The 69660-nt window shown below is 33.8% G+C and overlaps 6 protein-coding genes, 1 long non-coding RNA gene and 2 other non-coding genes across 10 annotated transcripts; 4 read left to right on the top strand and 5 right to left on the bottom strand.

Annotated features, from left to right (window-relative positions):
• Nucleotides 1-15957: 15957 nt before the first annotated feature.
• Nucleotides 15958-20044, bottom strand: LOC122298736. Its single transcript, XM_043108600.1, has 2 exons — nucleotides 19676-20044; nucleotides 15958-18215 (listed from the first exon to the last, which is right to left on the bottom strand). The coding sequence occupies exons 1-2, from the start codon at nucleotides 19893-19895 to the stop codon at nucleotides 18001-18003; spliced, it is 435 nt and encodes a 144-aa protein (XP_042964534.1). The 5' UTR covers nucleotides 19896-20044; the 3' UTR covers nucleotides 15958-18000.
• On the top strand, nucleotides 16070-17023 carry LOC122298729 (probable glutathione S-transferase). Its single transcript, XM_043108596.1, has 2 exons — nucleotides 16070-16384; nucleotides 16515-17023. The coding sequence occupies exons 1-2, from the start codon at nucleotides 16070-16072 to the stop codon at nucleotides 16872-16874; spliced, it is 675 nt and encodes a 224-aa protein (XP_042964530.1). The 3' UTR covers nucleotides 16875-17023.
• Nucleotides 20045-21814: 1770 nt separating the features above from the next.
• LOC122298715 (UPF0187 protein At3g61320, chloroplastic) lies at nucleotides 21815-24435 on the bottom strand. 2 transcript variants are annotated; one of them, XM_043108586.1, is made up of 4 exons: nucleotides 23590-24433; nucleotides 23240-23407; nucleotides 22702-22908; nucleotides 21815-22231 (listed from the first exon to the last, which is right to left on the bottom strand). In XM_043108586.1, exons 1-4 carry the CDS (start codon nucleotides 24316-24318, stop codon nucleotides 22055-22057), a joined length of 1281 nt encoding a protein of 426 aa, XP_042964520.1. In that variant the 5' UTR covers nucleotides 24319-24433; the 3' UTR covers nucleotides 21815-22054. The 2 variants fall into 2 exon arrangements, with proteins under 2 accessions (XP_042964520.1, XP_042964525.1); XM_043108591.1 differs by lacking the exon at nucleotides 23240-23407 and having other exon boundaries at nucleotides 23590-24435.
• Nucleotides 24436-25694: 1259 nt separating this feature from the next.
• On the bottom strand, nucleotides 25695-28520 carry LOC122301636 (zinc finger BED domain-containing protein RICESLEEPER 2-like). Its single transcript, XM_043113035.1, has 7 exons — nucleotides 28354-28520; nucleotides 27596-27680; nucleotides 27270-27535; nucleotides 27105-27225; nucleotides 26850-26999; nucleotides 26442-26753; nucleotides 25695-25721 (listed from the first exon to the last, which is right to left on the bottom strand). Exons 1-7 carry the CDS (start codon nucleotides 28518-28520, stop codon nucleotides 25695-25697), a joined length of 1128 nt encoding a protein of 375 aa, XP_042968969.1.
• Nucleotides 28521-56482: 27962 nt separating this feature from the next.
• LOC122301971 lies at nucleotides 56483-58094 on the bottom strand. The gene is made up of 2 exons (XR_006240238.1): nucleotides 57909-58094; nucleotides 56483-56815 (listed from the first exon to the last, which is right to left on the bottom strand). It is a non-coding gene; the product is annotated as an uncharacterized LOC122301971 (long non-coding RNA).
• A 194-nt stretch (nucleotides 58095-58288) lies between these two features.
• Nucleotides 58289-60954, top strand: LOC122298708. The gene is made up of 3 exons (XM_043108578.1): nucleotides 58289-58598; nucleotides 59586-59640; nucleotides 60404-60954. Exons 1-3 carry the CDS (start codon nucleotides 58389-58391, stop codon nucleotides 60790-60792), a joined length of 654 nt encoding a protein of 217 aa, XP_042964512.1. The 5' UTR covers nucleotides 58289-58388; the 3' UTR covers nucleotides 60793-60954.
• Nucleotides 60955-61652: 698 nt separating this feature from the next.
• TRNAC-GCA lies at nucleotides 61653-61724 on the top strand. Its single transcript has one exon. It is a non-coding gene; the product is annotated as a tRNA-Cys (tRNA).
• Nucleotides 61725-62919: 1195 nt separating this feature from the next.
• TRNAP-UGG lies at nucleotides 62920-62991 on the bottom strand. Its single transcript has one exon. It is a non-coding gene; the product is annotated as a tRNA-Pro (tRNA).
• Nucleotides 62992-63027: 36 nt separating this feature from the next.
• On the top strand, nucleotides 63028-64165 carry LOC122298699. The gene is made up of 3 exons (XM_043108570.1): nucleotides 63028-63190; nucleotides 63282-63343; nucleotides 63831-64165. Exons 1-3 carry the CDS (start codon nucleotides 63133-63135, stop codon nucleotides 63954-63956), a joined length of 246 nt encoding a protein of 81 aa, XP_042964504.1. The 5' UTR covers nucleotides 63028-63132; the 3' UTR covers nucleotides 63957-64165.
• Nucleotides 64166-69660: the final 5495 nt, after the last annotated feature.

Genomic DNA, 69660 nt, shown 5'->3' with positions numbered 1-69660 from the left:
AAGCTTTGGTCAAACGTGCGTCTCTTCAATAATTTTTACATTAACACATCCAATTTGCTTTCCTATTTCTTTTGCATCGAGGCATTGGCTTATTTATCACATAAAAAATGAGTGTTTCGAAGGTTTAAAGTATTGTAAATCATTCAAGTTAAATAGAAATATTTTAGTTATAAATAGATTTCATAATAATAAATTTATAAATTGATGTGATTTAATGTAATACGTTAGATTGTAAAATTATTTTTATTATAAAATAAATATAATGAATCACATGAAATCATATTAATTTATAAATTTATTTTTATCAAATTCTTCTGTAAAACTTCACTTAATGGTTTACTTCTTTAATTTGAGAAGCTTGATTCAATTATTCTACGTTGACAACTTTGTTCTAAACTAATTGAAAGAGAGAAAGAAGGAAAGACCAAGAGAGAGAGAATGAGAGAGAGGTTTTTGTTATTCATAATATGAACCTAGAAATATACCCATATATATAAGGGTACAAATGTCTTACTTGACGGCTAAGACCTGATCAATTATGACGGCTAAATGTGATCATATAATACAAGTTGGTTTATAACACTTCCTCTTTAGATGACCATATTTAAAGAATATTATGTCTCGTTAGAACATTGTCAATGCAAAATCCTGTGGGAAAAAAACCAATAGCGAAAAAAAATAATACAGTATTCATGTGTACCACCAAGCGCTTTAGGATTGCCTCATTAAAACCTTGCAAAGGAAAACCAAGTAGGATAAAATCTTAGCGAAGGAAAAAGAGTACAATCAGTACAAGTCTTCAAAACATTACTCCCCCTGAAAAGTGCATGATAATAGATTTTCAAGTCTCCGCATTTCAATGTTCTGCATATCTTCTTAAATGTTGTAGTTGGTAATGCTTTAATAAATAAATTTGTCAAATTATTACTTGATTGTATCTGCTTGATATCAATTTCACATTTCTCCTCATGAATTACAATGATCTCCTTGTGTGGATCTGAAAGATAACCTGCATCCGTATATCCAACTAATTGTAGACTTGATCCATATTGATAAAATAATCACATATTCAGGGTTTCAATTGCACTGAGATAAGGTACTTCAGGACCAAGAATTTCTTCATCATCTTTACAAAGACGAAATGGATCTTTCTGCTCATCAAATGATCAAGCAACCATTAGAGTACTTAGGGGATGAGCTTTATCCATATAAAAGTGCTTCAAGACTTTATAGTGAAAAGTTTTTGCGTTGATGCATCTAAATATTGTGTACCAACTCTTTAAATGATGCAGTTGATAATGTTTTAATAAATAAATTCACCATATTGACTCAAGATCATTTTAACATTAAATTCACTATTCTTCTGGAATTCTTGTAAATAACATATTTAGTAGAGAAGTCATTAAAATTAATCCGCTAACCTCCTTTTTCAACAAAAACAGTGGCCATCTTTTTAGACCAGACAAGCATCTTAGGATTTTACAGCTTTTCTGTAGCTGTCAGGTGCCGCAAACCTATGATGCTAGATCTCTTGTCTCTTGTAGAGAGATGCTTCACAAGAGATGATGTGGAGTAATAAATATGCTTTGTCATAATTTTCTCTTTAAAAGGAATAGTCAGCTCATCTTCATTCGCATCTCATCTTCTTCACTTTTCTGTAATTAGTCTGCATTCTTACTCTGTAATGGCTCAGCAATCTTCTCATAACCAATATATGAGGTATTCTACATCTCGTTCACCAGTTGTTTCTGCTTCTACCATAGGTGCTATAATGCAATATAATAATGATCTGACTAATAAGTGAGATACTGAAATTATCTACGAGCTTGTGAGTCTCGGTACCCAATACTCATCAAGCATTGTTGCATTTTCTCAGCGACTGCAATCCAAAATTTGTGGGGTTGACAAACTCAACGAGAATATTTCTATCCTTTAGCGACTTCTTCTGGAGTCCAATTTGAATATAGGAGTAATAAAACAAGAAAATAGGACTTTAAAATCTTTACTTAAATCTTTTTTTCGATTATCTACTCCTTTAGATAGGGATGACATGCAAATTTTTGAAGAGTAAGATCGTTTAAAGAATGAGGCGAAGAACTTCAAATTTCTGTAATTTTGTTTCAAGATAATAAAATAATATTTCACAAATATTCATATTGTGTTTATATCTTCTGGTAGATGTTCTGTGTGCTCCATTTTATTTCTCCTTTAATAATGCACACTTCTTACAAAACCGTAATATGAATCTGAAATACTGTTGAACCCAAGGTTTCAAGTTTTGTGTAATTATATATCTACACATGGATTTTAATGATAACAAATGAATTCAAAGAATAAAGGAGTCTCAAGCTCAAGTTGTCTACACAATAGAGTCAAGCACATCAAGGAAATAAGTATGAGCAAAAAGGGAATAAGTTCACATTAAAGTGATAGAGTAATGTTGTAAATCTCTTAAAAATTCAAAATTAGGATTAAAGCTCAAAATTAATATTTTATCATAAAGCATTAAAATATATTTTCCACATGTGCATGAATTTTTTGAAAATTAAATTTGAAAATTTTGAAAGATGATTGATTGTCATCTTTCACATGTGCATACCTTGATTAAAGGGTTGAACTTTAAAAATATTAAAGATGATTGATTGTCATCTTTTACATGTGTATGTTTTATTTGAATATTTTCAAAAGTGATTGATGCTTTTTTTTACTTATGCAAAAGGTAGATGATTTTGTTTGAAATATTTGAAAAGTAAAGTGTGCTCCTTTTGTCATATGCAAAAAGTAAAAGATTCGGTTTGATTTTTTTGAAAAGTAAAGTGTGTTCCTTTTGTCCTATGTCAAAAGTAAAATATTAGGTTTGAAATTTTTGAAAAACGAATGATGTTGTCTTTGACAATTGAAAAAGAAGAACTTTTTATTTTAATTTTTTGAAAAAGTGAATGATATTATATTTGACATGTGAATCTTTTTTAATTTGAATGTGAAGTCTCATATGCCTATAAATAGATTATTTGAGAGTTTCACATTCACAACATCCAGAGCATACAACATTCATTCAAAGCTTTCATTCTCTCTTCTCTAAGCATTGAGCCTTAATTCTTGTTCATTTTGAGAGATATAGTTTGCGCTGTATTGTTCTTATTTCACTCATTGAGTAGTGTTTTCTGATAACCTATCCACTATCAGCTCTTGTATCAGTAAAATGATGTGTATAACCCTTGTACGTGTAAAAAGTGTTCTACACAGGGAATAGTTGAATCACCACGTGTAAGGTGATTGCAAGTGTAGAGGGTGTTATAGACAGATCCTTTGTAGCGGTGTTGTTCAAAGATGTAATAGGTTTCTATCTCCACCTGAAGGAAGTTAAATAGTGAATTTGGAAATTCTCAAGGGGTAGCTTGAGGCAAGGACGTAGACAATGGGGCCGAACCTCGTTAACATACTGAATTTGCTTCTCTCTTACCCTTACTCTTTATATTTATTGCTATTTCGTATTTTGTTTATATTTTATATTGTATATTTAATTTATAATTGTTATTTTTTTTAATACAACTCAATTCACCTTCCCTCTTGTGTTAGTCATCTGGGCAACAATTGGTATCAGAGCTAAGAGCGCTATTATAAGATTAACTGTCTTTTGAGTTAAGATCTTATGACTAACATTGCAGTTTTATTTGGTGAAGGTCAATCTAGCAGTCGGCCTCCACTCTTTTGTGGAGATAATTACTCATTCTAGAAAGTTAGAATGAGAATATTCATTCAAATTCAAGATCAATAAATCTAGAAATGCATTTTAAATGGACATTATATTCCAACAAAAGTGGTTGATGGAGTAAAGGTCAAAAAGGAAGAAAAAGAGTTTGATCATGAAGACGATAAACTTTATACTTTGAATTTAACTGTTATGAATTTATTATTTAATGCTCTAAATAGAAATGAGTTTAATAGAATAATGACTTATACTATGGCAAAAGAAAATTGAGATAATTTGGAAGTTACTTATGAAGAAATTTCGCAAGTCAAGGAATCAAAAATTTATATTCTTACTCATAAATATGAAATGTTTAAGATGAATGATGATAAATCTATTTTTAGTATGCACACTCGTTTTACTAACATCATAAATAGCTTGACAGCTCTTGGCAAAATTTATTCCAAGGTGGACATAGTAAGAAAAATTATCAACTCTCTACCAAAAAGCTGGGAATCAAAAGTGACAGCGATTCTTGAAGCTAGAGACCTCAAGAAGCTCGAAGTGAATGAACTCATCGGATCACTTATTACCCATGAGTACACATTGAAAAGAGGAGAAGAAAAACGGAAGCCAAATAAGAGCTTGACACTTAAAGCTGTTTTTCATGAAAGTGACAGTGATGAAGATGAGGAAAATAAAGATAAAGATGAAGAAGTTACGATGATAACAAGAAGAATTCAGAGGTTCTTAAAGAAAAATAAAACTCCTCCGAGGAAATCTTTCAAAAAGTTTTCCAATAAACATTCAAGTAAAAATGACACTTTAATTTGTTATAAATGCAATAAGTCTGGTTATATCAAGTCAGATTGTCCTCTGCTAAAGAAAGATCGAAACAAGGCCAAGAAAACAATGAAAGCTACATGGGATGATGATTCAAGTAGCTCAGATAGTGAAGCAAGCAATGGAGAATCAGCAAATCTTTGCCTTATGGCTAAAGATGACATTGAGGTAACAAATCTTGATAATATTGAAAATCCTTCATATGAAGAATTGCAAAATGTTTTAGAAGAGGTATATGAAGAATTTGAAAAATTGGGTATTAAGTATACTGCTTTGAAAAAGAAAAATTCTTCTTTAACAAACGAAATTGATATTTTAAGAAAAGAAAGTATCATTTTGAAAGATAAAAATCTTGAATTGAATAAAAAGAAAACTAATTTAGAAAATATTGTTGAAAACTTTACGAATTGAAAAAGAAATTTTGAAAAACTTCTTGGTAGTCAAAATGTGTTTTTGACAAGGCATGCTTGGGATATATGCCAAAACAAAAATACAAATCTTATAAAAATTTCTTTGATAATCCTTCTACATCAAAAACCAATATTCAAAATTCTTTTCATAAAAATAATTTTGTCAAACAAAGATATTATTATAATCATTCAAGTTCTTCATATATGTCACATGCTATTTGCAATTTCTGTAATAGAAATTGTCATAATTATCATACTTGTCCTATTAGAAGAAATCATACAATGACTATTAGGGTCATATGAGTACCTAAAAATCTTGTTTCTTCTAATATTAATAAATAAAAGACCCAAAGAATATGAGTACCAAGAAAAATCATTTTAATTGTTTTTATAAGTATGCATGAAGTCATCCACAAGCAAAAACAAATGGTTTTTAGATAGTAGATGTTCAAGACACATGACGGGAGACAAAACTAAGTTTTTTGATCTTAGATCTAAAGAAGAAGGACACGTGACATTTGGAGACAACTTGAAAGGGAAGATAGTGGGAATAGGTAAAATTGGTAATGAATCTTCTATCATAATTGAAGATGTTCTACTTGTTGAAGGTCTAAAACATAATCTTTTGAGCATAAGTCAATTATGTGATAAAGGATTTACAGTTAGTTTCAAAATGGATAAGTGCATTATTTTGAATGATCATAATTATAATATTTATTTTATTACTTTTAGAAGCAACAATGTTTATACAATCGATTTTGTAGAAATTACCTCACAAGATACAATTTGTTTTTCAGCTCAAAATGAAACTAGTTGGTTATGGCATAGAAGACTAGGTCATGCCAATATGGAACTTATTTCCAAACTTTCAAAAAATGATCTTGTGAGAGATTTACCAAAAATATATTTTCTTAAAGACAAAATTTGTCATACATGCTAATTTAGTAAACAAACAAAAACTTCTTTTAAAATCAAGAAACATATTTTCACTATTAGACCATTGCAACTGATACACATGGATCTTTTTGGACCAAATAGAGTTGTAAGTCTAGGAGGAAAATATTATGCATTTGTTATTGTTGATGATTTCTCTAGATATACTTGGGTCATCTTTCTTGCTCATAAAAATTAGGCACATAATGCTTTTACTAAGTTATGCAAGAGAATTCAAAATGAAAAGGGCTATACTATTTCAAGTATCTGAAGTGATAGGGTAAAAGAGTTTGTTAATAAAAATATTGAAACATTTTGTGATGAAAATGGTTTTGTGCATAATTTTTCTGCTCCTCGAACTCCTCAACAAAATGAGGTGGTAGAGAGGAAAAATAGATCTCTTCAAGAGATGGCAAGAACAATGCTCAATGAGAACAACTTGCCCAGTTATTTTTGGGCCGAAGCGGTAAGTACTGCATGTTATGTTATAAATAGAGTTATGCTAAGGTCTAAATTAGATAAAACCCCCTATGAGCTTTGGAATGAGAAAAAGCCCAACATTGATTACCTTCATGTATTTTGATGCAAATGTTTTATTTTGAATGATAGGGATAATTTAGGCAAGTTTGATGCAAAATCTTATGAATGTATTTTTCTAGGATATTCTACTAATAGTAAAGCTTATAGAGTATTTAATAAAAAGACTTTAACTGTACAAGAATTTATGCATGTAATATTTGATGAATCTAATTCATCACTCTCTAAGAAATCTATTGATGAAGAAACAGGAGGTATAAATAACACGGAAAGTCTCAATCTCAATAAAGAGAACACAATAGAAGAAGTTCAACATGGAACTATCAGAAAAGATCATCAAAATTTAATACAAGATGCAACCAAACAATGAAAATTTGTGAAAGATCATCTAGTGGAACAAATTTTGAGAGAACCTTCACAAGGTGTAAGTACTCGATCATCTCTTAGAAATATTTACAATCATACTGCTTTTTTATCTGAGATTGAACCCAAAAATATTGATGACGTACTTCTCGATAAATCTTAGATTTTAGCTATGCAAGAAGCGTTGAATCAATTTGAAAGAAATGATGTTTGGACACTTGTTCCTAGACCCAAAAATCATACTATTATTGTGTGACGCCCCCAAATCCCCACGCCCGAACACGGGGAAATCGAGACGTCCGGATAGTGACAACCCGGGTCACCATCCCATCGACGGGTGCCAAGTGTGTACAAAGGCAACAGATGTGCACGAAGAGACACGCAGCGGATAAGCAAGTCAATAAATAAGTACCAGAATTTTCTCTTGTTTAATACAAAGCCATACCAAAACGTACATAAATAAAATATTACAAAACACGCATATAATAAAATATCAAATACAAAGCATAACTTCAGCAACCCGGCGGAGCCGCATCCTCGGGCTCAGCCTCCTCCTCCTCCTCCTCGAACTCTGCACCAAAAGCTACGGAACCAAAATGGTACCGCAGGTAAGTAAAACCCAAACACCACCAGATAAAAACACATAAAACTCAAACAACATGGATGTAAGGAAAGCCAATGCACATGCCCTGCAAAACCACATTTTTTTCCCACGCACGCCAAAAACCCATTTGGCCCAATAAAAACATATTCTTAAAAACCACGCCTCGCCATTATCCCTGATAATGGCCCAAACCACCATTTTCCCAGAAAATGGATCAAAAGCCTCAAAACCAAAACTCGCCATTTCCCAGGAAATGGCCCGCATCCGAAAACCATAAAAACAAACCGATTATGCATGCACCATGATCTCCCCTAGGGATCATCCGCACACCCTGGCTCCGTGCCACACCGCAGGTAACGACTACGCATGTGACACCTAAACGAGCGATGCCCAGACTCGCGCCCTGCGCGTACCTGGCCAGGCCATCCTCTAGCCCTCGCCAGCGAAGGGCCACGGAGTCGGTGAGTAGAGCGATGCCCAGACTCGCGCCCCGCGCGTACCTGGCCGGGCCATCCTCTAGCTTCTATCCCGTCGTCGCCCAGCGACAACTCAGGGGACGTCACTCAGTATTATCCACTCCCGAGTGACCAGAGGAGCTCCACCGAAATCATAACTCATCCCGGCTTGGGCTCGTGAGACACACGCACCCGAAAATCCAATCACGCCAGCAAAACAGGGTTTCTCAAATAAAATAAATACACATGCATGCGCCATGCAAATGCAATTATCAATGCACAAAAACAAACAACCAACCATAAAACAATAAATCAAGCAACTCCGTCCTCCATCCATCCGACCCCCGAACTCCTCAGACTCAGTTCGGAATCAACCAACCAGCAGATTAATTAATTGAAAGAGCAATATATATTTAAATCTGAAAATAGGGTTTGTAAAATACTTACAGCGCTATATGGCAATTTTAGAAAACACGAGGCGTTGCAAACGGCGGCGAAAAAGCAACATCACAGTGAAAATTCACTGTGGTCGTGGGTTGTGGAAAACCCACTTTTGAACGAGGACAAACTAGGGCTTGGGATTGATAGGGAATGGTCTAGGGATGGTTGTGAAGCTATTGGAAGTGGTGGTCGGCTGTGGGTGGCGGCGGAATCGCCGGAAAGAGGCCGGATTTTCCAAAAAGGAAAGCTAGCTCGTGGGAGCTGTTCCGGTGGTCGTTGGAGGCCGGAAATGGGTGGGTTAGGACGGCAAGAGACCGGTGATGAAGTGGTGAAGAAATGGTGGCCGGAGGTGGAGCGACGGCGGTGGATCGGAGCAAAATCCGTGCAGCCTTTGGAGAGCTTTTCCGGCCAAACGGCCGTCCGGATGGGGGTGGTTTTCGGTGGGGAGGTGCGCCGGAGGGAGACGAACCGAACGGCACCGGCGGTGAACCGCACGGTGGCCGGACGGCAATAGATCGGGGTGAGAGGCGTTCCGACGTGAGGGAGAGAGAAGAGAGAGAGAGGCCGGGGGGGCTCGAGCGGGAGAGGAGAGAGGGAAAAAAAAAGAAAGAAAGAAAAAAAGAAAAAGAAAGGAAAAAGAAGAAGGAAAAAGAGAAAAAGGAAAAAGAAAGGGAAAAGAAAAAGAGATGTAGGGAAAAAGATGAGGTCTGATCCTCATTCCGGGAAACGAAACTAAACCGTCAAAAAGAGATTAAACTCACAAAACAACTAAAAGAAATAAAACACAACATCAATTAAATTAAAAATAAATTTTTAAAACGCAAATAAATTAAAATAAATAACTAAAATATTAATTAAAAATAAAAACAATTATTTCAGCGAAAATACACTCAAAAGCGGGTCATCACATATTGGAACAAAATGGGTTTTTAAAAACAAGAAAGATGAGTCCGGAGTCATTACTAGAAATAAGGCTCGATTTGTAGTCCAAGGTTTTAATCAAGAAGAAGGAATTGATTATGATGAGACATATGCACCAGTCGCAAGATTAGAAACTATTCGAATGCTACTTGCGTATGCTTGTTATAAAGATTTCAAACTTTTTCAAATGGATGTTAAAAGTGCTTTCTTAAATAGTTTTATAAATGAAGAGGTATATGTTGAGCAACCTCCAGGTTTTGAAAATTATATTTTTCCAAATCATGTTTTCAAACTCACAAAAGCACTATATGGACTTAAACAAACTCCTAGAGCTTGGTACGAGATATTCAGTGGTTTCTTAATTGAAAAAGGTTTTTCAAGAGGAAAAATCGATACAACTATTTTCATTAAATATGAAAATAATGATATTCTTTTGATTTAGATTTATGTTGATGATATAATATTCGGTACTACTAATGAAAATATGTGTCAAGTTTTTGCTAAGACTATGCAGGAAGAATTTGAGATGAGCATGATGGGAAAACTTACATTCTTTCTCGGATTGCAAATTAAGCAAGTAAAAAGTAAGACATTCATCATGCTGCACTATCTACTACTGAGGCAGAATATGTTACTGCGGGTAGTTGTTGTGCTCAATTTCTCTACATGAAACAACAACTTAAAGATTTTAAACTCATGTATAATCACATTCCAATCAAATGTGATAATACAAGTGCTATAAATCTTTCAAAGAACCCAATACAATATTCTAAACTAAGCATATTGAAATAAGATATCATTTTCTTCTAGATCATGTACAGAAATGCGATATAGTACTAGAGTTCACAAACACACACGATCAGTTAGCAGATATTTTCACAAAACCTTTACCAGAAGATAGATTATGTATGATCAGAAGAGAAATAGGTATGACGCATGCTATGAATATCTCTTAAAAGATAGACCAGAGTAAAAAAAAAAAAATAGAGATAGATTTTTTAAATACTTTTACATAAAGTTGAGATTCTTAGCCTCATGTTTGAGACGCTCATTCTCTTCATATAATATCATGTCATTCTTATCCATGGAAACTGGCAAGCGGAATGAAGAATCTAATAAAGATTTCAACTGTTTATTCTTTTGCCGAATGATTATTTTCCTTGTGTGAGACTCTTGAACAATTCGTTGAAGTACAACAATTTGTTCTTTGAGCTTTTCAACTTCATGATTTCTGACTTGTAGCCGCTGAGGAAAAGCAACAATAGAGGAAGAGTAGCGAGTCCCAAGACTCACTAAGTCATAGATAGCATCAGAATCGGACTTATTAGTTAGATTATTATTTTCTTGCTGCAACATGGCACCAATAACAACTGCAGAAATGACAGGAGGTTGAGGTGCAGAATGCCTCATGGATGGATCTAGAGAAATGTTAGAAAAATGAGCCATTGAGAATAGAATAGAAAGCTTAAAATGAGAATGTTGAAAGAATGCAAATGAGTTATAGAGATGAGAAGAAAACTTGATGCAGATTGGATGAACTTTAAGACTGATTTTATAGAGATAGCATAAAGAACCAAACGAGCTATCATCCAAGTCAAAGAGTAATGTGATTTTTTTTCCCGATCGGTGAAAATGACAAATTCGGAGCCTTCAATCTCGTTTGTCAACAACATCAGGCGATTTTTTTTTTCAAATCTCCAGCCACACTTGTCGGGTCACGGACGGATCCAATTTTATTTTTTCAACTATCTACAGTGTCTACTAATGCACCGTTTTCTTCAGTTCATTTACTTGTTGTGGATCCTTTTTAATGATACCAAAAGGGGGAGAAGTGTTAGACTAGAACATTAACATTGTTTGAATTGCTAAACTTGTTATATATGTTTGAAATTATATTTATACTTTTGCTTGAAAAACTAACGCACATTCTCAGTGAGAGCTTAAGTATTAATACAGGTTTCAGGTTCTATCAAGTATTTGTCATCATCAAAAAGGGGGAAATTGTTGAACCCAAGGTTTCAAGTTTTGTATAATTATATATCTACACATGGATTTTGATGATAACAAATGAATTCAAAGAATAAAGGAGTCTCAAGTTCAAGTTGTCTACACAATGGAGTCAAGCACATTAAGGAAACAAGTATGTGCAAGAAGGGAACAAGTTCACATTAAAATGATAGAGTAATGTTGTAAATCTCTTAAAAATTCAAAATTAGGATTAAGGCTCAAAATTAATATTTTATCATAAAGTATTAAAATACATTTTCCACATGTGCATGAATTTTTTGAAAATTAAATTTGAAAATTTTGAAAGATGATTGATTGTCATCTTTCACATGTGCATGTTTTATTTGAATATTTTCAAAAGTGATTAATACTTTTTTTTTACTTATGCAAAAAGTAGATAATTTTGTTTGAAATATTTGAAAAGTAAAGTGTGCTTCTTTTGTCATAAGCAAAAAGTAAAAGATTAGATTTGATTTTTTTGAAAAGTAAAGTGTGCTCCTTTTGTCATATGCCAAAGTAAAAGATTAGGTTTGAAGTTTTTGAAAAATGAATGATGTTGTCTTTGACAATTGAAAAAAAAGAACTTTTTATTTGAATTTTTTGAAAAAGTGAATGATGTTGTCTTTGACATGTGAATCTTTTTTAATTTAAATGTGAAGTCTCATATGCCTATAAATAGATGATTTGAGAGCTTCACATTCACAACATCCAGAGCATACAACATTTATTCAAAACTTTCATTCTCTCTTCTCTAAGCATTGAGCCTTAATTCTTGTTCATTTTGATAGATATAGTTTGCGCTGTATTATTCTTATTTCACTCATTGAGGAGTGTTTTCTGATAACCTATCCACTATCAGATCTTGTATCAGTAAAATGATGTGTATAACCCTTGTACGTGTAGAAAATGTTCTACACAGGGAATAGTTGAATCACCATGTGTAAGGTGATTGCAAGTGTAGAGGATGTTCTACACAGATCCTTTGTAGCAATGTTGTTCAAAGATGTAATAGGTTTCTATCTCCACCTGAAGGAGGTTGAATAGTGAATTTGAGAATCCTCAAGGGATAGCTTGAGGCGAGAACGTATGCAGTGGGGGCGAATCTCGTTAATATACTGAGTTTGCTTCTCTCTTACCCTTACTCTTTATATTTATTGTTATTTCGTATTTTGTTTATATTTTATATTATATATTTGATTTATAATTGTTATTTTTTTTAATACAACTCAATTCACATTCCCTCTTGTGTTAGTCATCTGGGCAACAAATACTAATTGTATTTAAGAGATGGTATTTCAGAACTAATAATTTCATTCATCTCCCCCTTAAAGCCGCAAGGGTTTCAGATTTATATTTCAAATATGTGAATCTCAATGATAATCTATATAAACTGCAATAATAGTTTGTTCCACGTGCGTATTTTAGATTATATAAGGATTTTTTAAACTTAATAGAATACATATTTATGGATGTATTCAGATTAGAAGATTCAGGCATTTTCTATCCTTCAGGGATTTTCATATATATGTCATGATCTAATGATCCATATAAATATACAGTTAATTATGCATATTCAAACTCTGGGTAACTTTCAAGCTAATAAAAACTTAAATATAATTTCATCAATTTCAAAAGTATATCAATATTATTTCTGCCAGAAACCGACTCGTGATTTATATATCACATTTTCAGATTAGAAACTTCAGGTATTTTGTATCCTTTATATAAATATCCACTGATATTCAACAAGCATCACCTTTTTAGGTGTTTAGACTACGAGTACATATGTATCACATTTTACTAATGATATCAATTCTGTAGGAATTGTCTGCGAGAAACTGATTCGTGATTTATATGTCACATTTCATTTCCTTTATATAAATACACACTGATATTCAACAAGCATCACCTATTAGGTGTTTGGACTACAAGTTCATATCCATCACATTTTACTAGTGATATCAATTCTGCAGAAATTGTTTCTTTCAAATTTGGCCAATATTTTTACGTCAGTATTATTCGACAATTCTTGGTTAACTTTCTTCATTACTTCTAGTAATGTCAAGTGTCATCTTATATGAAAATGCGTTGTCGACAATGGTTTTATTTCTATCCAGAATTTCTCCAATACTCCTGAAATGTATCGAGATCTTATTATTTTCATGTACCTATCCCTCTTCAAGTAAAGACATTTCATGAAAAACCTCTTTCAAAAGTACCAATTTCTTTTATTTTTACTTTTCTCTTTCAAGATGCTTTATCTTTTGTATCAATATGTCTCACACGCTTTTAGACATGTCTTATGTTCATTACACTGCTAAATTTCTTAATTATCTTACGGGAATTTCAATCCTCGCTGAGATTTTAGCAGCTAAAATATCATACATTTTTATCTTATTGCATCCATAAATTAATTATCATCTGAACTTCTAGTTCACTTATGATAATCAAGATAACGTCGAATTATTTCATTTTATTTGCTTCTAGTAAATTTTTCTTTCCACTCCTAGTGGGAAGACTTTATAGTAAAAGAATATTCTGGTTCTTTTATGGATGTCCATATGAAAATTTATTCGACTTATCGTAATTGATTTCCAAGATAATCATAAAAAACATACAAATATTTTGAATCATATCACTTTTGATACATCATAATATTTTATTCAATAGTTGTATAATATCATCTCAAAGAGAAAATTGATAGTTTTTCCAAATAGAAGCTTCTGGCCCGAAATCATAAAAGTATTATAAAGATATTCATTACCACGTCTAATCTCTTATTTTCTTTGAATAAAATGCATCATTCTCTTCATTTTAAGGAATAAAATAATATAAATTTAATATCATTCACTTCAGGAAATGATGTGGAACTATTAGGACGTGACTAATGATTTCTTAACAAAAGTTCATTATTTTGCTTAGCCACTAGAAAATCAGATATAAATTTATAATATATTGTGAACTTTTGTACTCGACATTATTACTTTAGGAACACATTTGAGACATTCATTTTAAATATATATTCTTTAGTGACTTTTCTCTACACAATTTCAATTATGCAACTTCAGGTGCATTAATCATAATGAGCTTTTGGTACACGTATCATTCATTTAAACTATCTCACAGAATCAATAGATCTTTTATTATGAGATACTCAATAAAATTATTAGTTTAGAGAGATCCTTCAGGGATGCTCAATTTCTATTCCAAAATGAAACTTAATATAAGATACAATAATAAAATTATTGGTTTAGGGCGATCCTTTAGGGATGCTGCATTTCTATTCCAAGATGAAACTTATCATCAATAATTCATAACAAGTATAAAAAGTAAATAGAACTTGTATAAAAACTATGTGAATAAAAAATTGACCACAGATATAACTGAAATGTAAATTATAAAAATTTTAATTCATCATAAATATAACTGAGATGTAAACTATGTAAATAAACGTAAAATTTTATCAAGTAATAATAAGGAATATAATCTTTAATACTCACCTTAGATATTACAAATAATATATTGAAAAACTTACTTAAAGTAAAAGATCACTAGCTTTGGAATCATCAGAATATTCGTGCAACTTGGATAAACAAGTCTTTTTGTAGTTGGCATGCCATGTTTGACTAATGGTTTCAGAAACCAATGAAGTTTTGGATCTTTGTTGGGAAGATCCTTGAGCTTGTTTATTGTATAGATCTCCATATGGGAACGTTGCGGTTTCGTTTTAGATGAAGCAAGTGGATGGCTGCAGAACAGCTCTCATGGCTGAAGAATTGGGCATTGGGTTTTTCTTGCTTTTTTTTCCGCATCGTGCTGATAACGTGTTGTAAACTAATTGAAAGAGAAAAAGAAGGAAAGACCAAGAGAGATAGAATGAGAGAGAGGTTTTTGTTATTCATAATATGAACCTAGAAATATACCCATATATATATGAGTACAAAAGTCTTAATTGACGTTTAAGACTTGATCAATTATGACGATTAAATATAGTTATACAATACAAATTAGTTTATAATAAATTTTTATTTTTCTTCTCAAATTTTTCAACTTTTGTAGGGTAATGAGCAGTAAAAAAGTTGAAGAGTGCCTTTTATTTATATTTTTTGTCCACGTACCATTCATCTATGTTGGAATAAATGCCCAATAAAAAGCCATCACAAAGAGTTGAAAATTTCTATTTGTAAATCTCATACACTATACATTACTTTTTAATCTCTTTTTATGTTTTTTTAATTTTTTTTTATTAAATATGTAATATATAAATGATTAGAAGAAAAATTTAATTATTTTAAAAAAAAACTAAATTAAATTTTTAAAAAAATTATAAAAAATAAAAAATTGTGCGGTGCTAAAACTTATAACAGCAAAAGTCCAAAAAGTTAGTAGTCCGAAGAGTCGTTTCAAGACGTCCTTTGTTATGACATCATCGCTTACGCAAAAGCTTTTGGTTCATGTCGAATTCCAAGTTGTTTTTCCAAACTATCCCTCAACTTCACCAAATTTTGCATTCTCCCTTTTGTGATGATGGGTATAAGCTTATGGTGTTCTAAGATATAGATATAATCATTTTGATGACGTATGTTTTGCATGTATTTTCACAAATGGAATCATCAAAAATTCCCAAATCTACCATCCCTGTTCTAATTACAGCAGAACTCAGAGAATGAATATTTACAAAACTGGTCAGGGGAGGGCTTTCAAATTGCCTAGCTAATGGTTCATATTTAAATAGACTAAAATATAGGGATGTATAGACAAATAGAGCAAAGTATAGGAATATTAACCAAATCCCAAAAGAAAAATCCTTTATAAGAAGCTATAGCTCAGCTACAGGCTGCAGAAGTTGAAAAAGCAACCGACGATGGCAGAAGTGAAGCTCTTTAGAGCATGGTCAAGTCCATTTCCTCTAAGGATAGTGTGGGCATTAGAAGTGAAGGGCATTGAATATGATATGATATATGAAGATCTATCCAACAAGAGCTCCATGCTTCTCCAATATAATCCTGTCTACAAGAAGGTTCCAGTGCTGCTGCATAAGGGAAAACCCATCTCAGAGTCCTTAGTTATTCTTGAATACATCGAGGAGACATGGAAGTCCAAGACTCCCTCCTTGCTGCCTGGAGATCCTTATCAACGGGCCATGGCGCGCTTTTGGGCAAAATTTGGAGATGACAAGGTAAAATACTCACTCAATGCTTATCATGATAGGTCGTGATACCTGTGATTGGAGGGTGAAAAATATGTCTTCCACCTGAATTCAACCTCAATGTTTGCCTCATGCATGCCTGTATTGTGTTTCATTGTAGATTCTGCCATTGATATGGGAAGCCTTTATCAAGCAAGGGAAGGACCAAGAGGAAGCACTGATTGCAGCCCATGAAAACTTGAAATATTTAGAAGTAGAGCTAAGGGGAAAGAAATTCCTGGGTGGAGAAACAGTAGGATTTGCAGATCTAACATTTGGTTGGCTTGCTAATCTGGTAAGTGTATTTGAGGAGATAGCAGGTGTGACATTGATAGATCATGAGAAGTTTCCATTGTTACTGACATGGATGAAGAATTTCATGGATGCTCCAAAAATCAGAGAAACCTGGCCTCCCCGTGACAAACTGATTAACCACTTCAGGGCTCTTCGTGAAACCCTAATTGCAAAGGAACCCAAGTAAAACTGTTTGCAAGATCTCCTTCTCTTGAGTCTTGAGTCTTGACCTTCAATTCCAAAATAACTGTATGCATAATAATCAAAGATGAGTTGCATCAGAGATTATGTGCCTATGTATTTGAAATTCCACTGTCGTGATTAGTTACTTTACAAGGTTTGCATTTCTTTTAAACAAACAGCACTATAGGATACAAAAGGAGGATGGGGATACCACGACAAACACGCCAAACACAATTGTTACAAATAAAAAGAAAGAATGAAAATAAGTCAAAAAATGGAGCTAACAAAAAAAAATTGAACAGATCTTACATGCTTAGTGTAAATATTATTTCTGGTGATTGGGACATTAAAATCTGGATGAAATGTTGAAACTCATTAAAAAGCATTCAAGCATCATAAAGGGAAGAATTGTACTTTATAATCTCTCTTCTTCCTCTTCCTCAGTTATTTAACTTACTGTGAATCTTGAAAACTGAAGTGGGTAAACTACCTACACATCATTTTTACTCCTGGATGAACAAATAACTAGAAGGATTGATTGCTAGTCCTACTAATTTGACATCAGGATGAACCAGTAATCAGCAAAACAGGATCTGGTAACTGATCTGTTTGGATGTTCCCAGTCTCATAGTTGCCGGCCAATCTTGTGAAACAGCAGCTCTCTACCCAACCAACTGCTGTAAAATTTGCAAACCCAATGCAACGTTCCCACAGACAAGTGGACTACAAACGAAAATGTTCAAAGGGGTAAAATGGAAAAGAAGAGTTACTGACCTGGTCATTCACAGACAGCTTTTAGTTTTTATGACTTATCCCAGTAGAAAATAACAGAAGAAAGAAAATATGGAAAATGTAAAGAATATGAACATTCCACAACATAGCACCTTCTCTTCATTCCTTGTAACTGGATCGATGGGTGCAAGAGATGCTGCGGATATTATCAACAAAATATGGTACAGATCATAAGGAATGCCTTTGGGAGTACTCTCAATGGATCAGTAGATCCCCTTCCCTTCCAAAGCTGGATGCATGTCCCCATTGAGCAAATAAAGTTGATAAATTATTGGAACACCCTTTGCATTCCTCTTCAATTAACAATTACATAAATAAGGATGGACAATAAAATTTCGTCAGCTAATCTTTTTCCTCTTAAATGCAGGATGTGTGATTTCTTTGTAAGAATCCAATTTGTCAATCTTTGAAATACAATCTTTCATTCTCTTCAGAACAACAGGCGTGGCTGAGACATTGCTTGAAATTTTATCTTTAAGTAATCGTATTTTCTCAGCAGTCTCTTGATCCTCTTCTGCCTGTACTGCCTCCACACTAGATTCAACCGGCCCTTCTGCATCCATGAAACATGTACAGTTTCAGTCCCTCATTACTGCAGATGGAGTAACTTAACTACAAACAACGAAAGGGTCACTAAAGCCTTGGAAGCAAACACCATATGGTTAATGTTCAATCTTAGTTTGGAAAAGTAGAAGTATGTTTAAGACTTTAAGTAGGAAACATTTTAGTTGGCAAATAAAGCAAGCGAAGAAATGTTATTGGCACAAGTGATATATTCAACACTAAACATAGAAAAAAATCTTCATTAAAAGTTACCTCTTTTTTCTCAAAAAAATTACCCCTCGATGCCACTCCCATTGTCATCTTTAAAAACCACCCAGAACACCAAAACTAGTTACTAGTACCCTCATGACAAAATAACAGATTAATCCCCACATCTTCACATCATTGGCATGACTCCAAAGATTTAGTTTGCCACTAACAAGCCCCAGCAATTTGTCCTTGAAGACTATCAGCACTTCTGCTGTCGTGTTGCAACATATTGCTGTTATATATAATATCAATCGATTGTGAACAAGCTAATGTTGTTGAATCTCATCTCTTAAGAATAGAGTGCAAAGTAAACAATACATCATACACAAATATTTGTTACACTATTGTTATTCCCAGTTCTTGAACTAATATTTTATATTTTTTTCAAATAAATTACAAAAGCACGCTTTTCTGCAGAATTAGCTCACACAAAAAGCACCTAACTTTTGAAAATATTTCTTTTGGTAAGCAAAACTCTTCAGCCTTTTAGAGCTTTAAGAGCGTTTTTACCAACTATAACCGGGCCTCTTTGTTACAAAGCACACCAATAGGCTGAGCTAAAAAATTCAACCAACTTAATTCCCGTTGTCAGTTGAAATCCTACATTTGATATATTAAAACTTAAAAGTATCATTATGCAGAACCCCAAAATCTTAAACCGTCAGCCAACCAAAGATAACGCAATTATCAAGCTTACTTGCACAAAATTTCTTATTGGCACAAACCAATCCCAACGAATTGTATCATCCATGACATAATTTTCCTCCGTTTTCAAAAAACATCCTTCATATCGAGAAAAAAGGAACATTTTTCACGTTCTAAGTTCCATAATGAGCTTTGAATCACTATTTTCCAACATTATCTACAAGAAATATCTGAAATTACCCCAGTTTTGTTTAATTGTTTAGAATAGATAATCAGACAACAAAAAGAACTAAAATCTTTGAAGGGGAAAAGGCATAAAACCGAGCTTTAAATCTTAAATTTGAATTATCAGTTACGAAAATTTTCCACTCAAGGGAGCCTAATACACCACTGCATTGAGCAGTATCACCTACCTTAATTTCGGGAATCCCCGACACATGGAAAATTTCACAAAAGGTAAATCCCTTTGTTTGACCACTACCGCGGGCCACGTCATTACATCTAACCAGATCTAATCATAGGAAAGGAGAAAAAAAAAAAAATGCCGCAAGGTACCTAAAATGGGACGTCCGGATGGACTGGGCTCCAACCCATGAGGGAAAATGGGTCTCTGAAAAGCAAGTCCCGAAACGAGAGTGGTCCTGAGTTGATCCGGGAGAGCAGCTCTGTAATCCAGAATCCTGTGCGCCATTTCCATCACATCGGACTCGAGCTTTTCCAGCTCCTCTTCTTCGGAGCTCCGAGCGTCTTCGCGGGTTTTGTTCAACAACGCCATGACGTTTATATTGGGATTGGAGAGAGATTCAGGTGGGGGTATGAGGCTACGGAGGGTAACTGAATTTCTGGCAAGTTTGGGGTTTTTCAAATTTTGAAATTTGTTCAGCCGCTAATTCCTAGCGCAGGAAAGTATGCTGACTTTACTTATTGCACATATTGAGCGGCTGTTTGGATACAAAAGAAACTCGATAATTTTGAATGAAAGTTAATAAAATATTAATTTTTTAATATTATTATTATTTTAAAATTTAATAAAATTGAATTGTTATTATATTTTATATAAAAATTTTAAAAAATTGTAATAATTTGATAAGATAAAATGAAATAATTTCTAAATCTAAAGAGCTCCTGAGTTTTTAAATAAATATTATGTCGTGGCATCGGAATATTACAAAATTAAATTTATAAATTGAGGTATTTTATTATAAAATATTTTAATATAAATTGATGTGTTGTAATATAAAATATTTGATTTAATTTTTTTAAAAAATTATAATATATTATTTCACATAAAAGTGACATTAATTTATAAATTAATTTTTATAAAATATATGTGCAGTCAAGTATTTTTCAATAAATAATGCTACTTGCAATCTCTTTGAGAAGATTTGTTCTATTAATTTGGCTCAATTTTTTTACTAAATTAATTATTTTTTAAACTAAAATAATGGTCGATTATCAAACGATATAACTCATATAAAGGGCTCAACTTTTATAAATTCAAATAATTTTGTATATATAATTTTTTATAATATTATCTTTCAACTTTATAACAAAAATATCTTAGATATTTAAAAAGAAATGAGAAACCATGTTCCTAATAGTAAGAGTGTTGCTTAAATCCATGTGAATATAATTATTGTAAAACACACAAAATATATTTATAATAATGCAAAGTTCCTTTGTCAAGTTTTGTAAATAAAATCATAAGGTAGTATAAATAATTTAGTAACTCGTTCAAACCTCATTCAAATTTGGTTCATTAGTATTTGAATAAAAATTAAAAAGAATAAGGATTCACCATCCAATACTCCTTATTCATCCGAATTTGACATGTTTATATTTTTACCAATAGAGCTTTTAAGGAATAATTCTAGTGATACCATCGCTATGGTTTCCAAGTCATTGTCTTTTGAGTGTAAAATTCTAAATTTTAAATTATTTGTGCCTTTTATTCACGATTAAATAGTGTCACACAAATCTTAGGCCAATGCCTAATTGATTGATTTGTTTATGTTGTAGACTTTTCTTTGACATTGATATATTATATAAGGAAGTTGTGAGTTTGTAGGCTTTATTAATAATGCATTCTTTAGGAGTTGGCTTTAAGTGATAAAGGCCTTGAACTTGGAGGTATACTCCTCCAAGACCATCGAATTAAGAGATTTTCTTCTTAAATTATACGAGATACCTTTGCAAAAAACTCTTTGCCAAGATCATGTGCACCCTCGAAATTAATCAGGATGTTGATCCAAGACACCCGGTGCCAATTAAAAAAATTACTAATGTAATTCCCTTTATACTAATTTAGTGTGGGTTGGGGGGGGTATAAGGAACATGTCCAAATTCCACCTTAGGATAAGTAGTGAATTAAATGATGCCAATGGATCAGAATTCTTTGGAATCTTCTGGCCTGCCTAAACACCATATAAGCAGAGTTCGGAGACAAAAAAACATTTTGAGTTAGTCTATAACTATTAATATTACCCAAAACATTTGATATGGACAATATTTAACTATTGATGGTTTTATTTGAAGAATCTGAAATGCATGATATGTATATCTCTCTCTCTCTCTCTCCAAATAAATGAAGAATCTGAAATGGTATAAAAAGATGGTAGTATATCCAATGTTAAGCAATATCCTCATGACGTAAAAGAAGGAGGTGCTATTACCGTATAGAAAATAAAGAAGATATTTTGGAAATTATATGCTGCAATAAATAGAAACTCCGAACAGCTCAAATCAGTGGCTTATTCTATTGTAAACACGACGACTCTATTATATACACATACCAGATATAAGAAATACTTGCACTTTGATGCTAAAGCTTCCTCTAATGTGTGTAGTTTAGATGACAGAAGATGCAGCCACCCCAGCAGTCCAATCTTTGCCTGTGGCCTCAATTATGGAGTAAAAAATTGAGTTTCCCACAAACTAAGAATTAGGGCAGCCATTGGTTGAGTGCTCCGTAGATGGGCTCCTTAATTTTGCACCCAGGTGAGCTTGAATTACATTGTCATTTGCAATTGCTTCCTCAATCTTGTTGTGAACCAGCTTGCAAAATTCATCAAGTGCGAGCATTGGAAATGGCTCCTCGATAAGAACACCGACCTACAGAAATCAATATCTTCATCTTATAGAATATAGAAATTGCTCTTCATTTGCAAAATGTGACGGCTTATGTACCCTTAAGGTGACACGGCATTTAAAATTGTCTGTCCATTTCATCAGTTGATTCTAAATGTGTGTGTTTGAGAGAGAGAGAATGTAGCTAAACACCATCCTTCAGGCTTCCACTATTTCACACTAATCGTTTTAGTTTTCTCATGTGGCCTAGCCACATCAGTAATGTCAGGGGATGACAACTCAGTGTAAATTTATTAAGTAATGAATTTCAATTTCCACGATAATGAGATTGCCAAAAGAAACTTCCCTAGTACATGACAATGAAATTCTCTAGCACATAAATATAATCGAGCATTATATGTAGACCGTAGATGGAAGAGACACATAATGAAATTCTCTAGTACATAAATATAATCGAGCGTTATACATAGACCATAGAAGGAAGAGACACATACTTCTTCTATGCAGAACAAAGAAGCAGCGCTAATGAAAGTAGCAGGAACCACAATCCAATGGCAATCATCCCACAGTATGATAGGAAGAGTGAGATGCCAGAGGACCAGAAACCTTGATGTCAATCGAGTATAAGAGAGGGGTATGGGGATACCCATAAGTTGTTCACAAACACCAATTCCTTCATGCAAATAAGAGATCTTTGACTCCTGCATTACATTTAGGGAAATGATGACAGCAACAAAAAGAAAATTAAAGAAAGCATACAGCTTGGTGATTTTGAGTCTATCACAGCAAATTAGCATATTTGTGTCAATTTTAGTTTGCACATAAGTCAATTCTGCAAGTTTTCCAGAATCATACACTGCCATTGAAGAAAACAATTTTACAGCTGCTTACCTATTAATTAATTTGATTTACATGACTGTTTAGCCGAAGTAAATTACCCAAAAAACAAATAGAAAAGTACTCTGCTTTTAAAACTTGGTTAGTTAAAATGGAAGACTTTGATAGCTCTGATTAGCCCAAGAAGGGAATTACCAACATATTTCTCCTCGATTCCTCCAACTTTAGCAACCGGAGGCTTTGAGAGATGAACTCAATAATGCAACAGGGCCGATGCTTTGAATTGAGTACTATTGATAGATCATCTACATCAAGCAAATTTTGGAGGTCTTGCCTAACATCTGACGCGTAAATCAAATGACACTGCATTTAATCTGTTCAAGTCAGTAAGTTGCGTCACCTACCAAATTAGAATCTCTAAACAGCGAGAAGAAATGAATCTAAAATTAGAACGCAAAACATAAAGTCAAAGAATTTGTTCACCTCTGATAAATTAAGGAGAACATGAAACAAGAAGATGAAATTAAACATAAACTAGAACCAACCTTAAGCGCAACCGGAAATGCCATAATATACCGCAAAAGCGCCTTCTTGAGCGTTGCATCATTCCCCAAAGTGTCAACCCCAGCAATCACCTGTGTTGCTAAATCGTTGGTCGCTGAAGTCACTCTAATCCACGCCTTTCTCCCCTCCTCAAACCTCGAGTACGACGCCTCAGTCCGGAACACCAACAAGAGAGCCAACGCCGGCGCCGTCAGCTGATAAGGCAACGTCGAGGACTTTAATACGGGGAAGAAATCCGGCAACCAGTGCACCAACACTGCGGAATTATACCCGGCGATCACCACCGCGAAAGAAGTGAAGGCGATCACGGGCGGTACGAGGGACAGAATCACCCGCGACGATAGGCTGGACAAGACGTGACGCAAATGGCGAAGCGAGCTCCGGTGCTGAACCCATTTTTCGTGGTTGTAGAGGGTCCGTTTCCGCCGCATTCCTCGCTCTTTAACGCTGTCGGCCCAATCGGGTATGGCACGGAGGATTGAGAGTAGGGTATGGGAGTGATCGGAGGAGGGAGGTGGGTTTGGAATTTGGGATTGTGATGAGGAGGAGGAGGAGTGGAGTTTGAAGGAGAGGGTCGTTCTGGGTTTGGAAATAGAAATGGAAATGGAGGGAAGGGATACTGGGTAAAGTTTGAATGAAGATTTGGGAGTAAAGAAAGAAGAAAAAGAGAGACTGGAGGTGGGTTTGATGGGGTCTGGAGGTAGCATCATTAGTTTGGGTGAGGGTTTGGAGGTAGAAGGAGTGAGAGAAGCTAAAGGGCATGTTAATATTAGGGTTTTAGTTTCTCAGTTCAGAGTGGTTGATGGCACGAGGCCCTGAAGGGTTTGTTGGAAACGGTTGAGGTTTTTACACATCTTCTAATTTTATTTTATTTTTTTATTATTTTTTGTTAGATAAAAATGTGGATGTGGTGTAGGATTGCAAACGAGCAGAGTTTGAACGAGTCTAGGGTGTGTGAGCTCGGCTCATTCACTACTCGAATCGAGCTTGGGCTCGGCTCATTTATCAGATGAGCCTATGAGCCAATTCGAGCTCGACTCATATAGTAGGAAAATGAACTCGAGTTCAGCTCGAGCTCCGTTATGTTAACGAGCCGAGCCTAAGCTCAACTCAAACTCGGCTCGTTTACGTCAAAATCCCACTAATTAAATTAGAAATATAAACATATAAAATTATAAAATTAAAATAAATGCATCAATACTGATAACAAATTAAATACAAATTTACATGAAGAGAGTATTATGGATATGGACTTATGGTACAATATTAGATGAAATTTTACATCTTGATGGAACAAGTGAATAAAAAAATTAATTACAACAATAAATTATGAAATAATATACATTATATTTTAAAACAAAAAATGGACTGTCAAATGACAAAGTCCTCAGTCTTCATAGAATCATGAATGGAGCCAGCCAGAAATCTTGACACTGTTGCCCTGCATACACTAATACACTAAAAAATTGGTGGTATTTTTAATCCCTTGCTCAAGTACTATTAACATAGCAATATTGTCAAGGGATATCCCACAGAAAATGCAAAACTTAATTTGCCGTAAAAAATCAATATCATATTTCTAACAAGTTACACAATACAATTATACAAGCAATATCATAAATAAATATATGCATTAGCGATTTAGACAAGTTTTGAAATCTGATATCATTGTGACAGTCACATAAGTCAGCAAGTTCGCAAAATCTGATAGAAATATGTGCATCAATGATTCAGCTAAGTTACCAAATGCATTATGCAGTTACTATAGAACAAATCCAAAACAACAACCCAACAATAGGCAATAGTCAATAGGCATGACTCATATCAGCCAGACAACAAACTGTGAGGTTGACAAGTTGACAACTTCAATGGGCACACACAGAAAATACTCAAAACTCAATACTCTCATACCAGCCACAAAATATCAATACAAAATAGATACAAAATGCAGTTTGAGACAGTTACTAGCCACAGACCCACAATACTCAATAGTCAATAGGCAGCATACTTTCATACCATTGGCAGTTACCAAATAAGTTACTAAAGAAGTTACAAGTTCATAAAAAGTTACCAAAGTTCAACAAAATCAGCCAGACATTTTATAGATGGCCAACTGCAGTTACCAAAACAAATATTCACAACAAGTTACCAAAGTTTGAACTTAATCTCATTCTTCTAACTGCAGACTGTAGTTACCAAAATTTAGGAAAATCACAATAACAGGAAGTTACCAAACTTATACTGAGTTCACCATGTCAGAAGTCAATAAGTTCCCAAACTTGAACAAAATCACCATGACAACCTGCACACACTGATCCAGTAAAAAACATTAATATAATTTTTATTCCCTTATAAAATTACTCAAGTACTTTTAACTTAGTAATATTGTCAAGGGATGCTTGCAATGTAAAATTTAATTTGCCATTTAAAGTAAATTAAGGAAATCTGGATGGTGAGGAGTTAGAACTTAGAAATTACCTGAACTATCATGACTCATATCATCCCAAACAAAATCAAATAAAACAACCAAACTGTCCAAATATTACAAAATAAACTGTCCAAATATCATATAACAAATAATATAGACTAAACAAAACAAGCCAGATAAAACTAGAAAATTGCCCAAATGCTCCATTTTTTCAACATGCTCAAAAAACAGAATGTAAGTCTGTATGGGCCTATTGTTGTGGCAAGAGAATATGAGTTTCTGATGAAACATCTATCTATTGACAAGAAAAAAATAGTAGTTAGTATTTTTGTAAATAAATTAATAATAATAAGTATAAAATAGTATAATAGCAATAGGCAATTAAAATAAATAAATTACAATTACAGAATTTGTTGATGATCTTTTAAGCCCATATAATGCTCTAACCCAATCAGACCAACATAACAACATCTGGACAGTTTCAGTCTTCAATGAAGCTCTATGAGGATTAATGACTCTGCCTCCTGCGCTAAATGTTGATTCTAAGCTAACTGTGGTAATTGGAGTAGCCAAAATATCTCGAGCCAGTTTGGACAAAATTCGAAACTTGAGATTATTTGTTTTCCACCATTCCAAGGCATCAAAACTTGCATCTGAACTCTCTTCACAAATATAAATGCTCTCTTCTAAATAATTGTCCAGTTCTAATTTACTAGGCTGCACGGTATCAACACTTCTAACAAAAGATTTAAATAATGACTGGCCACTCTACATGCTTCTCCCAGTCCCAACACTTGAGAAAGAACCAGATACATTCATTCGAGCATTATCCTGCTCTCTTTGTGCCTCAGGAGTTGAATTGTATTCATGAATATACTCATTATATAACTCAAGCAACATAGCAGAGACATGATCAATATTCTTAGCAGCCTCCGACCCATGATAAATTAAAAGAAAACAAAACTGGATCAGGACTATTTTGAATATAGGATCTAACACCACAGCAATTGACTTCAATAGATTACACTCCCTTCAATATTTATCAAACTTAGCACTCATTTTTCTTACCATTGATTTCATGTACTCATTCTCATCTCTACTCTTCTTACCTAAGATGTCCTTCATTCTCCAAACTTCAGAAAGAAATAAGTTTGCTATTGGATAATCACTTCCAGATACAATATTGGTACTTCATTGAAAATAGCTAATAGTTGACAACCATTTTCAACTTACCTCCACTCTTCAACAGTTGGAACCCATTCAAAACATCTATCTTTATCACCATATCTACGAAAAACTTCTTTGAACTGAATTGCAATATCCAACATTAAATAAGTGTTGTTCCATCTTGTAGGCACATCTAAAATCAGTTTCTTTGAGAGCAATTGTAACTGTTTTGCAATTTCACTAAACTGTTTTAGCCTACTCTCTGATGCTACCAGATATTTTATACCATCTCTAACATAATCAACAATATCCTTAATCTCCCCAAATCCATGCTGTATAAGTAAATTTGTTATATGTGCACAACAACGTACATGAAACAGTTGGCCACTTACAGACAGTGTTTTCTTCAACCTAAAATCATCTTTCAAGATCCGAATGGCAACATCATTAGAAATAGTATTGTCAACAGTAATTGAACTAATTTTATTCTCAATCCCCCAATTTTAGAAACACTTTTCTAAAGTATCAACAATAAGAAGGCCAGTATGTGGAGGTGACACATTACAAAAGTTCAAGACACGCCTCTGAAGATGCTAATCAGAGTCTATAAAATAACATGTCACTACCATATATGAAAGTTTTTGACAAGAAGTCCACATGTCAGTTGTGATATAAACTTTATTCACATGTTTAAGCAAAGCCCTTAACTTTGTCTTTTCATTCTCATAAGTTCTCATGCATTCTTTCTTTGCAGCAGCTCGAGACATTTTTTTCCAATATGGAGTGTTTGTACTCATGAATCTATTAAATACCACATGTTCCATTAAAGATAATGGATATTTATGATAAAGTATCATATGAGAGGCAAGCTCTCGGATCCTATTACAATCATAGGTAAAGTTTGAGACAGTGAAGCCACCATCTGCCTCCTTAGACTCAACTATTAAGACTTTTTATTTTTTCTTAGACCCCATGTATGGCAAATAGGTCAGCAGGTGCCTACATAATGTAGTCGTAGAACTTGAGCGAGAAGTTTTAAATAACGTTTTACACCACTTGCATTGAGGCTGTTTAACCTCATCTCTATCAATTTCAACAAAATCATTCCATACATCAGAAGTCCTATTTCTTTTTTTCTTTCATAGGCTACCATTTGAACTTATGTGGAAGGGCCCTCAGTAGACACAGTATTAGGGCCTGAGAATTTTGGGCAGTATCTCTATCATTATCAGATATGGCCTCTACTAAACTAATCCCAACAGATTTTTCATTTACATATTCCTCTACCGGATCAACTTCATTCACTGGATCACCCATTTGGTGGGATCTAATATTTTGTAAACACAAAACCAGAAACATACAATAAGCATATAAACACTGACCAGAAATCAAAACAACCTTGTCTTGGTGGCTCAAAGTGCCTCCATAAGGTAAGGATACTAAAAGATGTTAAAGTCAAAACAATTTCACAACAACAGTTTTGTTATACAACTCTTGTAATAGTCCACTAGAAATTCAATGATGAAATTTCTATTGACTTTAAGAATCTTGTGAAGATCCTATAAGTTTTCACAAATCTATTAATTGTATATGTTTTAGTATAACTATATAGTTAGTGTTATTATTCACTATGGTATCAGAAGTGTGTTTTTTATTATTGGAGATAGTTATAAAAGTTTTAATTGGACACATGGAAAGATCTTAGCCACCTACTTTTCCAAGTCTACTCTCCACCTTTAGAAAATATTTTGAGCTGGTTTTCATGGATATTATTGGGTAAAAATATCTTGATCTGATTTTTATGGATATTATTGGATAAAAATATCTTGAGCTGATTTTTGTGGATATTATTGGGTAAAAATATATTGAACTGATTTTTGTAGATATTATTGAGTAAGAGAGACCTACACTCAACCCTCACTCCAGCCTCATCCTCTTTCATATTTTGTCCATAAACACCTCAAGCCACTCCCCACGAAATCATCTTCCTTTATACCTTTCATTGAAAGAACACCAAACGCTCTCTCGAATAGCTTTTAGGTATTCTTTTGCACGCCCATTTCGAAGATTTTGTAAGTGTTTTATCATAAAATCCCATTCATACAAGTTGTTCCTTTTTTAGTCTAGTTTACGTGGATATCTTATTTGCTCCATTTTAAAATCATTTAGTTAGTTAAATATTGTTTAAACTCTAAAAATGTCATTCTGGGAGATAAACTAGAGAATATGTTATATTTTGGAGTTTTTGACCAAGCTAATGGATAGATCTTGGTCCAAAATTTTTATGAAGTATTGTTAACATGTGTATATGATTATTGGTTTAAGATTTATTGCAGATTAAAGGTTTTGATGAAATATTTTCTTAGAGTTAGAAACTTAGAAACTGGAAGAGGAAAAACAGTTTCTGTTTTGAAAAAGTTTAAATCTTTGGTGGTTTAAACCTATTCCAATGGCTTTGATAATTTTATTGAAGGATCCTAAGCCTCTTATATACATGTTATAATACTATTTTGAAAATACTTGATGTTAATTTTAAAGATATGAAATTTTATGCGAAGAGATATTCAGATAGGCCAAAGTGATGATGTTTTTGGCTAAATTTATATTTTGGTTAATTTTTAACCATGTGATCTTGAATTAGAAGCTTATATATGTTTTAGAACATCTTTTTAAATCAGGTGATGGTTTGGTTTGAAAATCACATCTTTATAAGTCATAGATCAAAAGGTTGATCAAAACAAGTTAGAAATAAAAATCAATAGAAATAGCATATGGGAATTTCGGCCCTATAGAGTTTTAATAGTTGTGATTAGTTTTAAATTTTTCTAAATTGATATTTGAGTTTAGGATAAAATTTACATGAGGTATGTAAATTTTGGTGACTTTTGGAGCTAGCATGCTAAACCCTTAAGTTAGAGGTAAAATGATCATTTTCTCACATGTAGAGGATAAAATGAAAATTTTACTCTTAAGTTAGTATTTTTTCATATTTTAAATTATTAGTGATTTAGTTCTAACTTTTAAAATCACTAATTACAGTTCATCGTGATCACGCCTGAGCTTTTATTAGAAACGCAGAGATCAAGATAATTTAGCTTTTAATTTACTAGCAGTCTACTGTGTATGTGTGCTAAGTAAAAGACCTACAATGTATGTATGTGTGTTATCATATATACCATGACATGTCAAGTTATCACATATTTTTCTATTACACAGAATTTATTCTGTCATGAGTTTCATCTGTTACACAAGATATTTTGTCATATATTGCAAGTACATAATGTTAAATATGACATCTATTACATGTATGTCATGTCATGTTCACTGTTGCAAGTATGTCATGTTATTTATATTTTCGTTACATGTGATATCATGTTATGAAATATTGTGTGTTACATGTTTAAGTCATGTTACGATATAACTCTATCTCAAGTTAGTCATGTCTTTCAAGTTATGTTCAAATCACGTTATGTTACATCAAGACTTCTGTCCTTTCGTATGCCAGTCACGTTTCATCTTGAGTTACATTCAGTTTCGTTGAGTCCACAACAACTATGGCACAAAAAGTATGGAGTCATAGCAATTGTGACGCATACACTACGTGAGACACAGTAATTGTGACAAGTAGAATACATGGGGGTTCAACAACTGTGGAGTATGTATTTAACTGCATTGTGACAAGTAAAATATATGGGGTCACAACAACTGTGGAGTATGTATTTAAGTAGTTAAAGTCAAGTTTCAGAGCAAGTTCATGTTAAGTTAAGTTTCAGATCAAGTTCATGTCAAGTCAAGTTCAGTTCACATTTCAATTTAAGTTATGTCAGTTATGCTATGTTGTACGTTAAGTTATGCTTTAATTACTTATGAATTTGATTATGCATTCATGCTTTTACTATCATCTATGCATCATTAGCTTGTGTGGAAGTTTTTTGTTAATTTACTGAGATTTGTAATCAAATCTTATTGTGGTAGTCCCAACTACCATTCCTCCCGAATGGTAGATCCTGTTACAGGACCTAAAAGAGAATTAGGAACTGACCAACTAGACACAGTTGACTGAGCGACGATGCGACGTTAATGTTAATATAGTAGTTAACGTAAATTACTACTTGTACGATGGAGTTGCATCTCCAGTACTTTTTGGATTATAAGCATTTTGGACTAGTGTTGTGATCTTAGTTATTCAATAGGTCTTTATATATATGAAGTATATACGAAGTATATATAAAGTATGTTTTAAGCATTTGAAATATTTTCAATTTGGTGCATAGTATTGCTAAAGAAAAACAAATTTATTCTCTGCGAATATTGCATAATGTTAGATGCATGTTAGGAACATTGCATCTTATATGTCATGAACGGGGGCAGGTAACCTTGTGTTGCCTATCTCGATGTTTCAAATGTCCGTCCGATCCCAAACAGAATTTGGAGTAGTTACAGGGTGGTATCAGAGCAATACGTCTCTGGGTAGTAAATCTACATGTCCTTAGGAAATGCTCCAAATATTAGGCTTAAAATTTTAGTCATCATTAGGTTTGGATTTCTTAAAGTATGAAAGGTAGTATGTGGTTGTAGTACGTATACTTGTATGTTACAGGAAGGGACAAATGACTCGCGGTAGAATACCTCAAAACCCTGAGGGAGAATTCAATCAGGAGAATCAAAATTCCCCGATGGATGGAGGATTAGCTGAAGCAGTGCGTATACTGACTGACATGCTTAGACATCAGCAACAGCAACAAGTGCACATACCTAGACCTGAAGTTAGGGGTTGTCCATATGAAAAGTTTATGATTTACCGTTACCCGAATTTTTTTGGTAATGAAGGGCCACTGAGAGTCGAGAAATGGATTATAGATCTCGAGAGAACGTATGAGATTTGTGGATGTTTTGAGGACCAAAAGGTTCCATATGCTGGATATTTATTCCAAGGAGAAGCTGGAATATGGTGGGATACACGTAAACAACTTCTAGTTAGGGAACTAGGAAGTGTGGTTGCATTGTCTTGGGAGAGGTTCAAAGAAGCGTTTGACAACAAATTCTTCCCAGACTCTGTCAAATAACTGAAAGCCCTGGAATTCGCATCCTTAACACAAGGTAATTTGACTGTGGAGCAGTATGCTGCTAAGTTCATGGCATTAGGAAGGTTTGCACCCCACTTGATTTCAACTCAAAAGATGCAGGTACAAAAGTTTCAAGCAGAACTTCTACCTAAAATCCAAAATCAAGTAGCTTGCCTCAAAACAGAGAATTACCAAGAGTTGGTAAATGTAGCTGTGATAGCAGAGACTGAGCAGAAGGAATTGGTGATCCAGAACATTACCGATCGAAAGAGGGCCATGCCGTTTGCTACAAGCAGTAATGCTGAGAAAAAGTGGTCTTTTTCTAGCCCGGAGAAATGTAAGGGAATAATGACAGGAGTACAGAAGCCGTCCTTTTATTCACCATGCCCTAAGTGTGGTAAGCGTCATCTTGGAGAATGTCATAGGGGATATGGAGTCTGTTACCGATACGGGAAACCTGGACATATGATTAGAGATTGTCCCAACGCCATGCAAGGCAGTGGAGCTGGTGATCACAAACCAAGGCCCCACATCCCGGCACGCCTGTATGCAGTAACACCAGGTGATTTTGATGTTGACACACCTGAAACTGACAAAGCTGGCGTCATGATTGGTATTTTTTTTTCTTTTTCCTTTTAGTATTTATGATGTTGTAAGTATTATGAATGTGTTAGAATTAGTATTAATACTGGTGTATATATTTTTTTAGGAAGTGTTAATTTGTTAAAATTCTCGGCTTGTGCTCTATTCGATTCAGGTGCGTCACAGTCCTTTGTGTCTACAGCATTTGCATGATTTATAGTTTGCAGACTGAGCTTTTACCACAACTAGTTGTAGTATTAATTTTCGATGGGAATACAATATTTTGTACCCATTTAGTTAAGGATTGTTCGTTAGAGCTAGAAGGAAGGATACTGAAGGCTAACTTGTTAGTATTCGGTCAGATGGAATTCGACTTGATTTTGGGGATGGACTGGCTTTTCAAGCACTACGCTAAGATAGACTGTCGGAAATGAGAGGTTGTGTTTGAACCCCCAACTGAAGACAGGATGAGTTACGCGGGAATATCAGTTAAGGCCACCCCACCTTTGATCTCGGCATTGCAAGCTAGGAAGTGTATCGATGATAGAGCCCCTGCGTTCCTATTGATAACTATAGAGGAGACAGCCGAAACTATAGGAATCCAAGGGATACCTGTGGTTGAAGACTTTTCTGAAGTTTTCGTTGATGAGTTACCTGGTTTACCACCGGATAGAGAAGCAGAATTCCAAATAGAGTTGGAGCCGGCAACAACTCCGACTCACAAGGCTCCGTATCGTATGGCCCCTACCAAATTGAATGAGCTTAAGCTACAATTGGAGGAACTTTTGGAGAAGGGTTTTATCCGCCCCAATTCTTCACCGTGGGGAGCATCTGTGTTACTCGTGAAGAAAAAAGATGGATCTATGAGGATGTGCATAGACTATACAGAGTTAAATAAGGTGACGATTAAGAATAGATACCCATTACCCAAAATCGATGATTTGTTGGATCAATTGCAAGGAGCAGCAGTGTTTTCAAAGATTGACCTGGGATCAGGATATCATCAATTAAAAGTCAAGGATCAGGACGTGCTGAAAACTGCCTTTAGGACAAGGTATGGCCACTTCGAGTTTTTGGTGATGCCTTTTGGGTTAACTAATGCTCCAGCCGCATTCATGGACATGATGAAGAAAATATTCAGACCTTATTTGGATAATTTTGTTGTCGTATTTATCGATGACATCTTAATCTACTCTAAGAATAAGGAAGAACAAAGAAATCATCTAGGTATGGCTTTAACTATACTTAAGGATCAGAAACTTTATGCCAAACTTAGTAAGTGCGAGTTCTAGCTGGAAGAAGTAAAATTTCTAGATCATATGATCTCTAGTAGAGGAGTAGCAGTAGACTCGAGCAAGATTGAAGCCGTAACAAACTGGCAGAGACCGACCAGTGTGCATGAGATCTAGAGTTTCTTAGGACTGGCTGGTTACTATAGGTGATTCATGGAAGGATTCTCCCATTTGTCTGGACCACTCACCGCCCTGACTAAGAAAAATGTGAAATTTACTTGGAATGACAAGTGCGAAACAAGTTTTCTTGAGTTGAAGAAAATACTTACAACCGCACCAATACTTACACTGCCGGAACCTCTTAAAGCTTTGGTGGTATTTAGCAATGCATCTAAGGCAGGACTCGGATGTGTGCTAATGCAAGAAGGGAAAGTGGTTGCTTATGATTCACGACAATTGAAGGATCATGAGCAAAATTATCCTACTCATGATTTGGAATTAGTTGCAGTAGTTTTTGCTCTTAAGATTTGGAGACATTATTTGTATGGTGAGAAGTGTGAAGTCTTCATAGATCACAAAAGCCTAAAGTATCTGTTTGAGCAGAAGAATCTTAATATGAGGCAAAGAAGATGGTTGGAATTAATCAGCGACTATCAGTGCGACATCAAGTATCATCCTGGAAAGGCCAACGTGGTAGCTGATGCTTTAAGTCGCAAGAGCAGACAAGAAGCTTCATCTGTTCTTTCATCAAAATTAAATTCCCTCTTATGTAGTATGAGAAAACTGTTGATTAGAAACCGTAGTCAGGAAATCATGTTGACTACAATCCAAGAATTGATTCCATTGGACTAGGAATGACTGAAAGACCGTCAAAAGAAAGACAGTAAACTTGCAGAAGTTGTAAAAAAGATCGAAAAGTCAAAAGGACCAGTGGACTTTAGCCTCAAAGAGGATGAGACTCTGTATTATAAGGACCGAATAGTCATTCCAGCAGATGAAGAGTTAAAGGAAAAAGTACTAAAGGAAGCTCATAACACACCTTACACTGCTCATCCTGGTAGTACAAAAATATATCAGGATTTGAAACAGTTTTTTTGGTGGGAAGGAATGAAGAGGGACGTAGCAGAGTTTGTGAACAAGTGTTGTGTCTGTAGATTAGTAAAAGCATAGCACCAAAAGCCAGCCGGTAAATTGTAGTCATTGCCAATCTTGGAATGGAAATGGGAGGATATTTAGATGGATTTTATAGTGGGATTTCCAAAGACCTCAGCCGGAAATAATACTATTTGGGTAATAGTTGATCGTCTGACGAAAAGTGCTCACTTCATACCTATCAAGAATACAGATTCTCTAGAAAGATTGACGAGAATTTATATAGTAGAGATTGTCAGATTGTATGGAGTGCCTAAGACGATCGTATCAGATAGAGACCCTCGTTTTACGTCACGCTTCTAGAAAAGTTTACAAGAATCGATGGACTCTAGTTTGAGGTTTAGTAGTGTGTACCACCCACAAACAGATGGACAGACATAAAAGACGATTCAAACTTTGGAAGATATGCTAATAGCATGTGTTTTGGATTACGAAGGGAGCTGGGAGAAGCAACTACCTTTGGTAGAATTTGCTTATAACAATAGTTTCCAGACCACTATTCAAATGGCACCATATGAAGCCTTATATGGTAGAAAGTGTAGATCACCTTTGTATTGGAATGAAGTATGGGAAAATAAACTAGTTGGACTAAAAGTCTTACAAGAGATAAAGAAACAAGTACACCTGATTAAAGAAAGGATGAAAACAGCACAGAGTCGACAGAAGAGTTACGCTGATAATCGAAGGAGGAGCATAGATTTTAAAGTTGGAGATTGGGTCTACGTGAAGGTATCTCCTATAAGAGGAGTAAGTCGTTTTGGAGTGAAAAGCAAGTTAAGTCCGAGATACGTGGGACCCTATGAGATAGTGGAGAAAGTGGGAGTAATTGCGTATCATTTGGAATCGCCAACTAAGTTCCATGGAATTCATAATGTTTTCCACGTGTCTTCTTTAAAGAAGAGTTTTGGGAATCAGATACCAGTGATAGTGGATCCCAATAGTATACCTTTACAATCCAACTTGACTTATGAAGAGAAGCCGATGCAAATTATTGACTGGAAAGATAAAGAGTTGCGGAACCGTAAGATCTCATTGGTCAAAGTACTTTGGCAAAATCATAATATTCAAGAGGTGACTTGGGAGAAGGAAGTTGATATGCGAGTTAAGTACTCCCAGTTATTTGACATCTAAATTTAGTCTTGTAGAGTTGTTTTGACTTTTGCTTAGTTGATATTTTGTGGTTCACTTGTACGAGACTAACTATATAAGATGTTATACTTCTTTGTTTGGATATCATAAAGTATATGTGTTTCCTTAACTTTTGGTTTGTTACTTAGGTCAATTTTGAGGACGAAATTTTTTTTAGGGGGGAAGGTTGTAACAGCCCACTTGAAATTCAATGATAAAATTTCTATTGGTTTTAGGAATCTTGTGAAGATCGCATAAGTTTTCACGAATCTATTAATCGTATAGGTTTTACTCTAACTATATAGTTTAGTATTATTATTCACTATGGTATCAGAAGTGTGTTTTTGATTATTAGAAATAGTTAGAAAAGTTTTAATTGGACACATAGAAAGATTTTAGCCACCTCACTCTTCCAAGTCTACTCTCCACCTTTAGAAAATATTTTAAGCCGATTTTCATGGATATTATTGGGTAAAAATATCTTGAGCTGATTTTTGTAGATATTATTGGGTAAAAATATCTTGAGCTAATTTTTGTAGATATTATTGGGTAAAAGAGACCTACACTCAACCTCACTCCAGCCTCATCCTCTTCCATATTTTGTCCATAAATACCTCAAGCCACTTCCCACGAAATCATCTTCATTTACACCTTTCATTGAAAGAACACCAAACACTCTCTCGGACAGCTTTTAGGTATTCTTTTGCACGCCTATTTCGAAATTTTTGTAAGTGTTTTATCATAAAGTCTCATTCATAAAAGTTGTTTCTTTTTTAGTCTAATTTACTTGAATATCTTATTTGCTCCATTTGAAAATCATTTGATCAGCCAAATATTATTTAAACTCTAGAAAGGTCATTCTGGGAGATAAACTAGAGAATATGTTATATTTTGGAATTTTTGACCAAGCTAATGGATAGATCTTGGTATAAAATTTTTATGGAGTATTGTTAACATGTGTATATGATTATTGGTTGAAAATTTGTTACATGATTAAAGGTTTTGATGAAATATTTTCTTAGAGTTAGAAACTTAGAAACTGGAAGAGACAAAACAATTTCTGTTTTGAGAAAGTTTAAATCTTTGGTGGTTTAAACCTATTCCAATGGTTTTGATAATTTTATTGAAGGATCCTAAACCTCTTATATACATGTTATAATATTATTTTGAAGATACTTGATGTTAGTTTCAATGGAAATAGCATATGGGATTTTGTCCCTATAGAGTTTTAATAGTTGTCATTAGTTTTAAATTTTTCTAAATTGATATTTGAGTTTAGGATAAAATTTACATGAGGCATATAAATTTTGGTGACTTTTGGAGTTAGCATGCTAAACCCTTAAGTTAGGGGTAAAATGATCATTTTCTCACATGTAGAGGGTAAAATGGAAATTTTACTCTTAAATTAGTATTTTTCATATTTCAAATTATTAGTGATTTAGTTCTAACTTTTAGAATCACTAATTACAGTTCTTCGTGATCGCGCTTGAGCTTTTATAAGAAATGTGGAGATCAAGGTAAATTAGCTTTTAACTTACTAGCAGTCTACTGTGTATGTGTGCTAAGTAAAAAAACTACAGTGTATGTATGTGTGTTATCATATATACTATGACATGTCAAGTTATCACATATTTGTCTGCTACACAAGATTTATTCTGTCATGAGTTTCATCTGTTACACAAGATATTTTGTCATATATTACAAGTACATAATGTTAAATATGCCATCTATTACATGTATGTCATGTCATATTCACTGTTGCAAGTATATCATGTTATTTATATTTCCGTTACATGTGATATCATGTTATGAAATATTGTGTGTTACATGTTTAAGTCATGTTTCGATATAATCTTATCTCAAGTTGGTCATGTCTTTCAAGTTATGTTCAAGTCACATTATGTTACGTCAGGGCTTCTGTCCTTTCATATTCTAGTCACGTTTCATCTTGAGTTACATTCAGTTTCGTGGGGTCCACAAAAACTGTGGCACACGAAGTATGGAGTCGCAGTAATTGTGACGCATACATTACGTGAGACAAAATAATTATGGAACATAAAATACATGGAGCCACAACAACTGTGGAGTATGTATTTAACTGCATTGTGACATGTAGAATACATGAGGCCACAACAACTATGGATTATGTATTTAAGCAGTTAAAGTCAAGTTTCAGAGCAAGTTCATGTTAAGTTAAGTTTCAGATCAAGTTCATATCAAGTTAAGTTCAATTCACATTTCAATATAAGTTATGTCAGTTATGTTATGTTATACATCAAGTTATGCTTTAATTACTTATGAATTTGATTATGCATTCATACTTTTACTATCATCCATGCATCATTAGCTTGTATGGAAGTTTTTTATTAACTTACTGAGATTTGTAATCAAATCTCACTGTCGTAATCCTAACTACCATTTTTTTCAAATGATAGATCTTATTACAGGACCTGAAAGAGAATCTGGAGCTGACCAACTAAACACAGTTAACTGAGACTGTGGACGATGCGACGTCAATATTAATACAGTAGTTAACATAAATTACTACTTATACGATGGAGTTGCATCTCCAGTACTTTTTGGATTATAAGCATTTTGGACTAATGTTGTGATCTTAGTTGTTCAATAGGTTTTTATATATGAAGTATGTTTTAAGCATTTGAGATATTTTCAATTTGGTGCATAGTATTGCTAAAGAAAAAAAAAATTATCCGCTGTGAATATTGCATAATGTTAGATGCATGTTAGGAATATTGCATCTTATATGTCATGAACGGGGGCAGGTAACCTTGTGTTGCCTGTCTCGACACTTCAAATGTCCGTCCGATCCTAAAAGGAATTTGAGGGCATCACGTGGCTTTTAACTTACTAACAGCCTACTGTGTATGTGTGCTAAGTGAAGGAATTATAGTGTATGCATGTGTTATCATATATACTATGATATACCAAGTTATCACATATTTGTCTATTACACAGAATTTATTCTGTCATGAGTTTCATCTGTTATACAAGATATTTTGTCATATATTGCAAATACATAATAGTAAATATGTCATCTATTACATGTATGTCATGTCATGTTCATTGTTGCAAGTATGTCATGCTATTTATATTTCCGTTACATGTGATATTATGTTATGAAATATTGTGTGTTACATGTTTAGGTCATGTTATGATATAAGCCTATCTCAAGTTGGTCATGTCTTTCAAGTTATGTTGAAGTCACGTTATATTACGTCAGGACTTCTGTCCTTTCGTATTCCAGTCACGTTTCATCTTGAGTTACATTTAGTTTCGTGGGGTACACAAAAACTGTGGCACACGAAGTATGGAGTCACAATAATTGTGACGTATACACTACGTGAGACACAACAATTGTGACACGTAAAATATATGGGGCCATAACAACTATAGAGTATGTATTTAAGCAGTTAAAGTCAAGTTTCAGAGCAAGTTCATGTTAAGCCAAGTTTCAGATCAAGTTCATGTCAAGTCAAGTTCAGTTCACATTTCAATTTAAGTTATGTCAGTTATGTTATATTGTACGTCAAGTTATGCTTTAATTACTTATGAATTTGATTATGCATTCATGCTTTTACTATCATCCATGCATCATTAGCTTGTGTGGAAATTTTTTGTTAACTTACTGAGATTTGTAATCAAATCTCACTATAGTAGTCCCAACTACCATTCCCCCTGAATGGTAGATCTTTTTACAAGACCTGAATGAGAATTATGCACTGACCAACTAGACACAATTAACTGAGCGACGATGCGACATCAATGTCAATATAGTAGTTAACGTAAATTACTACTTATACGATGGAGTTACATCTCCAGTACTTTTTGGATTATAAGCATTTTGGACTAGTATTGTGATCTTAGTTATTTAATGGGTTTTTATATATGAAGTATGTTTTAAGCATTTAGAATATTTTCAATTTAGTACATAGTATTGCTAAAGAAAAAAAGAAATTTATCTGCTGCGAATATTGCATAATGTTAGATGCATGTTAGGAACATTGCATCTTATATATCATGAACGGGAGCAGGTAACCTTGTGTTGCCTGTCTCGACGCTTCAAATATCCGTCTGATCCCAAACGGAATTTGGAGACGTCACAACCCTGCCTTGATGGCTCAATGTGCCTCCAAAAGGCAAGGCTGATATAGTTGACTTAATTCAACTAAAACAGATGTTAAAGTCGAACTAATTTGACTTGAACTGTTTTAGTATACAATCTTGCCTTAGTGGCTCGATGTGCCTCCAGAAGCAAGGCACCTTAACAACATAAACATAGAAGAAACTGGATAAAATTTGTCAACAAAAACATATTAAACACAATACTATTTCATACTTGTAATTAGAACATAAACACAAAATAGATTGGAACAGATTAATCAAGTAAGACATGTTAAAGATGACATAATTAAATACTTGAAGCAAGAACAATGTATAAACATTTATAATTAACCAAAACAGATTCAAGAAAGCATATTTAAATATTTGAAATTAGAGTAGAAATACAAAACAGATTGGAACAGATAATCAAGCAACACATGTTAAAGATGGCATAATTAAATACTTGAAGCAAGAACAATGTATAAACATTTATAATCAACCAAAACAGATTCAAGAAAACATATTTAAGTACTTGAAATTAGAACAGAAACACAAAACAGATTGGAATAGATTAATCAAGCAAGACATATTAAAGATGGCATAATTAAATACTTGAAGCAAGAATAATGTATAAACATTTATAATCAACCAAAACAGATTTAAGAAAACATATTTAAATACTTGAAATTAGAACATAAATACAAAACAGATTAGATAAGATGAATCAAGTAAGACATGGTAAAGATGACAACATTAAATACTTGAATCAATCACCATATATGATCCTTTATAATCAACCAAAACATATTCAAAAAAGTATATTTAAATACTTGAAATTAGAACATAAACACAGTTACACAACTACAAGACAGATTGTAAATTAAATACTTGAAGCAATCATCGTATACGATCCTTTATAATCAACCAAAACATATTCAAAAAAGTATATTTAAATACTTGAAATTAGAACATAAATATAGTTACACAACTACAAGACGAATTGTAAAAGATAAATCAACCACTACATGTTAAATAAAACATGCACCACTACTTAAGGCCAAAATCACCATAGGATCAGATTAATCAACCCAAACATGAACAATAAAGAATTATTAAATACTTCAAGTAAGAACATAAAGCATCACTAAATAGAAATTAACTTGAGAGGCTGAGAGAACTCACAGAAGACTATAAATTTTTCTTCGAGCACAACTCAGTAGGCAAGATGATTAGGCAAGCAGCAAGCTCAGATAGTCAGATATAAAAGCTCAAGCTAGACTACAAGTTCAAAAATTGTAAGCAATAGCAAAATAACCAAAACATGAAGTTAACACTTAACGGCCTAAGGTCTAAGTTCTAACAGGGCATATTCAACTATTACAAAATAAAGAATAAAAAAAAAAACATAAACTTAACAATCAAAGTGATGGACAACCAAAACAGTCACAGTCTCAGTGTCTCACAGAAGCCTACATTAGCATATACGACTGCTGAGTGGTCACGATTCATGAATGACAGTGTACTTAGATGATTTCATTAGATTTACAATGTAAAAATATCACAAATCACAATATGAAAAAGAGTTAGGATAGAACCATAAATGGGCATCGAAAATAGTTAGATAAAACTATAACTAGATAAGATCAATCAAATCTGCCAACATTCCCAACCAAATGCGTAGAAAAAGGAAACTAAATTGGGTAATCGACTCGTAGATGGACGAATCGACGAACCAGAGAACCACAAACCATAAAATCAGGGAAGCAGTGGTTGAGAGTCATAAATGCATGCATTTAATGACCCATTTTTCGAGGACCAGCTGCTTTCTCAAAGGCTGAGATTATAGCCATGGTTCCCCTCTAAAATGGCTGCCGACTGCATCTGCTAGGGTTTCTAGCAGAAGCAGCCATTTTCACTTTGGGCCCGAGGCCCCTCGAGAACAAATGCTGCCCAAATGCACCAGACAAATCGATTCCTATCAAATCGAATGATAGATTAAGATGGCATATAGGAGGTAACTAGTAATCGGTGTAACTGTGTAAGCATAAGAGATTTAGAGAATGGATAAGAAGCTAGGGTTTCTCGATGGGTCTGAGACTGAGAGGAGAGAAAGTGAAGCAGTAAGAGTGAAATTGTGATTCATGAAACGTGAAACGGCGCAACAGTAGAAGACTCGAGAAGTAGTTGTAACCCTAGGATAAATAATTAGATAGAACAAATCCAACGGCTCCCAAGTCCCAAGAAAAAAGTAATAACATATCCAACGGTTGAAATCAATCTTGCTTTAATACTATTAATTAAATTTATACTAGCATAAAAAAGTATATTTAAATATTATTCTATTTTAAAAAAAAATACTATAGTCTATACATTATAAATTATAATACATGTTAATTTTTTTATATTATAATTTTTAAAATTAGCAAGTAGTGACTGTAGTGTTGTAAAAAAAATTATATTTATTTATAATATTTAATTATACTATAAAATTGTCTAACATTATATTTTATCAAACATTGTCCAAATTGGTACTCATAATATAAATTTATAGTTATATTAATTAGTATAATATAATAATACTATATACTAATACCGTATATTAACCAAAAAGAGTATTCTATTTTAGAAAATATTATACTCTATAAATTATAATACATGTTAATTGTTATATAAAATAATTTTTAAAACTAGCAAGTAGTGTTGTAAATTCATAGAATATATAATGATATATTCTAAGAATCATAAGTGATAAGTATTTAATAATTATGTTATGATAGATTAATAAAAATATTGTAAATAGAATGATATAATTATGAGTGATAAGTTATAGGGCAATAAGTTATGACTATAGCTTATAGCCTATAGCCTAGAGCCTTATTAGCCTAGAAGCATAACTTCTTATATGACATTTCACTATTTGATAAGAATAAGATAAATATATCAATATGATATATTAATATTATAAATTAAATATAAAAACTTATAGTATATGTAGAAGAAAATGTTTAACTATAAGTCACTATAATTCTATATACATAATTAATAATACATATATAATTATTGGTTATTATATATATATATATATTATATTTTACTATATATGTATAAATATATACGAGTCGAGTCGAGCTTCATACGAGTATGTTCACGAACATTAATCGAGTCGATCGAGTTTTATACGAGTTTGTATCATTTAATAATCGAGTTTATTTCTGTGTTTACGAATGATCCATTTAATATTCGACTCAAGCCGATTTCAAGTTTATTCGAGTCGAATTCAAGCTGCCTGTCAAGTAACATATTCATTTTACAGCCATAATGTGGTGTACCATTGTAAAGGCTCATGACCCGAATCCCTATGACCACAGAGGTTCAACGGCCCCAATTACTCTTCCTACAAAGTGTGCAGGCCTGATTTGGATAATAAATTCATTTCAATTCATTTTATTTTAATATTTAAATATTATAAATATAAATAATTTTTTATTTTTTATTTTTTATTTAATCATTATAATTTTTTAAAATTTTAAAATAAAATACAAAAATTAATTTAATTTTTTCAAGTCTCAAAATAAAAATAATATTAAAAAAATAGATTCTAATAATATTTTAATTCAACATTTTCTCTCTCATTTTTTAAAATTTCATAAAATATATTAACTTAAATAATATTTCACAACTATTTCATTATTATTTATAGATCATCTCATCTCATCTTACTATCAAGTTAAAGTTAAAAAAAAAAAAACAAAAAAACAAAAAAACAAAAAACAACAAAAACAAAAACAAAAGAAAAAAACACTTGTTAAAGGACCTATATCCCAATAGCAAAATTCACTAGTTTACAGGTCAAGTGTATTTAAATCTAAAATTTTAAAGGCCCTATATCCCAAAATGAGTTTATAAAGAGTTTATTTGCTATTTATAGTAAACTCATATGATTGAATTCATAAATAAATTTCTAATAGGTAAAATATTATTCTTATTAATCAAGAAGAATCAAACACGTGCACGCAACTGTAATACTAATAGTCTGATTTTATATGTAATGTTATATGTACTACAACTTTTTTTTTTTTTTTTATAATTCTATGTATAAGACTCATTTTGTCAATTTTTTTTTTAAATTCAAAATTTGAACTTTAAATTTCATAATTTTAATTGAGTTTTTGACAAATTGATAGTTGGCACGTAAAAAAATAAATTCTTTCATAAATTCTTCTTAAGTACAGTTAATATTTTTTTAATTTTATTCAAAAATTATCGTGTCCATATTCATCAAGTATTTAAAAGTAATGCCAAATACTGTCATAAGTGTGTGCAAACTTTGTGTATTCCTTTTAAAAAAATTTAGATCTATTATTAAAAAATTAATAATATTATGTATTAACTTTAAATAAATAAGTCTCGTACATACCCTTTATAAAAAATTGAATTCTACTAAAAAGAATAGTTTTTTTTTTTATATAATTTTTGGGGTAGGATCTACTTTTTTAATCAAGGGGCTGTACAAAATTTATCTTTTTAAGATTTGTACAAATTATTTTTAAAAAAAAATTAATTTTTAAGTAAATCTCTTATTTATTCACTTAAAAAAAAAACTTATTGATGCAATATTGCAAATATCATTTATTAGTATTTAATAATTAATCCTTGAAGGAGCCTCTTTCTCTCTCAAATCCTAGTGCCGACACTCTCCATCTCAAACTTTCTCTCAAAAATCTTCTAAATTGCTGGAGGAGGAGGCATCAGCTTCTTCCTTCTTTCTCATTCCCTCCTTTCTCCGTCCCTCATGTCTCTTCCTTTCTCCCTCTCCTCCCTCTTCTCTCAATCCCTCATTCCTTCCTCTTCTCCCTCTACTTCCCTCATTTCTCTTATTTTCTTAATTTATTTTATTTCCTTTAAAACTAAAAGTTGGATGTACAGTTCTCCCGCACCTCTTGTGAAGCACAAGCAAGACAAGATGCTTCATAGGCCAATCATTAGGAAGATAGTGGTGAATCACCAAATCAGATCATTCAGATCTGATTTTTATGGCTAATTTCGAAATCTACTAGAGTAAATCTAAACTGTAATTCGTCATTTTCACATCCATATTTATAATTTCATTGTTGTTTCCTTTTGTTTAATTAAAAAAGAGAGAGAGATTGTCTCTTGGACATTTTTTCCGTAGAGGTTCCTCTCCTCTTATGGAGCGTGGGGTATGAGTCTCTATTTTAGACAAAGTACTGTCTCTTAGACTATTTATCTGTAGAGAGCTACAACAGTAGTTAAGATCATATTAGTCACAAAGTAATTTGTGTACTGGTGAAACTTCAAAAGCAGTAGTTGACTTATGGTTTGGGAATTCTTTTATATGTATCAAACTATCAAAAAATAATAATTTATATGCATTTGGTTATGGATGTAACTTTTCTCTAATAAATGAATGAAGTCAATTTTTCATAAAATAAAATAAAATAATTAATCTTTCGAACTAACGTTTCGTTAGAGCACTCCTATCAGATTCTGTAAAACCCTTATATCTATATAATTTAAAGAAAATCGTATAAAACTAGCATCCAACGGATGCTTTATTTCATCTTTAATTTCCACTTCGCTACAATGATACTGCTAGATTTAGCAGTGACTATTATGGATTGTAAATAATATTTTACTCATTTCTCTCTCATTTACTTTACTTTTTCTCACCTACTGTGATTTTACTTTATTTCAAAAGATATTATAAATGAATAAAAAAGATTAAAAAGTATAATATTTAAATGATGTAAAAAAAAATAGATAAGTTAATCTATGATGTATAGTAAAAATAGTATATATATATATAAATAGTTTTAGCAATGTATTTTAAAGAATAAAATAAAAGAGCTTGGGAGTGCTCTTATAGCTTTTATCACACACAACCAAACGCCTTTTAGAATCTGGTCATCAAACAGGGAAAGAAGAAAAAATCTAGTCTAAAGCCGGTCCTTCCACATACACCCCACACCGTGACATGGTGAACCCGGTCTAACCGCCATGCCACGGTTTCTCATTTACACAACTCGAAAGCCAACCCCTCCCCCAAACACAATTCCTCTCCTCTCAAACCCATTATGCTCCTCTCACTTCCTCGCAAAAAACCTTAACCTTTGTCAGCCTCAAATCGCAGTCTCACTTCCGAAAAAACTTTCATCTCTGAATCACCTTCCCATTCTGCTCCAATAAATTTCAAATCAGAAAAAACCTTCGTCTTCGAATCGCAATCACATACCCATGCTCCTCTCAATTTCAAATCACATAAAACCTTCGTCTCCTTCGTAAGCTTCAAGTCGCATTCGCAAACCCATTCTAAGACCCACCTTGCTCCTCTCACTTTCAAATCGTAGAAAACCCATTCCCATTCTGCTCCTCTCACTTTCGAATCGCAGAAGACCCCTTCCCATTCTGCTCCTCTCACTTTCGAATCGCAGAAAACCTAAAAACCCCCAACTCCATTTCTGTCATGTGCTTTCACTTTTTGTCTCCGTTGGTGCGTGTCTTCCACTCCACGGCGGTAAGGTAATCCCTTTCTCACTCTGGTTGGGTTTTTTTTTTTTTTTAGTTTGTTAATGCTTGGAGATATGGTTTCTAAGGTTGTGGTTTTACTCGTGAAAGTTTTATTTTACCCCCTGATTTTGGTCTTGTTTTGGGAAAAATATTTATGGAGTTTTGATATTAAATAAAATGTATTTTTTCACTTTGATTAGTAATGTTGTGATTTCTAAGGTTATGTTTTTGTTCTTGAAGTTTTCCTTCATTTTTCTCTTTTGATTGTTGCTACACTTGCTTGTAGTAGAGATGAAAACTGGCTTAATAAGAATAGTAATTGAGTTTAAACAATAATAAAAAAACAGAGAGACACTATGGAGAGTGTGGTGACCATAATGTACTTGCATATTTATACTTAGTTTCGGTTGTGTTACGAAATGGAATGTGAGAAGTTAAACGAAGTTTGGATTGAAGGCCTTATGTGGTAATGTTGGATTGAATTGTACATAAATGAAGAATTGGATGATGGAGTTGATAGGATTGGTGCCTTGGACTTTAAAGTGAAGCATGGGGTTCACTTTAAAGTACAAGGCCATTGGCTTAATATTGAACAAAAAGCGAAAGCACAAGGAATTAAAACTTGCAGTAGTAGGCATTTTATACTTGTTTGTACCTTATGCTTCAACCCTCTCTTACTTGGCTTGGCTCTTTCCCTCTTCACCACTTCACCCGTGTTAGCCAAATTGAAAAACCTCTAGAAACAGGAATTTGAATTTCCTGTTTTCAAATTATAATTATCTAGTTTACTTTCTTATTAGACAAATAGTCTCCACCCATTTTTGAAACCTATATGTTCTATATATGTGTGTGTGTAGATATATATATATATATATATATATATATATGATGCACCTAACTGGTTGCATGTCAATGTTATTCTAGAGAGAAGATTAAAAAAAAATCTAATGTGAGGATTAGTTTCTTTGCGTTTTGGTAATGCTCATATCAGTTTGTTTTCTTTAAATTCTCGAGTGTAAGCTATTTCAACACTAGTGTCATATTGTTGGGTAACCAAGTATGTAGTGAATTAAGTGAACAGGTGAAACAAGGTGCATCGCCTAAGCTTGTGGCTGTTCAAATGAGAATATGATTCTTGTTTCAGCAGTTATATGCATGAGTCAAAACCACTTATAAATTTGGCAATTATTAATTTGTTTGGTTGGAGTTCCATTTAACATCACATTTTAACAGCTTGTTGAATGTCACATTATGGTCATTCTACTCACTTTCATGAAATGGTTTAACATTTTTGTGTATTGTTTGAGATAGATAACCTATGGCATAGAGCGCATCATCATGTGTAGTTGATTTTTTAGAATCACCAACTTATTGGTGTGGTTTGAAAGCCACATTAAATACCTCCAAAACTAACAAAAATCCTATAAGAAAATTTTACACATGCCTGAAGTACAACACGGTAAAACATAGATTTTTTTGTTATATTTTTGTATTGCTTTTTAACGTGTTATATTTTAACCTGGTTCAAATATACCTTTTGTACTACAAGGAGAAACAAAGTGCCAATTCTTCCTATGGGTAGATATATTTCAACTGATAGAGGAGAAAATTTGTACAAGAGAGAATACAATTCGAAAAAGAGAGGACAATCGATTGTTGCGCAAGTATGAAGTTCAGAAAAATGAAGATAAATTAGTTGAGAGAGAGAATGTACTTTACAAGCAAGAGGAGAAAATTGTGAAGCAGGTCATTGAGAATAGATGTGCACACATATCTTTGTGTATATATTGGGTGTTATCGATTGTAATAATTTTTTGTTGACTTGGATCATAAATGTATTTTGGTCGAAGTTAGTTGGAAATGGATAGTTTTTTTTTTTTGATAGTTTTTTTTTTTTTTTGATAAGTTAGTTGGAAATGGATAGTTCAGATTAAAATATATTAATGTATTTTTCTTTTTGTCGTGAATGGAGATCTCAAGTGTGATTAGATTGTAAACTTTTAGTATGTAAAATTGATGGGTTCCTGGATGTTGAACATGGCCCCATTGTATTTTGAAGAAGTTAGTTGTAAATTTTGGTATATAAAATAGATGGTTCCTGGATATTGAACATGGCTCAATATTCACCTGATTTATAACCTTACTATAATTCACCTGACTTGAACCAAATAACCAAATAAATCACAACCTGATATAACAAATAAGTTAATCATATATGAGTAGCTACATCCATAAATGACACATTTTCTTGAAAATAAAAACTACTAGTATCAATACAGAAATTTCTCCCTCATCTTAGAAAGTAGAAAAATCCAAAATTAAAGGCGACATACATCATATTGCCCAAAATTCATCGCTTTTTACAACCTCCAAAATATATCAAAATACATCACAACCCCCAAAATATGTCAAAATACATCACAACCATCAAAATACTTAATTACATAACAACGACCAAAATATGTCAAAATATATCACAACCATCAAAATACTTAATTACATCACAACGACCAAAATATGTCAAAATGCATCAGGACCATCAAAATACATTAAAATACTTCAATTACATCACAACAACCAAAATATGTCAAAATACATCAAAATAAATCACGAAACCCTTCTTTTCATCAAATACTTGCTTGCAACCACAACCAATCTAAATAAATTAAAAGATAAAGAAATACACATTCGTTAGAAACAAATATACATGCAGTCAAAAGCAATATATAATTAACATTATAAAAAATTTATTACCGATTTTTTCTTTCGCTTTGTTGCAACCTTCTCCACAGGCATAACCTTCCTTTTTATTGGCGGTCTCCCTTTCCCTCGCACAACATGCGGGTTTAAGATTTTCTTATCCTTATCCATGACCATAATCTCTTTTACCTTGCTTGAACTAGATTCAAGTATTAATCCTTTAAATTTATCCTCAAACTCATCCAAGTGGCACATGAATACAATAACATGGTCATCACTTGGGCAAACACGGGTTGCTAATTTTAGACATCATTTAACCACAAACGCATACCTTCGTGAGTCTGCATTCTACTGCAAGTTGTCATAGCTACTTTTTATCACAGTATATCTCATCTTTAAGTCCTTCCTCCATTGATCTAAGATGTACTTATCCGACAACGCATGAATCTTATTCATCTGGCAAACGTTCAATGCAAGCCTACAGAGAATCCCCCTTACCCCAAATAACGCACATGTGCATTTAACATTAACTTCCTCCTCATTAAAGTAAATCGTGTACTTCACACTCTTGACATGGTCATCATCAGTAATAATTTCATTCAAAACATCCTAAGTGGAAATGCAACCCTCCTTGCTGAAACGTATGCAGTTACATAAAATCATTGCCTGCACCTCTCTTTGGACCTATTTAAATTTTGCACTCATATACACCACTTGAAATTGCTTCTCAATGTGGAATGCGGATGAACATGGGATGTTTGGTTAGAGGAATTCAAATTAGCTGTTGTCTCGAGCTCCACCTTCTTCGTAAGCGCAATGTCAAATTGATCAGCAAATTCTTTTAATATTGTACCAGAATGCACAAACCCATCGAAGAAAGAATTCATACTTTCAGACCTCTGAGTTGTGCTCATGACAGTCCAAAATACTCCCTTAGGGTACATCGGTACCCAAAACGACCTCTCGTTTTACAACCCTTGTAGCCATGCATTATCACCAAGTTCATACTTCTCAATAAGTTGCCCCCACTTCATCTCAAATTCTGTGCATGTCTGTGAATCATATAGGGAACTTTGGATAGAAGTCTTCAACCTTGCATTGAAGGTAGCATGAGATCCCAATTTCTCAGGCAATTTTCGTATTATATGCCATAAATAATATCTATGACGAGTGTCTGGGAATACTAGAGCAATAGCACTCTTCATTGCTCGGTTTTGATTTGTTATGGTTGTTTTTGGAGCCCAACCATCCATGCACTCCAACCATACTCGAAACAACCACACAAAAATACTTGTATCCTCACTTGAAAGCAACCCAGCCCATAATAGTATAGACTGCCGATGATGATTTACACCAATAAATGGAGCTAATGGCATACCGTATCTATTTGTTAGGTATGACGTATCGAATGTGATAACATCTCTAAAATACTCATACACTGCTCGACTACGTGCATCAACTTAAAACACATTTCTCAATCTTAACTCCTCATCCACCTCAATCATATAAACAAAACCATAATTCTACAACCTCATCCTCTTGAAGTACTCAGTAAGTGTTTCGCCACCTCTTTTACCCAACCTTAATTTTTTGGCTTTGTCAATAAAATTTCGATAGTCTTTTTCTTGAAAATCAAGATTCTCAAACTCCCTTACATCAACAACAAGTGCCTCAAAATTCTTGTTCATTTGAATACTTGCTCTGTTGTTCAAATCAAGCATCATCTGGCTGTATTCGTCTAAACACTTGTGCGATCTAAAGAATCTAGATTTTTGTGGGCTGACAATACTATGATTATGAGCAATCTCAACAGTGGTCACCTCCTAAGTACTTTTCACCAAGTGAGCATTTATCATTGCTTTACAATTTGTTTTAATAATTGATTGTAGCCTCGAGATATTACTATGACTAGGTAATTGCCACCTCACGCACACCCAATCGTCAAATACCTCACTCTCTCATTTGTCTCTCTTCATTCGTTGTGTTATAACACTAAAACCTTGTTGCTTGGCATATCGCTTATAATAGGCCATAAGCTCATGATCAGTGACAAACTCCATACTAGGTTTGGGCTCCTCCTTAACTTGATCATTATCAGAATTTTCTTCATTTATCTCATTGGCTTCTTCATTCTCTTCATTTAAAAGAGATATATCTCCAACATTAGTTTTACTTTTAGATATAAATGTTGCATTAGTCGATGGATTAGTTGTAAAATTTTCAAAAGTTCTCAACTCTTCTCCGACAATTGATGGAGGGCATGGCGGTAGGGGCTGTAATCAGGTATGGCGTACTCATTACGGGTAGCAATGCACGTAAAGGAAAAAAATAAAAGGTTAGAATGCAATTACATGGCTTGGGTTGCTAAACATGGTTGGACTCCGCATTAGTCGATGGAAGATAGATGAACATTGTCGGAAAAGATGGCATTGGAGGGAGCTATAATCAAGCACAATATTAGAACGGGTAACAACATTTGTAAAAAAAGATGTGCAAAAATTCTAACCTGATTAGTTTGTTGAACATGGCCCGATTCCTCTGCATTAGTTGATAGAGGGTAGATGAATGTTGTTGGAAGATGTGTGATTAGTGGAAGCTGTAATTAAGCATGATATTAGAATCAGTAACAATGTAAGGAAAAAAAAAACACGCAAAATTTTTAACTTAGTTCGTTTGTTGAACATGGCCTGACTTCTCTGTATTAGTCGACGGATGGTAGATGAATGTTGTTGGAAGATGTGGCATTGGAGGGAACTGTAATCAAGCACGATATTAGAATGGGTAACAACATTTGTAAAACAAGATGCACAAATGTTCTAACCTGGTTAGGTTGTTGAACATGGCCCGACTCCTCCGCATTTGTCAACGGAGGGTAAATGAACATTGTTGGAAGATATGGCATTGGTGGAGGCTGTAATAAAGCACGGTGTTATAAAGGGTAATAAACAACTTCAAGAAAAAAAATTGAAAGGTCAGATAGGAATCTACCTTTTTCATTTGTTGAAGATGACCTAAACCCTTTACATTAGGCTACAGAGGGTATATGAACATTGTTGAAAAATATGGCATTGGTGGGAGCTTATATTAGGCACGGTGTTAGAATGGATAACAATGCACATATTCAAGGACAAAAATTTAGGAAAATAAATGAAGTACTTGGCTCGTTGGTTGAACATAGCCTGAGGGTGACTCATCCGCATTAGTCGATGGAAGATAGATGAATGTTATTGAAAAATATGACATTGGTGGGGGCTGTGATTAGACACGATGTTATAAAATGTAATAAACAACTTAAAGAAAAAAACTGAAAGTTTAGAAAGTTATGTACTTGGATCATTTGTTGAAGATGGCCTAACTCCTCCGTATTAGTCTACGAATTGTAGATGAACATTGTTGAAAAATGTGACATTGGTGGGGCTTATAATCAAGCACAGTGTTAGAATGGATAAGAATGAACTCAAGGGATAAAATTGAAAGTTTAGAAAGCTATGTACTTGACTACCCCATGTGTATGTATATGAATTTGGATATACATTTGAATGCATCATAAATGGCAGGTAGTAAGCATTTTCTAGACCATAATATCCCTACAATAAACAAATAAAAATACATTAACTAATTGGAATCGAGACATCTTCTTTTTATGAATGACATTAATGTATCATACCTGAGTTGGTGGAATTGGTGTAGAAGGCTTGGGTGGCCTTTTATCTTCCTTTTTATCCATCACGCTATTTCAAATGAGTTTTTAGATTGACATTATAAGAAATAAATTAACTTAAAACAAACTTTTTCAAACGAACTACAGTTACATTTAACACTCACAATTTAATAAATTTTAAGAGATGATCACCATAAAGTTAGACTAAATAATTAATACATGCATAATAAAAACGTAGCTCCACATACAGTTAGACTAAATAATTAATGCTAGGTCCATCCTTGTCTCAATTGGATAGATGCCAAGCTCGAGGGTCAGATCGTACCAACAAATCGTTCGCAAAATGCTAAATTAAGCATAGGTCACTAAAATTAACCCTGCAACAAATTGTATCAACAAAGAAAAACTTTAAAAATAACAACAAAGTAAAAAGAACATCAAAAGAGAAGACAAAAGAAAATTTTCAGATTCACATGGACCACAAAGTCTTCCAAGCAGCAAGACTTTACTTGGTAACAATCTTTTGAAGTTCTTATTACACCCCATTTCAGCAAAGGAAATATAAGGCAGAACCTAGCAATTGCAACGATTAAGGAAATTAGATCATTAAAGGTACGAGAGAAACCCAAATATGGAAAAAGCAACATAAAGCATTACTTTTACGAAGTAAAATGAATCATATGTTATACACTTGGACCCAGAGAAAAATTACAGAACACGATGGTGAACCTTAGGATCGGAAGCTATTTTTCACTAAAGCCAGCCACACAACACTAAAATTCAAAAACCCATAAGTGGGAGAGAATTAAATGACCCAATAAAAGAGCCACTACCAATCACAAAAGCACCCACAAGCCATAGAGGCTAAATATTGAAATTTAAGCAGAAAATATTGAAAATTTACAAATAGAAAAAAAAAATCCAGAACGATTATAATCTGACATCAAAGAAAATAGTGAATCTTCCTTGTCAACTACACAGGTGGCTTTAAGAGATGCAAAGCTTGAGCAGCTATTCTCTTATTTATTGTTGAAGTCTAGGAGTATGATGGAAAGGCTGAGGGACCATGAAACTTGAGCAGCTCCCTAACTTAATCACAAGCCACAAAAGATTTGCCAAGAACAACATGTAAAATAAAATAATATTTTTCTTTAAATAAAAAGGAATTATATAGCATATATCAAAAAGAAGAAGACTAGATTTTCTCTGGAACTTTCTTGAGAGAACTCAGGAGAAAATTTGAGATCAAAACAGATATCTATACCTCGTATAATGGGTGACCTTCAATGCAGACGGTAGGCGGCAGGTGATGAATGAGCCGGCAAATGCTAGATGGCACGGTAACGACGGCTGAGTAAAGGGAACCGAGCGGGAGGGGATTTGGCAAAGTTGGACGGAGAATGGATGGATGGAAATTTGAAGAAACTGATTTGGGGGAAAACGTCGGGATCCGATTATGAGTAAAACGCACGTATTTACTATAGCAATTTAAATATGAATAAATCTATTTAGCCCCCGGTTCTCTAACCGCATGCCACACTCCTGACGTGGCGAACCCGGTTCGTCGCCACATGCTTCATTCTCCCTCTTCTCCCTCGGACCTACTCTCCCTCAGACTCGACGCCAACCTTCATTCTCCCCCTCAGACCTCCCAACTCTCCCCCCTCCCTCTCGAACCTCTTACGGATATCATTTCCATGGTTTTTCAATTTTCTTGTTGCTTTCTTTCTTTTTTTCTTTTGGTGGGTTTGAACCTAGTGTGGTGGGGTTGAGCTTCAATTTCGTGGTGCTGGATTTGATGAAGCACTCCTCATATCTCATATACAATGCGTCCCTATACTTTAGCTCCACTATTAAGAAGCAATACTACGAAAAATACAGCTACAATAAGGTTCCTGTGCTTTCTTCTTGTAGTGTTTAAAGAGCAGAAAAAGAGAGTGGAAGAAGAATAACAGTAAAAACAGAAGAGAAATAAGTTGTCGATTTCAAATCCCCTTGCGTCCAGAAATAGCTTTAATTTGAACACTGTTTGGAGGTTGTTTTCCGTAGTTTATTTTTTGATTCTTTAATCTTTGTTCTTGCCATCACGTGTTTGACCGAAAGACTGAACCAAACAGCCTATTATGGATGTTAAATTTTGTGTTTATGAGAATGGTAATGGATGTGTTAAATTGCTACATCCTCTCTGTTTGGATCGTGAGCATCAGATTACAGTGACTTGCACTTGCAAGAACTCCTCACTAGTAAATTGTTGGATTGGTGATTTTTCTTGCAGGTAATTATATTTCTTGTTGTAAACAACCTGCTATTCTCTGTAATATCATTTCTCTGACCTGTAGTAGTTTTTTTGTTTAAGAGTGATTGTTTATTTTGAAACATGAGAAAGCCATCAATGCAAACAATAAGGTATTTTGTATTGGACTTAAATTGTAGTTGTTGAGGGAATAATAGTAAAATACTTTATATATATGTTTTTGTGTTTATTTTTTTTTCAAGTATTTCGATATATAAGTGTCTCAGATTTTAAAGGTTTATTATTCTAGAATGAAGGTTAGTTTTTAATGGATTCTAATTGAACATATGCAGCAGTGTTATGCTTCTGTTAATTACTTTTGCTTTTATAGATGATGCTAGATGAGTTAGAAGTAGGGGGCAAAGTGTATCCGGTGATTGAACAGTCTAAACAACTGCCCCAACTTCATGCTACTTTTGCAGATCTTGAAGTTACAATTGCGGGTTGTTAAATGGAAAAATGAGGAGTGACCGAAAGGAAGAAGCATTGAGCGTGACCCAAACTTGAGATTTTATGGACTGCAAAAGATCCGTTGTTTTGTATCCCTTCATGTTTTTAAACTCCAAACAGATTTTATCACTCTGTTTTTAATGCAATTATGGTGCATGTTGTACTTAGATGGATTATTCATCTATGTTAATAAAATGATAAAATCCTCATGTGATAAAACCCACAAGTCTAAATTCTGAATGCGTTGGTTTTTTAAAATTTTCAATCCAAACCTCTTTACACATACAATTTCAACCCCGCGTGACAATATCAATTATTTGTTTGGGGCTATGCATGCGAGTTGGCTGTACAGAAACATACCACCCTTAAGAAAATATTACCCCCTTTACACATCAAGAAAATATTAACCCCTTTACATATCATCTTACACTTCTTGAATGTATTACACTTGAAGAAAATATTACACATCCATTCTATTATCTGGTTTATCTCCCCTTTACAAACCCAATGCTGAAATTAAATTAAAAAACAAACATAAGTCACAGGAACACCAAGTCAGCTGATTTCACAAACACATATACACGCATAAAGCACGCTCAATCTTCCTTTCTGTATGCTGAAAGCATCAATCTTCAGCATGCCAATATCTAATTTGACAGAAGCATACGCATAATGCATGCCCATTATGTAGTTTATACCTGTACCAACAATTCAAACTTCAAATAACTAAACATAACACTAACTAACAGCTTGAAAAAATCAAATAAAATGTTGGTATTTATAACTGTACAAACAAATTAAAAATAGAATGCTAACTGAACATAAGTCTAACTAACTAATAGCTATGTAAATGCATGTTGCTTTAATACTTGAACCATTTAATACATAAAACTAACTAACCATTTCTTTGAGAACAACAATTAATATCAACAACCAAACCAACTCATACATGTAGGAGTATACAATTAATGCCGCATTCAACAAAAGGCTCAAATTAGATCTCAATCACAGTGTATGAAAAAACGAATGAAAACAAAATCAGCAATTAGTCCAACTGATGATTTAGAAATTAACTAGTATATCATTCAGCTCATTTGGAGTTGAAGACTTCACTTCAACTACACTCTTCTTAAACATTCCAAAGATAAATATTCAAAGATGATTAGCTTTGATTCCAAAGTAGGTCCAATCCTGTTTTGATAATTTTTCATTATGACGATCTGGATTCATTACATCTGAACTTAGTTACCAGAAACATTGTTTTTTTGTTTTTATTTATTTTTTCCCATGGCATGGATCCCTCACATCTAAACTTGTCCAAAATTTGCCTATTGCTAATTAAATGGGCCAAGTTTGAAGTGAATTGTTAAGGTTTTGAAGCAACGCTGAGGCCACCAAAACCCCACAAACTCACAAAAGCCCCCACAAAACAGAACACAAAACCCCACAAACTCACAGATCAACCAATGCCATGATTTCTGGACTGGCACAACAATGCTATGTCTAGTTGCAATATTTAACGTTATAGAAAAATATATAATGCACAAAAATCACAGATCAACAAAAAACCCCACAAAAATTGCGGAAAAATCTGCAAGCTTTTCGATTATTTATGCTAACTAACAGATCAACCAAAAATCCCACAAAGCACACTTTAGTACCACACAAAACACAGATCAAAAAACAAAAACAAACTCATAGATCCATTAAATACATAAACACTCAATATACAAGAAATAGAGAGATCTCATTTCAAATAGAAAAATAAAAATCCTTTCTTTCATTTTTTACCCTTGTCGGCAGAGCACCAGGCGACAGATGGTGGGTATCGGCAGCAAGATCAACCAGCTGGGCAGAAGAGACGATGAGTTGGGCGGTGAGGGGAGAAAATGCCGAAGAGAAAATAGGGGGGAGAACAACGCAGGGGGGGTTTGATTTCAAAAATGGGTCCTGGGCTAATGAAATGAAACGCACGGGTTAAAAAAAAAAAGCGCCACGTAGGCTCCGTTGAATAAACAGCGAGTGGTTTGTATAATATAATTTTTTAAATATTAAATTTAAATAAAAATAAATAAATAAATAATTAAAATTAAAATTTAAAAAAAAAAAAGAAAAAAAAAAAGGTGTGGTGTAGGTTAGTGTATCAGCTTAAGTAAAGAAAAACTCGGGAAAAAAATCCACCGCCAATCTCTCTCTCTCTCTCTCTCTCTCTCTCTCCCCCCTTCATTTGTTTGAACGGACCCCGCCCAGAAACCCCTCAGGTCGTCGTCAATGGAAGAACCTATACCTGCCCAGACCACACCGACTCAACTCTCAAACCCTCCAACTATCGCCCAGTGCCCACCTCCAAAACCTCCTGCTCCCACTCCTCTGCCTCCGAAGAGCAAGAAGAGACCGCTTGACACAAGTATTCATATCCAGAACCCTAACTACTTTCAGATGCGTGTCGTTATTAAAGAGCTTCGTCCTCATTTTCTTGAGGTACTATTCGATTTCGGGCCCAGAAGCTAAAAAGATTACTTTTTTATCTATATATTTATGGACGATACCATCTAGGCTAGTGGGTGTTATCCCAGTTGTGATTGCTCTTAATGTGGATGGTATAACTATTCAATTCTTGGTCTTAGATCTTATATGGAGGGCAGGTCGACGGTTTAATCCTGTGTGTGCTTGGCTCGTATTTGCCATTTTACCTACGGGGCCCCCCGGGGGGGGGGGGGGGGGGGGGGGGGGGGAGAGAGAGAGAGATGAGTTTGATGAGTTTTATTGCATCTATGTTGTGAAACTCCCTTGAAATTGAGTCGTTATCCTCTGATTATACATTTGAAGACAATCTCGGTCAAGTACTTAGTATGATCCTGTCCATTTCTACACTGATGTAAAATATCTTGGTCTTGGCATTGCTCTTGAAGAAAACCTTCTGCTCCGGTTGAACCTGCTGTTGCAGCTTGAAGTTGGAAATTTCTGTTTTCTTCACACTCTATGAGCAATCTATTCATGAAGCACTGTTTCGGATAAAGAGCCTTTCACATCCCATATATGGCCCTATTACTAATTTTTTAATTCAATCACTGCTAAGATATTTGGTCCAGCTAACTTTGACAAACAGAAAATGACCATTTTTCTCCATTTTGTGATTAATCGCAGTCGTTTCCTCAAAGTGCTTACATGATGTAGTTAGTAACTATTTCATTTTCCCATCATTATTATGGTCTAATTGCCCTGTATATTCTTTGTTCTGTACTACACTCTCATTTTCTGTAATAGTTTTTGTGCATGGATTGAATTTGGACATGCACAAAAGATTTTACATCAAATTCATGATCATGGTGGATTTTAAGGTTCCTGAAATTTCATGTTGGGATATGATCACTTTTGGTGAGATGACAAAGGAACTGCATCATTTGCATGGTAGGTTTTATCAAGCATGATAGTTCTGATTTTCTAGTTTTGTATGTTATCTTGAAGGTTCTCCGGACCCCCGACTTTCGGAATTGTAAGGCAGCTGAAGAAATACGAGAACGTAAGCTTACTAAAAAGAATCTTTTAGTTATTAAGATTGATAAAGATAATCATCTCTGTGTTAGTGAAATTTTGCTACCCAAGGTTCAATTCTTAATAAGAAAGACAATAACGTCTGTACATTCTGTGTGCCAGTTACAATCCTGTTCCTGCCATGATATAGAAATTTCTTTAGTAATTGTGTAATACTCTTATCCTTTCTTTTCCATATCATTATGATACATATAGCCTTTAATTCTCTTTGCACATTACACAAACAAATGCAAAGGCTTACTCACTTTGGTATGGTAGAAGATCATACCACCAAGTTGGTTTCGGATGATTTGTCTCTTTATGATATTTAAGAAGCTTGTTCATGTATTATTCCGTAACTTGTTGTGCCAAATCCCATTACAAGCTAATCCTTGTGCTCCACTGAAGTTTGTTTGTCATGTTTGGCTTGTTGTCACCCTAAATACGAGAATGTTGTAATGCATGCAGAGTAGTGAGATGGATTTGCATCCGTGATGAGAGCCCATTAGTCTTTTTCAGGACTTAAAAATTACTGATTCTTAGAGGATGATATTGTATCCTGAGTTTCTTGGGCTTCATCCATGCCTGTGGCCTGCACCCATTATCTAGACCATTCACTTCCATGCACCATTAGATCCAAGGTTTCTAATGATGGAACCAATTCCATGAGATATTGCTTGTAGTGGACAGTAAGAATGTAGTTGTGTTTCTTCATGACATTTGTTTTTGACTTTGAAACCTTCAACTTGCAGAGATGAAACTTCTGAAGGAACTATACAAAAAGATCACTGCAGAAACAGTTTCCGTGAGTAAGAGTAAGAATGTGGCAGAAGGCCAGCCCTTGTCAGGTGAAAACCAGGATGATCAGAAGCCGCAAGAGCAGCCCCAGGATCTTAAGCCAACTACGGAGCAGCCTCAACAGGACAAGGCATTTGCAACACCATCTGAGAATAAGTTCGTCTCAAGTGTTGCGTCTGAGAAGCGGGGAGAGAAGCGGGGAGCTGATGATGTTAAAATTCATGGGTCATATGTTATTGGAGGATCAGCTTTTGGCTGGAATTACATCACTTATTTAGGCGATGATCCAGTCTATTATGGAGTAACCAAAGAATCATTTCGAATAAGTAATTCGTCGAAGTAATTCCTTTGTTTTTTTTTTTTCGGTCGTTGTTGCTTTCACTCTTGGTACCAATGTATTCAACCCGGACCTTGAAAATTTCTGGCACTCACCCCATGTCAGTAGTGTGAGTTGTTCTCTACAATGGTATCTGGTAATAATAATGGGCATGGAGTGTTCTTGCAATGATTTTACAAGATTTAGATGTTGAGTTGAGTTGAGTTCTTTATGAATAGTATTGAGTTGAGTTGATGAAAAGAGTTATATGGGACTCATTTAAAATGAGTTTAAATGTATTTGAATATTAATATGAGTTTAATACTATTTATAAAAAATTGAAAAATAATGTGGGTTCTGCCTATAAAGATATGTTGAGTTTAAAAAATTTGTGCATCTTACGTATAAGGAAATTTTGAATTGAGATGAGTTTAGTAATTTGAGAGTTTTATGTTTGAATGTTAGACTCAGTTTAAAATTAGGCTAAATTGAATTGTACTCAATTGGTTCGATTCAACAATTAAACGGGACCTGATGTTTATGTTTCTACGTTGTTTGTGTGTGCGTTAGATCCAGTTACATAGTGAACTGAATTGTTTTTAAATAACTAATTTTTTTAATTAATATATATTAATAAGTGAAATTAATTCATTCTTACCAACAAATAAATTAATTTGAACTCGAATCCGAATCGTTCGTTTTATTTAGCTCAAATTCAAACTTCATGAATTTTAATCAAGCTGAACTTGAACATAGATCCTTAAGTTCGAATCGAGCTTGAACCACTAATATTTATGTTGGATCAAGTCGAATTCGAAGATGCATAGGATCTATGGAATATTTGTAAAGATACATAATTTTAAATGTAACAAAACTTGCCAATTAAAGGGTCCATAGCTCAGTGGTAGAGCATTTGACTGCAGATCAAGAGGTCACCGGTTCGAACCCGGTTGGGCCCTTTTTTCATCATTTTTTTTTTCCCCCGAAATATAATAACACTGATTCGAGAAGACAAGCATGGCCAGAGTTTGTGTCTGCTCACACTCACAATCTGACATGATTAGAGCAGTCTTCTTTGCTTCTTACATTCAACAATATCACATCAACAAACGTTGCAAGTTGCATGCAATAGAATATAAATAAATCAAAAAGGTTTTCGAAATGAGAAAGTATCTCAACTTCCTGATACCAGCAACAGGACAGAAACCTCAAACCCAATGAAGTTGATAGGAGGAGCTTTTGCTTGTGGAGTGCCTTCCTTCCTTCCTTCCTTCCCCAAGTTTGTCTTTGACCCATCTGCTTTGTTTTTAATGGCCATCAACCAAATGCCTCTTTGCCAACGCCATTGCCCACTTTATAGACCTTACTAAAATGACTATGGAAGCCTATCCATAGTCCTTCATTCTCACATGACACTGACTCTGTATAACTTTTTGAAAATCAATTGTAGGCATTCTGCTAATTGTTATTATAATAGATATGATTGAATACACCTAAATGGTGAATGGGGAACTAATATTACTTGAGAGGAAGATGTTTTTTTCTTTTGCAATGTAATACTTGAGAGTTGTATCACTTTGAATAGAACAGTTGGAGCCACTCATATTATCCAAATATTCTCAAAAAGGACAAGAAGCCGAAACCAATAAGACATCAGTAACTATGAAGATGATATATAAAAGCAGATAATGATTATAGTAACTGTGGGCATATTATACAAGACCACCTCTGTTATCTTACATGAAACAATGATATTATACAAGACCACCTCTGTTATCTTACATGAAACAATGATAGTTCGGACATTTTAAAAGGGATGTAAATCATGTTGCACGTCATCTAGCAAAAGCTTCTATAGTTCTAGAGATAGATAATGTTTATGTCGAGTCGGTGTTCCTAAATGTATTCAATCTCTTGTATTTTTTATTTTTTTTTAATGCAAATCAATAAATATGAGTTTTATTGTAAAAAAAATTAATTAATAATAGAGAAATACTTTTTACAGTCGGCATATGCAGTTGGCTGTAAAAAAGTGAATTAATACGGGAACCTACATGAAAAAAAAATTATTTTTATAACTTTTTTTTATTTATGTAGATCAGCCCTTAATAATATACCATTAAGAATGTGAAGCACGTTAATTTTGGACAAAAAGGGGCATTCCGAGAATCGAACTCGGGACCTCTCGCACCCAAAGCGAGAATCATACCACTAGACCAAATGCCCACAATATTTTAAAAATATTTAAGTATAATTTGTTTAAGAAAAAAAGGCTGAAAATCTTCCTGGGCTAGGGTTTTAGCGGCTGTCGAAGACCACGAAACTGAAGGCAAGGGCGTGAGCCGATACGCTGTGCGAGAGAGATCGATGTCGAAGAAGAATAATCTTGCCCGCAGAAAAAGGCAGCATGAATTCGATCTCCAAAGTAATTTCATCTCGAAATCTCTCTCTCTCTCTCTCTCTCTCTGCTTGTAAATTTTATGTTTTTAGTGAATAATTTTCTTTGGGTAAATTAGGGGAGAAAAAAGATAAGGAAAAGATGACGAAGAAGCTTCAAGCAAAGAAGAATAAGATGAAAGTAATGCTCTCTCTCTGCCCCCCTCGTTTGGGTTCATTTGTATTTATTGCATTGTTTTTTAATTATCAGTTTTTGTTTGGATGATGATACTTAATGTTGTGTATTTTTCGAGAAAATCTGAAGAAAAATTTGGAAAGTGGAACTTTAGATTTCATTTTCTTTGTTTCTTCACTCACTTTAGGCGAATGTTTTTGCTCGGAGTTGGTGAATATTGGTTTTAAGATCAGTTTGGTGGAAGCTTTGTTCTGTTTATAGGATTCCGAGCAACCCATTTAAAAATTTTAAGATCATTGGAATTGGGTAATTCATATATTCTATTCAATGTAAACCGATTTGAATTTCATGCCTAAAACGCTGTATATGATTAGAGTAGTTTTACAAGTTTGAACTATGTTAATTTTTATGGTAGCATGGTTGATTTTGAATTTTTTTTTTTTTTTTCAATGTTTGATGAGAATTGTTTCTTTATTGATGATCATGCGATCAGGTCGATAGTGGCGACAAGAAAAAAAAGAGTGGAAGTGGGTTTCAAGTGGGAAAGAGAAAAGTGAAGACCAAATTGACAGCCTTGGCAAAAGCTAAAGCTGCCCAAGCCATGGAGGTTGACAAATGAGGTCCGATTTGAACAATTTTATGCTTAGGTAGTGAAGTTAGCAAGCAAAATCTCTTGGGAGCTAAATATGCTTGATTTGTTGAGCTTAATGATCTGTAATGTTGAAGGAAGTATCATCATGAATGTTATCTTTGCTTTCACATTTTCTTTACTGATGTAATTTTCTTATGATGATTAATATTTGATGAAAGATTTGGATGTGGTGGTAATGTTCTTGTTACTCTGTACCTGGTGTGTTGTTGCCAACTAACTTGAGTGTGGACAGTAACTGGAACGAAAAGGATGATGGTATTTCATATATCTAGTGCGCGTGATTTGGATGTATAATATCTGCCATTTAATCTTCGGGAAGTTAAATGTAATGAGCTGTTAGTTTGAGTTCCAGCGGTTCGCAGTCATAGTCTTCTTGTCTTGATTCAAGTTAAAGTCCAGTGTCCAAAGTTTGAAAACTGAACAAGATCTCTGGCATGTAACATATAACACCAGATATTTTGAATGCAGAACAAGGGTATAGAGGTACAAACTCTTGGTTGGTGAAAAAATTTGAAGGGGATTAAGGGAGTTTAAATTCAATCTTCATGTGGTTTGATAATTATTGCATTTTGGATATATATGTTTTGTGATGGCCCTGCCTCTTTCACGTGTCATCCTGTTTTTGACGAAGTCCTCTTTAGACAAGCGATTGCCAAAGTTGGATTAGCTGTGTTTGATTACTATGCAGACTACAAACTGTGTCAACTGACTGATAGGTGCTCGTCACTTTGTGGAAGCTGTCATTTTTATTCCTTTATGAGAGAATCTCTTTTTACTGATCTACACTGCATGCCTGAATATGTTGTTGGCATGCTTGGTGCAGTGGATAAATCTAAGGGAAGTTGTATCAACTGCCCTAGTTCATGCTCACTACCTCAAGAGTTGAGCCTACATAAAAGATTGTGGAAGTTGTATCATTTTTGCAATTTTGATAACTAGTTCAAATATCCACTGGTGTAGCAACCATGTGCTGTGTGATGAAATTCTATATTGCTTAAACAAACGGATTCTAGAAGATGATGATGGGGTGAATTGTTGAAGGAGGAGGAATGATCAGTTTCAAGTTGGACAAAAAATCTAGATCATTTGCAGATCGATTCAGCACTAACAAACACTTTTTTTCCTGACCTCTTCTCTTCATGGTTGAAGTAATTGGGAAGGCAGAAATTTCAAACTTTTATAACTTGATATCCTCAAAGAACTTGCAATGTTTATTTACTTGTTGGATTGTTTAACGTTAGAAGATCTCTTTGTATATGATTATGGTATGATGAATAGTGAGTTCATGAACTTTGCCAACAAATGGCAAGTATGGTTTTAAAGTCAAAGTAACATTTATTAGTCTTCTTTGCACCTAATAGCTACACAAATTCCTCAACAAATATAGGTTTAGAGGGTTTTCCCACCAACAAACATAATCCATGCTTTTCTACTCCCAGGTCATTTTCTCTTCCCCTAATTTTGGTGTTGCGATGCGCAGGAAAAGGACTTGAATATAAAAGTGGACAATTATTTAATAGCTTATCAAATTAATAATTGAGTTTTCTTGTTTATGTTTCTAGTGCATCATTTTGCTCTTGCCCTTCATTTATTTTTATAGAATTTACTGTCAATTTAGCTTAATATAGGGCAAAGAATGAAATAGTACATGTGGTTTAGCTTTTAGATAAATTGGAACTTCTTTTTCTATCTCTCTATGCTTTTAGTATTATCAAATCCTCCTCCTATTAATCTTTCGATAGTACTTCAGGCATTCCAAGTGTGAGAAAAATTCAAAATTATAAATATTATAAAAATAAAAATAAAAAAAACGATTTTAAAATTTTTTAAAAACTTATGAAATAAAAAATTAAACGTAAAAAATAAATATATAAATATATATTTGCAAGGATGGTTGATCGGCAACCGAATCTATATAAATATATATAATTCATTTAATTATTTTAATTTAAAATACTTTTATTTATTTTCTTTTAATGGACAAGCTAGACATCTTATTTGCCATGTCAATGTGGCAATTAGACTAACAGGGCGTGAATTTCCTAAACAAGGAAAAGACAGCAGTGCTTTTCAGTTCAAATTCAAGATTAGAAGAAAAAGATAAGATAATGAAGTTAGGTGGCACTGTTATGAGAGGGAGCCATGAGAAGTACTTGGGGTTACCACCAGTGGTTGGGCAATCGAAGTACAATATATTCAGGAGTATCAAAGAAAGGGTGTGGAAAAAAATTAGTAACTAGAAAAACTCATGTCTATCTCTAGCTGGGAATAAGGTTTTGATAAAGGCTGTCTTGCAATCTATACCAACATATACCATGAGTATTTTCAAACTCTCAAAAAATCTTTGTAAGGAGATAAATTCATTAATGACAAAGTTTTGGTGGGAAAATTCAACAAAGAATAGAGGTATACATTGGTGCAGTTGGGAAAAACTTGAAAGACCAAAGGGGAAAGGAGGGCTAGGCTTTTGAGACCTAGAGAGTTTCAATTTGGCACTGCTAGCCAAACAAGGATGGAGGTTCTTATTGAATCCAAGGAGTTTGGTGGCAAAAATCTTCAAGGAGAAGTACTATAGATCATGTTTCTTACTTGAGGCAAAGTTGGCTCATAGACCTTCATATATTTGGAGAAGTGTGTGGGGAGCACTGAAGTTGCTGCAGGAAGGACTAAGGTGGAGGGGGAATGATAGTAGCATAAGAATATGGGAGCAGAAGTGGCTATCAACACCATCATCATAATGTGTTCAATCTCCCATTCCTGTTTTGGATGCAGGAGCAAGAGTTAGTGAATTGATCTCTAATGGTGAATGGTATGTGCAGTTGCTAAAAAGCATCTTTAGGCAAGAGTAGGTGGAGCATATATGCAGTATTCCAATAAGCAAGTCGAATTCTGAGGACAAATTGATATGGGGGTGCACAACAACTGGCTTTTTTACTGTTAGAAGTGCTTATCAATTAGATATGAGCAGAAAGGAAGCAGTAAAGGGTGAAAACTCAAAGAGAAGAGAAGGGGACAAGAGATGGAAAGATGGACTTGAACATTCAAGGAAAAGCCAAGTTATTCATGTGGAGAGCAATGAAAGATTTATTAGCAACAAGGAGTAACCTGGTTATGCGAAGGATAATTGACAACTCAAAGTGTCCTATTTGTATGGTTGATGAGGAAATTGTGAGTCATGCACTCTGGCCCTGTCCAACAACAATAGATGTTTGGGCTGAATCAATAAAGGTTATACAGAAATGGAGATCCGATGAAACTGACCTATTAATATTTTGGAAAAGGATGATAGAGAGGGCTAGCAGAGAAGTGTTAGAGGAGATTTTAATGGTGATGAGAAACATATGGACGAGAAGGAATGAGTTTATTTTTTAAGGGAGCTTTAAAAGCCCAAGTCAAGTAATAAAAGTAGCTAGAGATGATTTAAGAGCATTTCAACAGATTGAGCATACTGTGAGGCAAGGTGATGAAATTTGCTTAGGAAGAAGGGATGTGAGGTGGAGCACACCAAAAGAGCTATTTGTTAAGGCAAATTGGGATGTGGCTGTTAAAAAAAAAAGAAAGAAAGGTGAGCCTTGTGGTGGTCATCAAGGACGAGGAAGGGGAGATCTTGGTAGCAGTTGGAGAATAGATGAGGCATGTGACAGATGCTGCAATAGCCGAGAGTCATGCCTTAAGGAAGGCTATGGAAGTGTGTCGTGATCTCAATTTTAACAATGTATTGTTTGAAGGTGATGTGCAAATCATAATGAATGCTGTCAATGCAGGGACGGAGGACATGATCAGGTATGGTAGTGTCATTAAAGATGTGAAGAATTTGTTAAAGGGTAGAGAAATGTAGAGTGCAAGTTTTGTGTAAAGAGAGGCAAATGAGGCTGCACATGTTTTAGCAAGAGAGGCATTACATTTTCATTTTGAACTTGTTTGGATAGAGGATGCTCTAGGTTGTATAAGGAGTATCATAGTTAAGGAAAAGTCTTGTAGTGAGAATATAGTTCAATGAATGAATACGGAGGTATTGATTTTAAAAAAAAAAAACAGGGCGTGAATTTCACGAGCGGATCCAAAAAATTATTACGAAATGAATAATGAATAATGTTAGGTACAAGTTTCAAATATACAAGTTTTGTATAAGCCTTTTGTAAAATAAGGGCTTGTGTAAGGTTTGTGTATTTGAGACTTTTATATATATATATCATTTCTCATTACTAAAATAATAAGATCAAAGAATAGAAAATAAAAGTTGTTTAGTTGAATTATAAATCACAATTATTTTTATTTTTTCTTTTAATATATATATATAGTGTGGGACTAGTAAATAGAATTTTTCTAAAAAATAAAAGGATTTAAAATTAGAGTATAAGAATTGATTTATGAAAACGTCAAATATTAAAAATTATTTTAATATTCAATCCAATAGTATATCAAACCGGTCCGATAAAACTATTTTGCCCTCGATAAACTGAATATAATAATATGTGCAAGAATTATTTTTATTGTTACATCTTATTGTTCTCTGATAAATATATGAGAATAAATTGGGACAGAGGCGGGTCCTTAACAACACTCCGCACACCCTTCTAACATAATAAATCGGGTTGGTTGGGTTTAAGTGTTGAGAAGTATTGTAAAAAAGTAATAATAAAATATTGAATAGTAGTAAAAAGTATATGAAAAGTAATAATAAACTAATAAATAGTAGTAGAGAATGTTGAGAATTCTCAATACCCAAACCGGTTGTTGAGAATAGTGTCTGAAATAGTCCTCCAAATAGTGTCTGAAATCGTTTGGATCTCTCTCTCATGTCTGAATATCCTCTCGTGCTCTTCTCTCTCTATTTCCTCCCGTTCAAAATCTTGTAGAGTCAATCCCCTTCTTCTTCTCTCCCCCTTTGCTGCTTGTCTCTCTCGTTGAATCCAACTCAGATATATTACAAAAAGATAATGTATTTTCTCATGTTGTTCAAAAGAAAGCAAAAAATAGAGAAAATGAAATAGAGAGCAAGGTACCTCAGAAGAAAGTTGGACAACTCTTAAAGGATAAATCAAGAATCTCTTATCAGATGGTTCAAATTAGGAATCTCTTATTAGACGATCCTTATTGTAGCTCTTTCTGCAAAAGAATATAGAAAATTGAGTAAAAGAAAAATGAAAAATAAAATGGCAAAGACAATGTAAAAAATTGTAGATTTCTTAAACAAAAATGATGGTTTGGATGTCTCAAGCAATGGAGCTTTTGAAAACAAAACAAGTTTTACCAAAAAAGAAACTCTCGGGAAGGATCCAAATAACCCCATGTCGTTTTCAATCCGGATTTCAGATCATTTTCAAGAAATGTACAATATTCCAAGAAACAATTGTATAGAACTTATGTCTGAGCTACGACTTTATAGAATGGTGGAGGGGAGAATAGGATGGCTAGTTGTCGGGAATGAGCGATGGCTGGCGGGGGAGAGAGGGAGATAGAATTCGAAATGAATTGGGACAAGAGACAGAACATGCATTTTAGACTATCATCTGGTACCAATTTTATTTTTCTCAAAATTAATCAAAATAGGTCCAGTTTTGATTTTTTTTTTTTTTATTAACGCCGGATTGAACTGGACTAGACTTGTTTTTATATATATATATATATATTAATATTTTACATTATATAAAATATTTTTATGTGATTT

The sequence above is a fragment of the Carya illinoinensis genome, chromosome 2 (genome assembly GCF_018687715.1).
Source record: "Carya illinoinensis cultivar Pawnee chromosome 2, C.illinoinensisPawnee_v1, whole genome shotgun sequence".
Taxonomy (NCBI): Eukaryota; Viridiplantae; Streptophyta; class Magnoliopsida; order Fagales; family Juglandaceae; genus Carya; species Carya illinoinensis.
This window is presented reverse-complemented; position numbering and strand designations above follow the sequence as displayed.

Bases quoted from the DNA above. Each gene is read 5' to 3' on its own strand.
- LOC122298715 (XM_043108586.1), bottom strand. From the start codon at position 24,318: ATGATGCTACCTCCAGACCCCATCAAACCCACCTCCAGTCTCTCTTTT. The intron at 23,408-23,589 runs GTTGGTTCTAGT...GATTAAATGCAG, and splicing joins CATTTCCGGTTGCGCTTAAG to TGTCATTTGATTTACGCGTC. The intron at 22,232-22,701 runs GTATGTGTCTCT...TGATTTCTGTAG, and splicing joins CTTTGTTCTGCATAGAAGAA to GTCGGTGTTCTTATCGAGGA.
- LOC122301636 (XM_043113035.1), bottom strand. From the start codon at position 28,520: ATGGGTGATCCAGTGAATGAAGTTGATCCGGTAGAGGAATATGTAAAT. The intron at 26,754-26,849 runs GTATCTGGTTCT...GATACCGTGCAG, and splicing joins AGGATAATGCTCGAATGAAT to CCTAGTAAATTAGAACTGGA. The intron at 25,722-26,441 runs GTAATTGTAATT...TGGTAACTGCAG, and splicing joins AAAGATCATCAACAAATTCT to TTGGCCATCTATAAAATGTC.
- LOC122298729 (XM_043108596.1), top strand. From the start codon at position 16,070: ATGGCAGAAGTGAAGCTCTTTAGAGCATGGTCAAGTCCATTTCCTCTA. The intron at 16,385-16,514 runs GTAAAATACTCA...GTTTCATTGTAG, and splicing joins CAAAATTTGGAGATGACAAG to ATTCTGCCATTGATATGGGA.
- LOC122298736 (XM_043108600.1), bottom strand. From the start codon at position 19,895: ATGGCGTTGTTGAACAAAACCCGCGAAGACGCTCGGAGCTCCGAAGAA. The intron at 18,216-19,675 runs GTACCTTGCGGC...TCATGGATGCAG, and splicing joins ATCCGGACGTCCCATTTTAG to AAGGGCCGGTTGAATCTAGT.
- LOC122298699 (XM_043108570.1), top strand. From the start codon at position 63,133: ATGTCGAAGAAGAATAATCTTGCCCGCAGAAAAAGGCAGCATGAATTC. The intron at 63,191-63,281 runs GTAATTTCATCT...TGGGTAAATTAG, and splicing joins GCATGAATTCGATCTCCAAA to GGGAGAAAAAAGATAAGGAA. The intron at 63,344-63,830 runs GTAATGCTCTCT...TCATGCGATCAG, and splicing joins CAAAGAAGAATAAGATGAAA to GTCGATAGTGGCGACAAGAA.
- LOC122298708 (XM_043108578.1), top strand. From the start codon at position 58,389: ATGGAAGAACCTATACCTGCCCAGACCACACCGACTCAACTCTCAAAC. The intron at 58,599-59,585 runs GTACTATTCGAT...GTTATCTTGAAG, and splicing joins TTCGTCCTCATTTTCTTGAG to GTTCTCCGGACCCCCGACTT. The intron at 59,641-60,403 runs GTAAGCTTACTA...TTCAACTTGCAG, and splicing joins AGCTGAAGAAATACGAGAAC to AGATGAAACTTCTGAAGGAA.